This window comes from Dendrobates tinctorius, unplaced genomic scaffold (assembly GCF_039654945.1).
Source record: "Dendrobates tinctorius isolate UK_male_01 unplaced genomic scaffold, ASM3965494v1 ptg000200l, whole genome shotgun sequence".
NCBI lineage: Eukaryota > Metazoa > Chordata > Amphibia > Anura > Dendrobatidae > Dendrobates > Dendrobates tinctorius.
Window position 1 is genome coordinate 1,803,551 of NW_027361867.1, and position 60,948 is coordinate 1,864,498.

At 45.3% G+C, this 60,948-nt stretch overlaps 1 protein-coding gene across 1 annotated transcript; it reads right to left on the reverse strand.

Annotated features, from left to right (window-relative positions):
* Positions 1–41,079: 41,079 nt before the first annotated feature.
* On the reverse strand, positions 41,080–60,182 carry LOC141056820 (uncharacterized). The gene is made up of 4 exons (XM_073553295.1): positions 60,170–60,182; positions 59,854–59,951; positions 59,565–59,655; positions 41,080–42,229 (listed from the first exon to the last, which is right to left on the reverse strand). Exons 1-4 carry the CDS (start codon positions 60,180–60,182, stop codon positions 41,208–41,210), a joined length of 1,224 nt encoding a protein of 407 aa, XP_073409396.1. The 3' UTR covers positions 41,080–41,207.
* Between the last annotated feature and the right edge of the window lie 766 nt (positions 60,183–60,948).

Genomic DNA, 60,948 nt, shown 5'->3' on the forward strand with positions numbered 1-60,948 from the left:
CCTGTACACAATTTTCTGTACACAATTGTCCGTACACAATTATCTTGTACACAATTGTCATGGAACCGCACATGATAAAATAACACCCTTATGCTACTTTCACACTTGCGTTTTTTTGCGCTGCGTGCGCACGGCCATGCGCACGTCAGAGCACCCATAGACTATAATGTGTTTTTGGGTGAATTTTGTGCGCATTGCGAGTGCATGCATTTTTTTGAGACAGGTCGGACGCACAAAAAATGCCACAGGATGCATTTTGTGTGCCCGGGCGCACACTACAAAAAAACGCATGCGCATACAAATGCGTACGAACGCATGACTATGCGCACCCATGTTAAGTATAGGGGAAAAACCGCATGCGCAAAAACGCAGCGCAAAAAAACGCAAGTGTGAAACCAGCCTTACAAAGTGACTTACAAGAGGGAATTTATCATGAGATAAACTTTCCCCAGTCCCGCATGCTCAATGCCTTGGGGTGATCCTCAACTCTGCCCTCTCTTTCAAGCCACATATCCAAGCCCTTGCCTCCTCCTGCTGACACAAACGCAAAAATATTTCCCGGATCCGTACATTCCTTGACTACGAAGACACAAAAGCACTAGCGCATGCCCTTACCATCTCCCACCTTGACTACTGCTACCTCCTACTCTCTGACCTCCCCTCTAGCACTCTTGCACCACTCTAATCCATCCTACACTCTGCTGCCAAACTAATCCATCTATCTCCCTGTTATTCTTTAGCCTCTCCTCTATGCCAAGCCCTTCACTGGTTTCCTATTGTCGAGGCTCCAGTTCAAAACCCTAACTATGACATACAAAGCCATCCACAACCTGTCTCCTCCATACATCTGTGACATGGTCTCCCGGTACTTACCCACACGCAACCTTCGATCCTCTCAAGATCTCCTTCTCTACTCTCCTCTTATCTCTTCTACACACAACCGCATACAAGACTTCTCCTGTGCTTCCCCCATACTCTGGAACTCTCTACCTCAACACATCAGACTTTCCCCTACCACAGAAACCTTCAAAAAGAACCTGAAGACCAACCTCTTCCGACAAGCCTACAACCTGCGGTGATCCTTAGTCTAGTGAACCGCCACACGACTAGCTCTACCCTCTCCTAGTGTACCCTCACCCGTGTCCTGTAGACGGGGAGCCCTTGCCGGCAGGGTCCTCTTGCCTTCTGTACTTGTGTGTACCTTGTTTTGCTCATGTTGATTGTACTTGTCCATATTTGTAAAGTGACATGGAATAAATCGTGCTATAAAAATGTATAATAATAATAATATTAATGAGATGAATTGAAGCTTGAAGTCAGGTTTTTTTTGGGCTGCATTATTGTTCTTTGCACCAAATTTTAAGTGCTGCACGAAACGGTACAATCTTGGTGATTTTTTTATGTGCGAAAAATGGAACAAAAGCCTCAATAAATCTCCAATGTTTCCTGTAAATTCTAGCTATGTGTAACTATAAAACTGCTCTTCAATGTGAACCTGCATTGGAGTTCAGGCTGTGTTATCATCACGTTTGATGTATAAGCATTGGTATACTTTCTTTTAACCTGTACAGAAAAGCAATGGAGACGCATAACACCTAGACTTTTATTTTTCCCCAATAGAAGTCTAGTATGCTGTAAAGTTTCTATTGGTTGACAATGGTCATTTCTACCTTCACTACTTCTAACAACTGGATGACCCACTAGAGACAATGCAGAAGATCCACCTGACCTCGCAGCAATCTACCGTCCATCTATAAACAGTCTTTAGCTTCACATTTTCCACAGGATTGGTCATTGTGATTGGTGGGAGTCAGACAGATTGGATCCCCATAGATCCAGAGAACAGGACTCTGAAATATCACGATGAACAGTTGTGGCCTCCATCACTCAGTTCTTTGCCTGGATCACAAAGTTATCATTCATGAACAAAAGTGTCTAAATGATAGCAGTATGCCACCTGCTTCAAGCTAACAGCGGCAAACCATGCAGCCATGATGGGACCCGTGAGTGTGTGGGGGGGGGTGTCAAGCAACATTGCCCTCCCTGTGCTGGTGGCTAAATTTCACCAGTATCTGCATCCGAGGCCAATACAGTGGAATTCAATGGTAGAACTGTATTCAGTCTGTAGATCTGAGTGTCAGCACAGAAGGCACAATGATGAGACTAGATCGCGCCTGCACAGACGGGTGAAGGGCATTGGAGGAATTGGGCTGGGTGAGAACATTTTTAAACAATTTTGTCAGTCAATTCTTTTGGAATGGAGCCAGCATGCTGAGTAGGAGCAATGATACTGTGTGTGCTGTGGATGGAATTGTGGGGATCACCATACTGTGTACATAGTTATGGGGACATCATGCTATGTGTGGGGTCCTCAATTTTGTGTGAGGGGACTGTGTGGGTAATCAAACTGTGTAGGGAACTGTGGGGGAATCATACTTTATATTGGAGGCAGCTGGGACCATCATACGGTGTGTAAGACTTTGGGGGCCATCACATTGTGTATGGGGTACTGTGGGGGCCATCATACTGTTTTGTGGGGCTGTGGAGGCATCATACTGTGTGGGGGGATGTAGAAGATTCTTACAGTGTAGGGGCCTCATAATGTATGTGGGGGAAGACTGTTGGCATCATACGGTGTTGGGGGCACTGTGGGGACAACATACTGCGTTGGAGGGGCTGTTGCAGTATCATAATGAATGGGGTGTGCAATGGTCACATCATACTGCGTTAGTGGTTGTGGAGGCATGATATTATGTTGTGGACACGGTTGCAGCATCATACTGTGTTAGGGACACTGTAGAATCATCCTACTGTGCACGTGTTGGGTATTGTAGGGGCACATTGTGTGAGGAGTTCACTGTGGGGGAATTGTACTGTGTGTGGGAGGGGGAATTTTTGAGGGAATCATACTCAATGAAGGCCATGGAAGGCATATTGTACGAGTGAGAACAATAAAGGGCTGACTGGCGGTATTACTAGCAGATCCTGTCATCACACGCACTGAGCAGTGTCCCATGCACAACCTCCATTTGCCAGCTCACCCCGTATATGCCATGCACAACCTCCATATGCCAGACCACCCTGTATATGCCACACACAGCCTCCATATACCAGCTCACCCCGTATATGCCACACACAACCTCCATATGCCAGCTCACCCCTGTATATGCCACACACAACCTCCATATGCCAGCTCCCCCTGTATATGCCCCGCACAACCTCCATTTGCCAGCTCACCCCGTATATGCCATGCACAACCTCCATATGCCAGACCACCCTGTATATGCCACACACAGCCTCCATATGCCAGCTCACCCCTGTATATGCCATGCACAACCTCCATATGCCAGCTCACCCCTGTATATGCCACGCACAACCTCCATATGCCAGCTCACCCCTGTATATGCCATGCACAACCTCCATATGCCAGCTCACCCCTGTATATGCCACGCACAACCTCCATATGCCAGCTCACCCCGTATATGCCACACACAACCTCCATATGCCAGCTCACCCCGTATATGCCATGCACAACCTCCATATGCCAGCTCCCCCTGTATATGCCACGCACAACCTCCATATGCCAGCTCACCCCTGTATATGCCACACACAACCTCCATATGCCAGCTCCCCCTGTATATGCCACACACAGCCTCCATATGCCAGCTCCCCCTGTATATGCCACACACAACCTCCATATGCCAGCTCACCCCTGCATATGCCACACACAACCTCCATATGCCAGCTCACCCCGTATATGCCACACACAACCTCCATATGCCAGCTCACCCCTGCATATGCCACACACAACCTCCATATGCCAGCTCACCCCGTATATGCCATGCACAACCTCCATATGCCAGCTCCCCCTGTATATGCCACACACAACCTCCATATGCCAGCTCACCCCTGTATATGCCATGCACAACCTCCATATGCCTGCTCACCCCTGTATATGCCACGCACAACCTCCATATGCCTGCTCACCCCTGTATATGCCATGCACAACCTCCATATGCCAGCTCACCCCTGTAAATGCCACGCACAACCTCCATATGCCAGCTCACCCCTGCATATGCCACGCACAACCTCCATATGTCAGCTCACCCCTGTATATGCCATGCACAACCTCCATAAGCAAGCTCACCCCTGTATATGCCATACACAACCTCCATATGCCATCTCACCCCTGTATATGCCACACACAACCTCCATATGCCAGATCACCCCTGTATATGCCACGCACAACCTCCATATGCCATCTCACCCCTGTATATGCCACACACAACCTCCATATGCCAGATCACCCCTGTATATGCCACGCATAACCTCCATATGCCAGCTCACCCTGTATATGCCACACACAACCACCATATGCCAGCTCCCCCTGTATATGATACGCATAACCTCCATATGCCAGCTCCCCCTGTATATGCCACACACAACCTCCATATGCCAGCTCCCCCTGTATATGCCATACACAACCTCCATATGCCAGCTCACCCCTGTATATGCCACGCACAACCTCCATATGCCAGATCACCCCTGTATATGCCACGCACAACCTCCATATGCCAGCTCACCCCGTATATGCCACGCACAACCTCCATATGCCAGCTCACCCCTGTATATGATACGCATAACCTCCATATGCCAGCTCACCCTGTATATGCCACACACAACCACCATATGCCAGCTCCCCCTGTATATGATACGCATAACCTCCATATGCCAGCTCCCCCTGTATATGCCACACACAACCTCCATATGCCAGCTCCCCCTGTATATGCCATACACAACCTCCATAAGCAAGCTCACCCCTGTATATGCCATACACAACCTCCATATGCCATCTCACCCCTGTATATGCCACACACAACCTCCATATGCCAGATCACCCCTGTATATGCCACGCACAACCTCCATATGCCAGCTCACCCCGTATATGCCACGCACAACCTCCATATGCCAGCTCACCCCTGTATATGCCATACACAACCTCCATATGCCATCTCACCCCTGTATATGCCACACACAACCTCCATATGCCAGCTCACCCCTGTATATGATACGCATAACCTCCATATGCCAGCTCACCCTGTATATGCCACACACAACCACCATATGCCAGCTCCCCCTGTATATGATACGCATAACCTCCATATGCCAGCTCCCCCTGTATATGCCACACACAACCTCCATATGCCAGCTCCCCCCTGTATATGCCACACACAACCTCCATATGCCAGCTCCCCCTGTATATGCCACGCACAACCTCCATATGCCAGCTCCCCCTGTATATGCCACATACCACCTCCACATGCCAGCTCACCCCTGTATATGCCACACACAACCACCATATGCCAGCTCCCCCTGTATATGATACGCATAACCTCCATATGCCAGCTCCCCCTGTATATGCCACACACAACCTCCATATGCCAGCTCCCCCTGTATATGCCACGCACAACCTCCATATGCCAGCTCACCCTGTATATGCCATACACAGCCTCCATATGCCAGCTCACCCCTGTATATGCCACGCACAACCTCCATATGCCAGCTCCCCCTGTATATGCCACATACCACCTCCACATGCCAGCTCACCCCTGTATATGCCACACACAACCTCCATATGCCAGCTCACCCTGTATATGCCACACACAACCTCCATATGCCAGCTCCCCCTGTATATGCCACACACAACCTCCATATGCCAGCTCACCCCTGTATATGCCATACACAACCTCCATATGCCAGCTCACCCCTGTATATGCCACGCACAACCTCCATATGCCATCTCACCCCTGTATATGCCACACACAACCTCCATATGCCAGCTCACCCCGTATATGCCACACACAACCTCCATATGCCAGCTCACCCCTGTATATGCCATACACAACCTCCATAAGCAAGCTCACCCCTGTATATGCCATACACAACCTCCATATGCCATCTCACCCCTGTATATGCCACGCACAACCTCCATATGCCAGCTCACCCCGTATATGCCACACACAACCTCCATATGCCAGCTCACCCCTGTATATGCCATACACAACCTCCATAAGCAAGCTCACCCCTGTATATGCCATACACAACCTCCATATGCCATCTCACCCCTGTATATGCCACACACAACCTCCATATGCCAGCTCACCCCTGTATATGCCATACACAACCTCCATAAGCAAGCTCACCCCTGTATATGCCATACACAACCTCCATATGCCAGCTCACCCCTGTATATGCCACGCACAACCTCCATATGCCATCTCACCCCTGTATATGCCACACACAACCTCCATATGCCAGATCACCCCTGTATATGCCACGCACAACCTCCATATGCCAGCTCACCCCGTATATGCCACGCACAACCTCCATATGCCAGCTCACCCCTGTATATGCCATACACAACCTCCATAAGCAAGCTCACCCCTGTATATGCCATACACAACCTCCATATGCCATCTCACCCCGTATATGCCACGCACAACCTCCATATGCCAGCTCACCCCTGTATATGCCATACACAACCTCCATAAGCAAGCTCACCCCTGTATATGCCATACACAACCTCCATATGCCAGCTCACCCCTGTATATGCCATACACAACCTCCATAAGCAAGCTCACCCCTGTATATGCCATACACAACCTTCATATGCCAGCTCACCCCTGTATATGCCACACACAACCTCCATATGCCAGCTCACCCTGTATATACCACACACAACCACCATATGCCAGCTCCCCCTGTATATGCCATGCATAACCTCCATATGCCAGCTCCCCCTGTATATGCCACACACAACCTCCATATGCCAGCTCCCCCTGTATATGCCACGCACAACCTCCATATGCCAGATCACCCCTGTATATGCCACATACCACCTCCACATGCCAGCTCACCCCTGTATATGCCACACACAACCTCCATATGCCAGCTCACCCTGTATATGCCACACACAACCACCATATGCCAGCTCCCCCTGTATATGATACGCATAACCTCCATATGCCAGCTCCCCCTGTATATGCCACACACAACCTCCATATGCCACGCACAACCTCCATATGCCAGCTCACCCTGTATATGCCATACACAGCCTCCATATGCCAGCTCACCCCTGTATATGCCACGCACAACCTCCATATGCCAGCTCCCCCTGTATATGCCACATACCACCTCCACATGCCAGCTCACCCCTGTATATGCCACACACAACCTCCATATGCCAGCTCACCCCGTATATGCCACACACAACCACCATATGCCAGCTCCCCCTGTATATGATACGCATAACCTCCATATGCCAGCTCCCCCTGTATATGCCACACACAACCTCCATATGCCAGCTCCCCCTGTATATGCCATACACAGCCTCCATATGCCAGCTCACCCCTGTATATGCCACACACAACCTCCATATGCCAGATCACCCCTGTATATGCCACACACAACCACCATATGCCAGCTCACCCCTGCATATGCCACGCACAACCTCCATATGCCAGCTCACCCTGTATATGCCATACACAGCCTCCATATGCCAGCTCACCCCTGTATATGCCACACACAACCTCCATATGCCAGATCACCCCTGTATATGCCACACACAACCACCATATGCCAGCTCACCCCTGCATATGCCACGCACAACCTCCATATGTCAGCTCACCCCTGTATATGCCATGCACAACCTGCATATGCCAGCTCCCCCTGTATATGCCATGCACAACCTCCATATGCCATCTCACCCCTGTATATGCCACACACAACCTCCATATGCCAGATCACCCCTGTATATTCCACGCACAACCTCCATATGCCAGCTCCCCCTGTATATGCCACGCACAACCACCATATGCCAGCTCACCCCTGCATATGCCACGCACAACCTCCATATGCCAGCTCACCCTGTATATGCCATACACAGCCTCCATATGCCAGCTCACCCCTGTATATGCCACACACAACCTCCATATGCCAGATCACCCCTGTATATGCCACACACAACCACCATATGCCAGCTCACCCCTGCATATGCCACGCACAACCTCCATATGTCAGCTCACCCCTGTATATGCCATGCACAACCTGCATATGCCAGCTCCCCCTGTATATGCCATGCACAACCTCCATATGCCATCTCACCCCTGTATATGCCACACACAACCTCCATATGCCAGATCACCCCTGTATATGATACGCATAACCTCCATATGCCAGCTCCCCTGTATATGCCATGCACAACCTCCATATGCCAGCTCACCCTGTATATGCCACGCACAACCTCCATATGCCAGCTCCCCCCGTATATGCCACGCACAACCTCCATATGCCAGCTCCCCCTGTATATGATACGCATAACCTCCATATGCCAGATCACCCCTGTATATGCCACGCACAACCTACACATGCCAGCTCACCCCTGTATATGCCATGCACAACCTCCTTATGCCAGCTCCCCCTGTATATGATACGCATAACTTCCATTTGCCAGATCACCCCTGTATATGCCACGCACAACCTACACATGCCAGCTCCCCCTGTATATGATACGCATAACCTCCATATGCCAGCTCACCCCTGTATATGCCACGCACAACCTCCATATGCCAGATCACCCCTGTATATGCCACACACAACCTCCATATGCCAGCTCCCCCTGTATATGCCACACACAACCTCCATATGCCACGCACAACCTCCATATGCCAGCTCACCCTGTATATGCCATACACAGCCTCCATATGCCAGCTCACCCCTGTATATGCCACGCACAACCTCCATATGCCAGCTCCCCCTGTATATGCCACATACCACCTCCACATGCCAGCTCACCCCTGTATATGCCACACACAACCTCCATATGCCAGCTCACCCCGTATATGCCACACACAACCACCATATGCCAGCTCCCCCTGTATATGATACGCATAACCTCCATATGCCAGCTCCCCCTGTATATGCCACACACAACCTCCATATGCCAGCTCCCCCTGTATATGCCATACACAGCCTCCATATGCCAGCTCACCCCTGTATATGCCACACACAACCTCCATATGCCAGATCACCCCTGTATATGCCACACACAACCACCATATGCCAGCTCACCCCTGCATATGCCACGCACAACCTCCATATGCCAGCTCACCCTGTATATGCCATACACAGCCTCCATATGCCAGCTCACCCCTGTATATGCCACACACAACCTCCATATGCCAGATCACCCCTGTATATGCCACACACAACCACCATATGCCAGCTCACCCCTGCATATGCCACGCACAACCTCCATATGTCAGCTCACCCCTGTATATGCCACGCACAACCTCCATATGCCAGCTCCCCCTGTATATGCCACGCACAACCACCATATGCCAGCTCACCCCTGCATATGCCACGCACAACCTCCATATGTCAGCTCACCCCTGTATATGCCACGCACAACCTCCATATGCCAGCTCCCCCTGTATATGCCACGCACAACCACCATATGCCAGCTCACCCCTGCATATGCCACGCACAACCTCCATATGCCAGCTCACCCTGTATATGCCACGCACAACCTCCATATGCCAGCTCACCCTGTATATGCCACGCACCACCTCCATATGCCAGATCACCCCTGTATATGCCACACACAGCCTCCATATGCCAGCTCACCCCTGTATATGCCACACACAACCTCCATATGCCAGATCACCCCTGTATATGCCACACACAACCACCATATGCCAGCTCACCCCTGCATATGCCACGCACAACCTCCATATGTCAGCTCACCCCTGTATATGCCATGCACAACCTGCATATGCCAGCTCCCCCTGTATATGCCATGCACAACCTCCATATGCCATCTCACCCCTGTATATGCCACACACAACCTCCATATGCCAGATCACCCCTGTATATGCCACGCACAACCTCCATATGCCAGCTCCCCCTGTATATGCCACGCACAACCTCCATATGCCAACTCACCCCTGTATATGCCACGCACAACCTCCATATGCCATCTCACCCCTGTATATGCCACACACAACCTCCATATGCCATCTCACCCCTGTATATGCCACACACAACCTCCATATGCCAGATCACCCCTGTATATGCCACACACAACCTCCATATGCCAGATCACCTCTGTATATGCCACACACAACCTCCATATGCCAGCTCCCCCTGTATATGCCATGCATAACCTCCATATGCCAGCTCCCCCCTGTATATGCCATACACAACCTCCATATGCCATCTCACCCCTGTATATGCCACACACAACCTCCATATGCCAGATCACCCCTGTATATGATACGCATAACCTCCATATGCCAGCTCCCCTGTATATGCCATGCACAACCTCCATATGCCAGCTCACCCTGTATATGCCACGCACAACCTCCATATGCCAGCCCCCCCCGTATATGCCACGCACAACCTCCATATGCCAGCTCCCCCTGTATATGATACGCATAACCTCCATATGCCAGATCACCCCTGTATATGCCACGCACAACCTCCATATGCCAGCTCACCCCTGTATATGCCATGCACAACCTCCTTATGCCAGCTCCCCCTGTATATGATACGCATAACTTCCATTTGCCAGATCACCCCTGTATATGCCACGCACAACCTACACATGCCAGCTCCCCCTGTATATGATACGCATAACCTCCATATGCCAGCTCACCCCTGTATATGCCACGCACAACCTCCATATGCCAGATCACCCCTGTATATGCCACACACAACCTCCATATGCCAGCTCACCCCTGTATATGCCACACACAACCTCCATATGCCAGCTCACCCCTGTATATGCCATGCACAACCTCCATATGCCAGCTCCCCCTGTATATGATACGCATAACCTCCATATGCCAGCTCACCCCTGTATATGCCACGCACAACCTCCATATGCCAGATCACCCCTGTATATGCCACACACAACCTCCATATGCCAGCTCCCCCTGTATATGCCACGCACAACCTCCATATGCCAGCTCCCCCTGTATATGCCATGCACAACCTCCTTATGCCAGCTCCCCCTGTATATGATACGCACAACCTCCATATGCCAGCTCACCCCTGTATATGCCACGCACAACCTCCATATGCCAGCTCACCCCTGTATATGCCACACACAACCTTCATATGCCAGCTCACCCCTGTATATGCCACACACAACCTCCATATGCCAGCTCCCCCTGTATATGCCATGCATAACCTCCATATGCCAGCTCCCCCCTGTATATGCCATACACAACCTCCATATGCCATCTCACCCCTGTATATGCCACACACAACCTCCATATGCCAGCTCCCCCTGTATATGATACGCATAACCTCCATATGCCAGCTCCCCTGTATATGCCATGCACAACCTCCATATGCCAGCTCACCCTGTATATGCCACGCACAACCTCCATATGCCAGCTCCCCCCGTATATGCCACGCACAACCTCCATATGCCAGCTCCCCCTGTATATGATACGCACAACCTCCATATGCCAGATCACCCTGTATATGCCATGCACAACCTCCTTATGCCAGCTCCCCCTGTATATGATACGCATAACTTCCATTTGCCAGATCACCCCTGTATATGCCACGCACAACCTCCATATGCCAGCTCCCCCTGTATATGATACGCATAACCTCCATATGCCAGCTCCCCCTGTATATGATACGCATAACTTCCATTTGCCAGATCACCCCTGTATATGCCACGCACAACCTCCATATGCCAGCTCCCCCTGTATATGCCACGCACAACCTCCATATGCCAGATCACCCCTGTATATGCCATGCACAACCTCCATATGCCAGCTCACCCCTGTATATGCCAGGCACAACCTCCATATGCCAGATCACCCCTGTATATGCCACACACAACCTCCATATGCCAGCTCCCCCTGTATATGCCACGCACAACCTCCATATGCCAGCTCCCCCTGTATATGCCATGCACAACCTCCTTATGCCAGCTCCCCCTGTATATGCCACGCACAACCTCCATATGCCAGCTCACCCCTGTATATGCCACGCACAACCTCCATATGCCAGATCACCCCTGTATATGCCATGCACAACCTCCATATGCCAGCTCACCCCTGTATATGCCAGGCACAACCTCCATATGCCAGATCACCCCTGAATATGCCACACACAACCTCCATATGCCAGCTCCCCCTGTATATGCCACGCACAACCTCCATATGCCAGCTCCCCCTGTATATGCCATGCACAACCTCCTTATGCCAGCTCCCCCTGTATATGCCACGCACAACCTCCATATGCCAGCTCACCCCTGTATATGCCACACACAACCTCCATATGCCAGCTCCCCCTGTATATGCCATGCACAACCTCCATATGCCAGCTCACCCCTGTATATGCCACACACAACCTCCATATGCCAGATCACCCCTGTATATGCCACACACAACCTCCATATGCCAGCTCACCCGGCATATGCCACGCACAACCTCCATATGCCAGCTCCCCCTGTATATGCCATGCACAACCTCCATATGCCAGATCACCCTGTATATGCCACACACAACCTCCATATGCCAGATCACCCCTGTATATGCCACACACAACCTCCATATGCCAGCTCACCCGGCATATGCCACGCACAACCTCCATATGCCAGCTCCCCCTGTATATGCCATGCACAACCTCCATATGCCAGCTCCCCCTGTATATGATACGCATAACCTCCATATGCCAGCTCACCTCTGTATATGCCATCCACCACCACCATATGCCAGCTCACCTCTGTATATGCCATCCACCACCACCATATGCTTCTTCCCCCCTGACACATATCATCAACCACTTCTCATATTTTTGCTTCTGTACAAAAAACAGTATTCCTGGCCCTTCACCTCTGCAGCCCTGATAGTTACCAATGGATGATGTCACCACCCCACTCCTGTCGTTGCTGCAGCACACCTGGTATACAGCAGGTTGTCTTGTCTCCAGCAGCTCATCGGGTCTCCAGCAGGCATCAGCTCGTCGGGTCTCCAGCAGGCAGCAGCTCGTCGGGTCTCCAGCAGGCAGCAGCTCGTCGGGTCTCCAGCAGGCAGCAGCTCGTCGGGTCTCCAGCAGGCAGCAGCTCGTCGGGTCTACAGCAGGCAGCAGCTCGTCTGGTCTCCAGCAGGCAGCAGCTTGTCGGGTCTACAGCAGGCAGCAGCTCATCAAGCCTCCAGGAGCTCGTCCGGTATCCTGTCCTGATCTCCTGCAGCTCCTTCGGTAGGCGCAATGTGACCATCTAAGACCTGTTATGCTGGAAGTGAACAGTACAGCATCCGAAATAATAGGGCTGGCATTAGAGTGTAAATGGAGCTCAGCGGATAGCACTGGCCTCTAATAAAATGGCGTCTGGCCACAACTACAGCTGTGAATTGAGCAGCCCACAGAGGCGTACCCAGTTCACAGCAGATGCGGCTGCAATGTTAGAGATAGGGTCGGTGTCCGACTGATGTCTCCTATGCCCAGGGACTGCCGTATTTGAGGATGGAAAGTGTCGTTCAGCAGCCATTACAGACCTGCAAGGTAAAATGGCAGCGCCCAGTGGCTGCACTAAAACAGTATAAAAAAACATAAACAGAACAGAGTCAAGCTTAGGTGAAAACATCTTTTTAGATAATCTTCATTTTTACGATAAATCAAAAATCACGGCACCTTCCCTTTAATCTCATTTCAACCTTGATAGTGACACTCTCAGGATACATGTTACTCTATGATAGCACTTTTGCACATAGCCACTAGATGGCGCTACATTTGCCTGAATTTTTATATCTACACATGGTTTACACAAATTATATTTTCTTGTGGTAACTCTATACTATTTACCATTAGAAGCTGTGTATTTCTGTAATTATCTGTATGTATACATGATTGATTACAGCTTCTGTCTCTGTAAAAACAATCCCCTTTAACCCCTCCCTTTGATGTCGGCTCCAGCGCTGAGCCCACATCTTTTCTGGCACTTTCAGTAAGCGTGCCGGAAATCCCGCTCATCAGTTACCCCATCACATGATCATGGGTCAACGATGGGTTGGCATGACAACCAGAGGTCTCCAGCAGAAGTCTATGGTTGTCACTGCCGGGTTGCTATGAGCACCGCCCACTATCCGAAAATGCATGGACCAGGGATCGTCCCGCCGAACTGCCGCTCTCCTTTTAACATGGGCAAAATGCTACTCAGACAACACAGGGTGAGCGTAAAACAGTGTGGGCAATGCTTTATTGTACCACAAAACAGGCAGATAACACATAGAACAGTCCCAGCACAGCACCCAAGATGGGGCACATTACAGAGTCTCACCCTCCACTGACTCACCGGGATAATAGCAGCTGTGACTACAGATCTTCCAGGGTCACTACCCAGCTGTGGCACACACAGAGAAGAGGTAACAACAAGTGTAGGAAGATGACAGTCCATACAAGGCCAGTTGATCCAATGATCACAATCTGGCTTCTCCAAACGTATCCATGGTTCAGTGATGGTCAGCTGAGCAGATCTGTATTCTTCCAACCGAGGCTGAAAACCCCTAGGTTGTTTCCTATACAATTATATATCCGTGTCCCTCGTAATGGAGCCATGATGTAAAATGGCTACTGTCCTGTCTCGGGTCCTTTTGGGATGTATGGATGTCTTGGCAGAATCTCTCGGGCTGTTTCTCTCTCTCTTTAGACAGAGGCATGTAACCTATTTTTAGACTTAACAAATGTCCCTCATTCAGTATTTACATAAAGGGTAAGAATGGAGATGAGATTATTATAGCATTACTTGATTATTTAAACTATTTGCATAGTTTTTCCCTCTCTGCTTTAGAAGTCAACAAACTGGCTCCATAACACAATGTATAATTAGCATATCAGCAAACATCACTAGTGATCAAGAATAAGCGCACAATAAAAGTCAATATTACTAGCTGACACAAACAAAAGTCTGTTTTCTTGACCAACTAGAAATCAACACTTAACTTTGAAAGTCAACATACAGATTACATAGTAACATAGTTATTAAAGTTGAAGGAAGACTTTAAGTCCATCTAGTTCACCCCATATCCTATCCTAACTTGCCCTAACATGTTGATCCAGAGGAAGACAAAAAAAACCCATGTGGCAAACAGTAAGCTTCACATTGGGGAAAAAAATTCCTTCCCGACTCCACATACGGCAATCAGACTAGCTCCCTGGATCAACGCAATATTAAGGAAACTAGTGTATATACCCTGTAATATTATACTTTTCAAGAAAGGCATCCAGTCCCTTCTTAAATTTTAGTAGGGAATCACTCATTACAACATCATATGGCAGAGTTCCATAGTCTCACTGCTCTTACAGTAAAGAAAATCCGCGTCTGTGAGTGTGACGGGGTATTCGACAGAGAGACAAGGGACAACATGCCGAAGGACGATCCAACGAGATTTATTAAGACAGGAAGCATACAACATCCAAATATCCGTAATGTTCTTAGAGTCCATGAGAAGTCCACAATAAGTCCGCACAAGAAAAACAAATCCGGGCACCTCACGATAGTCCTTGTGCCGGATGCGATAACAATAATCCTTGCAATAGTCCACAGGATTCCACACAATCCCACGGATGTCACGCGCTGGCCTCAACTCCGTTCATGACTCCTTCCTTGTCCGCACTCAAATCACACTGATCTTAAAACAAGAATGTATTGTCAGGGCTACTGGGATCAGTCCATCTGAAGGGGGGTAGAGGTCACACCTACTATTCAATGGTTTGGTCCATCAGAAGATTCTAGAAATGTAAAGGCTCCACTTAGTCTACAGGATGTGTATTGTAGGTTATCTTCTGCTTAGGAAAACAATAGCCAAAATCTCACTACCTGTTGACATAAGCCTAAATTAGATTATGGTCCAGGTACAATCCAAGACATTGCAAAGTATTGGGGGAAGGAGACATGGTTTACTTTTTCACAGTTAGAGTGATCAATGAGTGGAACAGGCTGCCACGAGAAGTTGTGAGTTCTCCTTCAATGGAAGTCTTCAAACAGAGGCTGGACAGACATCTGACTGGGATGATTTAGGGAATCCTGCTTTGAGCAGGGGGTTGGACCAGATGGCCCAGGAGGTCCCTTCCAACTCTACGATTCTATGATTCTATGGTTAATTTACAGCAAATACAACCAGAGAAAATTTAAATGACATATTATACAAAATACAGGACAAGGCAAAACTACAAATCATGACAATCCCTTCCCCTCCCAATTTGTGCACGTACTAGGGACCTCTACAGGTCGCTTGTTAAGTACACACAGGCATGGCTGACCAGACTCAGGGCTCCTCCTGCCTGGACAGTCCATCGGCATTCTGGTGTTGGCTGCCTCTTCTATACTGTATGGTAAAGTTATAGGGCTGCAGAGCCAGGCTCCATCGTAGTATGCGTCCATTGTCCCCAGAGACTCGGTTCAGCCAGGTGAGGGGATTGTGATCAGTAATGACAGTGAATTCTCGTCCATACAGATACGGCCTTAGTTTCCTAAGGGCCCACACTACAGCCAGACATTCTTTTTCAACAGTTGCATAGGCCACTTCTCGGTCCAGCAGTTTCTGGCTAATGTAGGCGATGGGGTGTTAGTCCCCAGCTGCATTCACCTGGCTGAGGACAGCTCCCAGTCCATAAGCAGAGGCATCCGTCTGCACGATGAATCTCCTCTTGTAATCTGGAGCAGCCAGAACAGGGTCGCAGACCAGGGCGTCTTTTAGCCAGTTAAAAGGCTCATCACAGGCTGGAGCCCAGATCACCAGCCGGGGCATCATTTTCTTGGTCAGGTCCGTAAGAGGCTTGGCCACAGTGCTGAAATGAGCAACAAATTTTCGGTAATAACTGGCAGTGCCGAAAAAAGCCATAACTTGTTTCTTAGTTTGGGGTACAGGCCAGTCTCTAATAGCCTGGATTTTGGCAGGTTCAGAACAGAGCTTCCCTCCTCCTACTCTATGCTCTAGGTACTGGACTTCACCCATCCCCAACTGGCATTTATCGGGTCGAATGGTTAGGCCGGCTGCAAGAATCAGGTCAAGAATAATAGCTACTTGATTCAGATGTTCCTCCCATGTCTGGTTGAAGATGGCGATATCATCCAAGTAGGCACAAGCAAAGTCACCACATCCCCGGAGGATCTGGTCCACCATTCTCTGGAAGGTTGCTGGGGCATTCTTCATTCCAAAAGGCATGCTTAGAAATTCATACAGACCAAAGAGGGTTATAAAAGCGGACCGTTCTCTCCCTTCCTCCGTGAGAGGGATTTGCCAGTATCCCTTACTGAGATCAAAGGTAGTGACATATCGGGACCCAGCCTGTCGGTCTAGAAGTTTGTCAATACGAGGCATTGGGTAAGGATCGCTGACGGTATGGTCGTTTAGTCGTCGATAGTCCACACAAAATCGAGTACTCCCATCCTTCTTGGGTACTAACACCACAGCAGAGGCCCAAGGGCTATGGGAGGCCTGGATGACCCCAAGCTGTAACATCTCCTCCAGTTCGTGCTGTATGGTGTTTCGAACAGATTCAGGTACCCGGTAAGGAGCCTGTTGTATGGGACGATACCCTGAGTGTCCACATGATGTTGGGTGATGGTGGTTCGACCTGGTTGGGATGAGAAAGCAGCCCATCTCTGTTGAAGCACTCCCAGCATCTGGCTTTTCTGCAAGGAATCCAGGTGATCTCCCAGAGGAACCTGTTCCACAGTGGATGAGGCTCTCGCTGCTTCCACGAGATCAGTTAGGGAGTCCTCATCCTCTTGACCGTCCTCTGAAGCTAGCCGACAGCTTGCTATCATTGGAAGGTTCCGGTCATGGTACTCCTTAATCATATTCACATGGACAGTTCTTTGCCTTAGCCCCTGATCATCTAAAGCAAGAAGATAATTGGTATCATTTAGTTTTCTGAGAACCCGGAAGGGACCCTCCCATGTTGTCTGCAGATTATTCTGCCGGTGAGGAACAATCATTAAGACCTGTTGTCCTTCTACAAACTCCCGATAGCGTGCTTTACAGTCATACCAGGTCTTCTGTCTGGTTTGAGCCATACGCACATGACTCTGGGCTAAACTAGCGAGTTGAGCCAGGGTTTCTCGCAGCTTTAGGACATAAGGGACAACAGGGGCTCCTGTATCTTCAACTTGTCCCTCCAAATATTCTTTTAGCAGGGTTAAGGGTCCTCGGACCTTTCTTCCATAGAGTAGTTCAAAGGGGGAAAACCCGGTGGACTCCTGGGGAACTTCCCGATAGGCAAACAAGAGATGGGGTAGGTACCCCTCCCAGTCTGAATTTCTGTCAGTGAAGGCCCTCAGCATATTCTTCAGAGTGCCACTGAATCGTTCACAAAAGTCCATTTGTTTGGGGATGATACGGGGTCGTTCGGATCGCTCGTACTCCACAGGTGCGCCACAGACACTGGACCAGCTCTGACATAAACTGGGAGCCTTGGTCTGACAAGATCTCACTGGGGAATCCTACTCTGGTGAAAATGGTAACCAGGGCCTCGGCCACCTTGGCTGCAGAAATACTTGACAAGGCCACAGCTTCTGATTATCGAGTGGCATAGTCCACAACAGTGAGAATGTACTGCTTTCCTGATTTACTTGGTTTAACCAGAGGTCCAATGATATTGACAGCCACTCTTTGAAAGGGTTCTTCTATTATAGGGAGCGGTTGCAGGGGTGCCTTTGGGTGATCTCCGGGTCGCCCTCTATGCTGACATATGTCGCAAGTTCGGCAGAAATGCGCTACGGCTTGGGAAATCCCAGGCCAACAGAAAGATTCAGTCAATCGTCTCTCAGTGCGGGTTTTGCCTTGATGGCCAGCAGTAGGAATGTCATGAGCAAGGTGTAATAGGGGAATTATGTATTTCTGAAGAACAATCAGCTGTTGGTTATAAGTCCAGGGCTTATCTAGGGAGTCAGCATTGGTAACTCAATACAGAAGTCCATTTTCTCTGATAATTCTTTCCCCGTTCTCCCCCAACTGCCCTATCTCAGCTCGAGTTCTGAAACTAGCTAGGGTGGGGTCAGTATCTACCTCTTGTCTAAACTGAACTTTATCCCAAGTAACACCTCACACGAAGAATCACTCACCGGCTGTGACGGCAGTTCTGTTGGCCTCATTTCCATGGTTGGGTTGTACATGTCCACATTTGCTGCTCTCTCGGCTTGACTTCTGGTTAAAGCACCGACAAAGTGGCAATGAAGATTTCCCACATCATTTCCTAGAAGAACATCTGCAGGGACTGAATTCAGCCCTTCTCCTGGTGAGGGTGTCTGTAGATAATGAACAGGCAAAGGCGCCTGTAGCTGTCCTGCCTCCGAACACCGGGACATTGAAATTGCAGATGCCCAGGCTGCCCACATCTATAACATCTGCGCTCTGGGATTCTTCCTCCACGTCGTAGTCCCGAAGGTGGAGCGGGAGTAATGCGAGGCACAGTCACGCGAAGGTCACCATGAGTTGATGGTCTAGTGGGGTGGTGAATATTGGAGGCCGAAGGACCAGGGGCCGCCAACGTTGGGGGGCTGGTAGTTTTTTTCTCACTGAGTAGTTGCTTTTTCTACTGAGGCTTGATGGTGAGAGCCTCATCAGCTAGAGCTGCAGCTTCCTCAACAGTGGCTGGTCTCCTTTCACGCACCCATTCCCGGATCTCAGCGGGGCACTTGAAGTAAAACTGCTCTTTTAGGATGACTTGGAGGAAGGTCTCCCAAGTTAAGGCCTCCTCTCCCTCCAGCCAGCGATGACATACTTGTTTGAGTCTGTGGGCATACATCTTGAAGGACACTTCCTCATCACAGGCTAAAGTACGGAACTGGGTCCTGTAAGTGTCTGGGGTCACAGCATAATGTTCCAGAATGGTCTGTTTAATCTCCGCATACTCACAGTTCCACCGAGGGTCCATAGCTCTATAGGCTGCGGCAGCTCCACCCCCTAAGAGCCCCACCAGATGTCGGACTCGCTCCCTTTCCGGGACTTCCATTAATCGTCACTGATGCTCAAAGTCTTGGAAGAAGCCCTCAATGTCACCTGAAGCCTCATTAAACAACTTGAAGTCTTTGTGGGACACACTGGGGAGTTCCCTCATGGTGGGTGCTGGGGTTACAGTCTGACTGGAGCTTCTAGCTGCTTCCACAGCGAGCTGCCTCTCCAGCAATGCCCTCTCTTGAGCTCTATGAATGGCCTCCCTCTTATCTTCTATGGTAGCCTCTTCTCCCAGCAATGCCAACTCCTCCTCGTACCACACAACCCACTGACTTTTTTGGGTATTTACCTCCGGCTGCAGTCTTTCCTCCGTTTGCTGTGGGGATCCTTTCTCAGTGTCATCTTGCAGGCGAACTCCTTCCAAAGCCTCAATCAGCTGCTCCTTGGAGAGTCCCTTGTAGCTGACTCCCAGTTCACAGGCCTTTGTTTGTAGGTTCACCGCAGTCCAGTTCTTGCACTCTGCGGTGCTGTTTCCAGATTTTGATGGGCCGTTGTCCTCCATTCCTTCTGCTCTGATCACAGCGCTGCCAACCAGTTTGTGACGGGGTATACGACAGAGCGAGAAGGGACAACAGGCCGAGGGACGATCCAACGAGATTTATTAAGACAGGAAGCATACAACATCCAAATATCCGTAATGTTCTTAAGAGTCCATGAGAAGTCCACAATAAGTCCGCGCAAGAAAAACAAATCCGGGCACCTCACGATAGTCCATGTGCCAGATACGATAACAATAATCCTTGCAATAGTCCACAGGATTCCACACAATCCCACGGACGTCACGCGCTGGCCTCAACTCAGTTCATGACTCCTTCCTCGTCCGCACTCAAATCACACTGATCTAAAAACAAGAATGTATTGTCAGGGCTCCTGGGATCAGCCCATCTGAAGGGGGGGTAGGGGTCACACCTACTATTCAATGGTTTGGTCCATCAGAAGATTCTAGAAATGTAAAGGCTCCACTTAGTCTATAGGATGTGTATTGTAGGTTATCATAGAATCATAGAATCATCATAGAATCGTAGAGTTGGAAGGGACCTCCTGTGCCATCTGGTCCAACCCCCTGCTCAAAGCAGGATTCGCTAAATCATCCCAGTCAGATGTCTGTCCAGCCTCTGTTTGAAGACTTCCATTGAAGGAGAACTCACCACTTCTCGTGGCAGCCTGTTCCACTCATTGATCACTCTAACTGTCAAAAAGTTTTTTCTAATATCTAATCTGTGTCTCCTCCCATTCAGTTTCATCCCATTGCTTCTAGTCTTTCCTTGTGCAAATGAGAATAAAGTTGATCCTTCTACAATGTGACAGCCCTTTAGATATTTGTAGACAGCTATTAAGTCTCCTCTCAGTCTTCTCTTTTGAAAACTAAACATTCCCAAATCCTGCAACCTTTCCTCATAAGACAGGGTTTGCAGACCGGTCACCATTCTGGTCGCTCTTTTCTGAACTTGCTCCAGTTTGCTGATGTCTTTTTTAAAATGTGGTGCCCAAAACTGGACACAATATTCCAGATGAGGTCTGACCAAAGAGGAGTAGAGGGAAATAATGACTTCATGTGATCTAGACTGTATGCTTCTGTTAATACATCCTAGAATTGCATTTGCCTTTTTTGCTGCTGCATCACACTGTTGACTCATATTCAGTCTGTGATCTATTAGTATACCCAAGTCTTTTTCACATGTGCTGTCACTTAGCCCTATTCCTCCCATTCTATATATGCTTTTTTCATTTTTATTGCCCAGATGTAGTACTTTGCATTTCTCCCTGTTAAAAACCATTCTGTTAGTTGCTGCCCACTTCTCCAGTTTATTTAAATCTTTTTGAATCCTCTCTCTCTCTTCTCTAGTATTAGCTATCCCTCCTAGCTTTGTGTCATCAGCAAATTTAATCAGTTTACCCTCAATTCCTTCATCTAAATCGTTGATAAAGATGTTGAACAATACAGGGCCCAGGACAGAGCCCTGTGGTCCCCCACTTGAGACATTCTTCCAACTGGATGTGCAGCCATTTACGACCACTCTTTGGGTCCGATCACTAAGCCAGTTATGAATCCACCTAACAGTTGCCTTGTCCATTCCATACTTAGTCATTTTTTCAATAAGGATTGTATGAGAGACTTTGTCAAATGCTTTGCTGAAGTCAAGATATACTATATCTACAGCATTTCCTTAATCCACCCAATCAGTGATACCGTCATAGAAGGAAATTAAGTTAGTCTGACATGACTTATTAGTTACAAACCCATGCTGACTCTGTTTAATCACTTCATTCTTATCCAGGTATTGACATACATGTTGTTTAATAATTTGTTCAAAGATCTTTCCTGGTATATAAGTCAGACTCACCGGCCTATAGTTGCCTGGGTCCACCTTCTTCCCTTTTTGAAAATAGGAACAACATTTGCTCTTCTCCAGTCTTCTGGCACTTCTCCTGTTCTCCAAGAATTTTCAAAGATTATGGAGAGGAGTTCAAAAATTTCTTCTGCTATCTCCTTCAGTACTCTGGGGTGTAATTCATCTGGACCTGGAGACTTGAATTCATTTAGGTTAGCTAAGTGTTTCCTCACTATCTTTCTGTTTATAGATATCCTGGATTCTTCTATTCCCTTAATAGGACAGTGAAGAACAGTTGATGTTACATTTCCTTTCTGAGAGAAAACAGATGCAAAATAGAATTTCAGCCTTCTCAACATCCTGTCTTACCATTTCATCATTTTCATCCTGTAAAAATTCTATAGCATCTTTGACTTTTCTTTTACTTTTGACATATCCCCAAAATCCTTTATTATTGCTTTTGACATCTCTTGCAAGCCTCAATTCATTTTCAGCTTTAGCTAATCTGATTTGTGCCCTGCAGGTTCTGCAGACAGCATTATATTCTTCTTTAGATATGCCTCCCTCTTTCCATTTTATAAACATTTTTTTCTTCCTTTTTAGCATGTGCTTAAGTTCTGTGTTCATCCATCCTGGTTTCCTTAAATGCTTCCTATTCTTCCCTCTTTTCGGAATTGTTAACAACTGTGCTTTGAGAATTTCATTTTTCAAGATTTCCCATCCTTCCTGGACATTTTTGTCTTTAAGGATATCCAGCCATTGGATCCCTCCAATTCTCTTTCTGAATCCCTTAAAATCTGCCTTTCTGAAATCTAACCTTGACGTCTGAGTCTTCACAGGTCTTCCTCCTCTAGTTATCCAAAATTCTAAAATAGCATGGTCGCTACCTCCTAGGGTCCCAGCCACTTTTACCTCCTCAACCATTTCCTCCCTGTTTATAATGATTATATCCAATGTAGCAGTTCCCCTTGTTTTCTCCCTTACCTTTTGGAAGATAAAGTTGTCAGCAAGAGAGGATAAGAATTTCCTTGACCTGATAGTTTTGCCTGAGAGAGATTCCCAACAAATGTCTGGATAGTTGAAATCTCCCATGACAACTATGTCATATTTTTTGGAGAACTTGGCCATTTGATGCATAAAGAGTTCATCCATATCTTCAGCTTGCACAGGCGGCCTGTAGTAAATGCCTACAATGGTGTCCTTTCCATTGTTCTGTCCTTGTATTCTTACCCAAACAGTTTCTACAGAACTCCCAGTCTCTGAAGCTTCAATCTCTGTGCAGATATACGCGTTTCTAACATACAATGCGACACCCCCTCCTCGTTTATCAAGTCTGTTTCTTGCAAATAAGTTGTATCCTTCTAGTCTTGTATTCCAATCATGTGTATTATCCCACCAAGTTTCAGTGATTCCAATGACATCATATTTCTTTTCCGGTGTTAGTAGTTCCAATTCTCCTTGTTTGTTGCCCATGCTTTGTGCATTAGTATAGAAACATTTTAGTTTGTAATTGGTTTCTCTTTCTCCAATATTTTTATTAATTAGATTCTTTTGTCTTTGTTCTTCCTTTCCACTTCTAATAGCAGAGTTCTCAATAGCATTTGTCAGGTGTATGGCTTTTTCTGGTCTTTTGCTTCCCTTCCCATGTTGTTCTAGTTTAAAGCTCTCCTTACAAGTGTAGCAAGGCGACTTCCAAATACATGCTTACCAGTCTTCGTAAGGTGCACCCCATCTCTAGCAAGTAGTCCATCGTATAAGTAGTTCACTCCGTGATCCAGAAATCCAAATCATTGCTGACGGCACCATCGACGTAGCCAGTTGTTCACCTGCAGAATCTTATTCCACCTCCTTGTTCCATGGCCATCCACTGGGAGGATGGAAGAGAAGACCACCTGCGCTCCCAGTTCTTTCACTTTCTTGCCTAAGTCTTCAAAGTCTCTGCAGATGGTTTCCAGGTCGTTTCTTGCGGTGTCATTTGTCCCCACATGTAGTAGCAGGAATGGGTAGTCATCTGTAGGTCTGAAGAGTCCTGATATCCTGTCAGACACATCTTTAATTCTTGCACCTGGAAGACAGCACATTTCTCTTGAAGTTATATCCGGTCTGCAGATAGCGGCCTCTGTTCCTCTCAACAGGGAATCCCCCATGACCACCACTCTCCGTTTCTTCTTCACAACATTTTTCTTTCTCCATCCAGGAGGACTCTGAAGGCGTACAAGGTTGCTGTTTGTTGGCAAATTCTTATCCTGATGTATTTCTTCATCGTTTTCCTGCATCTTCTGCTTAGGAAAACAATAGCCAAAATCCCACTAGCTGTTGACATAAGCCTAAATTAAATTATGGTCCAGGTACATCACAAGACATTGCAAAGTATTGGGGGAAGGAGACATGGTTAATTTACAGCGAATACAACCAGAGAAAATTAAAATGACATATTATACAAAATACAGGACAGGACAAAACTACAAATCATGACAGTGAGTATGCTTAAACCTTCTTTCCTCCAGACGTAGAGCATGCCCCCTAGTCCCCGTCACAGGTCTAAGAGTAAAAAGATCAGTAGAAAGGTCTTTGTATTGTCCCTGCATATATTTATACATTGTAATAAGATCACCCCTAAGCCTATTTTCTATTATTCTTCGTCTGCTAAAAATAGTCATCTGGTTAATTAAGATACAATGTGGTAAAAAATAAAAAAATAAATATATAAGTTCAAATTACCCCCTTTTCGCCCCATTGAAACTAAAACAAAACGCCACATAGGTTTTTTTGGTCACTGCAACATTGCATTAAAATGCAAGAACGGATGATCAAAAGATCGTATCTGCACCAAAATGGTATTAAAAACGTCAGCTCGGCACACAAAAAATAAGCCTTCACCCAACCCAAGATCATCAAAAATGGAGATGCGACGGGTATCGGAAAATGGTGCAATTCTTTCATACTTTACCTAATTAAGATGAGTTATTTTTACTGATAAATATTTGTTTTGGGTCATTTATTTTCTGTTTGTATTTGGTTTATTCTATAAAACTCCCATATAATATTCTCACCTAGAATTTATCCTATAAAACTCCCATATAATATTCTCACCTTGAATTTATCCTATAAAACTCCCATATAATATTCTCACCTTGAATTTATCCTATAAAACTCCCATATAATATTCTCACCTTGAATTTATCCTATAAAACTCCCATATAATATTCTCACCTAGAATTTATCCTATAAAACTCCCATATAATAATCTCACCTAGAATTTATCCTATAAAACTCCCATATAATATTCTCACCTTGAATTTATTCTATAAATCTCCCATATAATATTCTCACCTTGAATTTATTCTACAAAACGCCCATTGTTATAATTTTATACTAAAGTTCTATGAAGCCCGATGATGTGGGTCAGAAATGAAGACAAACACGGTATATCACAGTTCAAGATGTAAATATCTATTGATAGAGATATGAACTTCCGGATAACAGATGCAAACTGCAATGTTACAGATAAGTAGGCAATAAGACAGTCTTTAGAGTAGGCAGATATAGTAGTACAGACCGAGGGTGCGAGTATGAGTCCAGCAATGCAGGCTCCAGGGCCCTGGGCCTGGAAGGCTCCTAATGGAGGGCAGACCGTAGCCGAGGTGGGTGCAGAGCCGGAGTAAAGCAACAGAGTCCTTTCGTGGTACATAGATCAAAGCGGGTGGGGTATCCTGAAGATTAGAAGAAGCAAGCAGGTTGCAGGTCCTTCCAGCTTGGCAGCAAGGTACAAGATACACAAGCAAGGCATAGTGTGCAGAGTTCCCTTATATATACAGCAGACAGGAAAACAAGGAGTATCAGACAGGAAACAAGATGGCCCCGGTGAAGCCAGCAACTCCATTTTGGTTAAGGGCAGAATCCAACCGAACTAAGGGCAAGAGCAGACACAACAAGTGCACAGTCCCAGTCCTTACATTACTCGCCTCTTTAAAGATGTCCTGTGGATGATCTTATATCTGGTTTATTGGGGTATCTGCTGTGGAACTGTCTGATCAGACGAGAAGCGTGAATATTCTCCAGAGGTTCCCAGGAATTCTCTTCAGACGAATACCCTTGCCATTTTACCAGATACTGGAGTCGTCCCCTATGAATCCATGAATCGATGATCCTCTCCACGATGAATTCCTCCTGCCCGTCAACGAGAATTCGATCAGGAGGAGCAGATGTGCGCCCGGAGAAAGGATTTGCCACTACCGGTTTAAGCAGGGAAACGTGAAAGACGGGCTGTATCTTTAAAGAACTAGGCAACTTGAGTCGACAGGCTACAGAACTCACTATGTTGCTGATTTTGTACGGACCAACATATTTCTGCCCCAGTTTAGATGTTGGGACCTTGAGTTTCAAGTTCTTTGTTGAAAGCCAAACCATGTATCCTACCTTGCATGTGGGTACTGGCTTGCGGAATCTGTCTGCTGCCTTTTTGTATCTCTCCTGTGCTGTGGCCAGCATCTGCTTCAGAACTTCCAGATTCTCCGGTAGAGATGAAATGCGGTCGGCTACTGCAGGCACAGACATGTCCATTGGAAGCCGAGGAAGAATACTGGGATGATATCCCTTATTAGCAAATAATGGAGACATTTTGGTGGATGCACTCTGATTTATTATAGGTGAATTCAGTCAACGGGATCAAACTCACCCAGTCATCTTTCAGGTGACACACATAGCAACGCAGATACTGCTCCAAGGTCTGGTTGGTCCGTTGCGTTTGGCCATTAGACTGCGGGTGGAAAGCAGATGACAAATTTACCTTGATGTCGAGAGCAGAACAAAAATTTTGCCAAAATTTAGAAGTAAATTGAACCCCTTGTCAGATATTACTTCATCCGGGACTATATGTAATCGAAAAATATTTTGTACAATGAGGTCCGCTGTCTGTTTGGCCATTGGTAACCTGGTACTCGGAATGAAATGAGTAGCTTTGGTTTGTCGGTCAACCACTACTAGAATCATGTTCTTTCCTTGGGATGTTGGCAACTCTACAATAAAATCCATTGAGATAGACCCCCAGGGATGAGAAGGAATAGGAAGAGGTTGCAATAGTGCAGTAGGTGAGGAGGGAGGGCCTTTTGATCTGGCACATACCGCACATGATGACATGTACAGTTGAACGTCTTTCCGGAAAGTCAGTCACCAAAAGAAACGAGACACAAACTCCTGAGTTTTCTGGATTCCTCTATGACCGTTGATCTTAGAGTAATGCATTAGTTTTAATACTCTTAATTTTATTGTTTCCGGGACATATAGAAGTTGTCTCTGAAACCAAAGGCCATTCTTCAAGGTTAAATTTACCTGAGTAGGTGGTTGAATCAGCAGTGAATCTGTGGCGTAGGCCTCCTTAATATCCTTTAATAGGTCTTGATTGTGCAGCACACTTGTGAAGTTTCGTTCTCACAGTATGGTCCTTGGAGGTGAAGCCAAGGTTACATCATCCGAATGAATCCTGGACAGAGCGTCAGCTTTCCCATTGTGAGAACCTGGGAACCTGGTCTATAGGAAATAATGAAATCAAACTGATTAAGAAATAGATTCCCCCGAGCTTGTGTGGGTTTTAGACACCTTGCCGACCTCATGAATTCAAGATTTCGGTGATCTGTGAGCACAACAGTCTGTTGAAATGCCCCCTGTAGCAGGTGCCTTCATTCTTTAAGTGCAGTTATAATAGCCAACAAATCTATATTCCCAACATCGTAATTTTTTTCAACAGGTGACAACTTTTGGGAGAGAAAAGCACAGGGGTGTAGAAGATCTTTCTCACCTGTTCTTTGCTAGAGTATGTCCCCTATAGCACAGTCTGAGGCATCCACTTCCACTATGAAGGCCCAATCTGAGTCCGGATACACGAGGATAGGGGCCGAAGTAAATTTAGCCTTCAATTTAGAGAATGCCAGTTGTGCCTGTGGTGACCAAACAAACGGCGTCTTCTTCTCTTGTATCCGGACCAGGGGAAGAGTCTTGAGGAGATCATTTGCATATTCCCAGTGCTTCCTGGGATAAGTGAAGAGTCTCCGCGAGCTCAACGATCACTGGGTTTTGGCCGTTGCAGCTGAAAAGAGGAAATCGGAAAACCAGGGGAAGAGTCTTGAGGAGATCATTTGCATATTTCCAGTGCTTTCTGGGATAAGTGAAGAGTCTCTGCGAGCTCAACGATCACTGGGTTTTGGCCGTTGCAGCTGAAAAGAGGAAATCGGAAAACCAGGGGAAGAGTCTTGAGGAGATCATTTGCATATTCCCAGTGCTTTCTGGGATAAGTGAAGAGTCTCCGCGAGCTCAACGATCACTGGGCTTTGGCCGTTGCAGCTGAAAAGAGGAAATCGGAAAACCACGCGCCTATCGGCGCGCAAATTTTGGCTCATCTTTCATCCTTTTTAAGAAATCTCAATATGGAAGAGGCCAGGAGCTGCATTTCTTGCTACATGTTCACAGACTTACCAGTGGAAAAGCCAAACTTCACATGCCACAAATGCAAGCTTGTGTCCCTGTTGGATGAAAAGTTGCAAAATCTCGAAGAGAGGTTAGCTACATTGAAGATCATTAAGGAAGGTGAAGAGTTCTTGGACAGAGCAGAATTATCTCTTCATGTTACAGAAAGAGAAGAAATTCGAAGTGCACCTGAAGAAACAGGGGAATGGAGACATGTGACCCAGAGAAGCAGGAGGATCAGGAGGCAGTCAGCACCCATACTGCTCAGGAACCAGTACCAGGCTCTCACGCAGGAAAACAATGAAGAAATACATCAGGATAAGACTTTGCCAACAAACAGCAACCTTGTACGCCTTCAGAGTCCTCCTGGATGGAGAAAGAAAAATGTTGTGAAGACGAAGCGGAGAGTGGTGGTCATGGGGGATTCCCTGTTGAGAGGAACAGAGGCCACTATCTGCAGACCGGATATAACTTCAAGAGAAACGTGCTGTCTTCCAGGTGCAAAAATTAAAGATGTGTCTGACAGGATATCAGGACTCTTCAGACCTACAGATGACTACCCATTCCTGCTACTATATGTGGGAACAAATGACACCGCAAGAAATGACCTGGAAACCATCTGCAGAGACTTTGAAGACTTAGGCAAGAAAGTGAAAGAACTGGGAGCACAGGTGGTCTTCTCTTCCATCCTCCCAGTGGATGGCCATGGAACAAGGAGGTGGAATAAGATTCTGCAGGTGAACAACTGGCTACGTCGATGGTGCCGTCAGCAACGATTTGGATTTCTGGATCACGGAGTGAACTACTTATACGATGGACTACTTGCTAGAGATGGGGTGCACCTTACGAAGACTGGAAAGCAGGTATTTGGAAGTCGCCTTGCTACACTTGTAAGGAGAGCTTTAAACTAGAACAACATGGGAAGGGAAGCAAAAGACCAGAAAAAGCCATACACCTGACAAATGCTATTGAGAACTCTGCTATTAGAAGTGGAAAGGAAGAACAAAGACAAAAGAATCTAATTAATAAAAATATTGGAGAAAGAGAAACCAATCACAAACTAAAATGTTTCTATACTAATGCACAAAGCATGGGCAACAAACAAGGAGAATTGGAACTACTAACACAGGAAAAGAAATATGATGTCATTGGAATCACTGAAACTTGGTGGGACAATACACATGATTGGAATACAAGACTAGAAGGATACAACTTATTTGCAAGAAACAGACTTGATAAACGAGGAGGAGGTGTCGCATTGTATGTTAGAAACGCGTATATCTGCACAGAGATTGAAGCTTCAGAGACTGGGAGTTCTGTAGAAACTGTTTGGGTAAGAATACAAGGACAGAACAATGGAAAGGACACCATTGTAGGCATTTACTACAGGCCGCCTGTGCAAGCTGAAGATATGGATGAACTCTTTATGCATCAAATAGCCAAGTTCTCCAAAAAATATGACATAGTTGTCATGGAAGATTTCAACTATCCAGACATTTGTTGGGAATCTCTCTCAGGCAAAACTAACAGGTCAAGGAAATTCTTATCCTCTCTTGCTGACAACTTTATCTTCCAAAAGGTAGGGGAGAAAACAAGGGGAACTGCTACCTTGGATCTAATCCTTATAAACAGGGAGGAAATGGTTGAGGAGGTAAAAGTGGCTGGGACCCTAGGAGGTAGCAACCATGCTATTTTAGAATTTTGGATAACTAGAGGAGGAAGACCTCTGAAGACTCAGACTTCAAGATTAGATTTCAGAAAGGCAGATTTTAAGGGATTCAGAAAGAGAATTGGAGGGATCCAATGGCTGGATATCCTTAAAGACAAAAATGTCCAGGAAGGATGGGAAATCTTGAAAAATGAAATTCTCAAAGCACAGTTGTTAACAATTCCGAAAAGAGGGAAGAATAGGAAGCATTTAAAGAAACCAGGATGGATGAACACAGAACTTAAGCACATGCTAAAAAGAAAAAAATGTTTATAAAATGGAAAGAGGGAGGCATATCTAAAGAAGAATATAATGCTGTCTGCAGAACCTGCAGGGCACAAATCAGATTATCTAAAGCTGAAAATGAATTGAGGCTTGCAAGAGATGTCAAAAGCAATAATAAAGGATTTTGGGGATATGTCAAAAGTAAAAGAAAAGTCAAAGATGCTATAGGATTTTTACAGGATGAAAATGATGAAATGGTAAGACAGGATGTTGAGAAGGCTGAACTTTTAACTTCCTATTTTGCATCTGTTTTCTCTCAGAAAGGAAATGTAACATCAACTGTTCTTCACTGTCCTATTAAGGGAATAGAAGAATCCAGGATATCTATAAACAGAAAGATAGTGAGGAAACACTTAGCTAACCTAAATGAATTCAAGTCTCCAGGTCCAGATGAATTACACCCCAGAGTACTGAAGGAGATAGCAGAAGAAATTTTTGAACCCCTCTCCATAATCTTTGAAAATTCTTGGAGAACAGGAGAAGTGCCAGAAGACCGGAGAAGAGCAAATGTTGTTCCTATCTTCAAAAAGGGGAAGAAGGTGGACCCAGGCAACTATAGGCCGGTGAGTCTGACTTCTATACCAGGAAAGATCTTTGAACAAATTATTAAACAACATGTATGTCAGTACCTGGATAAGAATGGAGTGATTAAGCAGAGTCAACATGGGTTTGTTACTAATAAGTCATGTCAGACTAACTTAATTTCCTTCTATGACGGAATCACTGATTGGGTGGATCAAGGAAATGCTGTAGATATAGTATATCTTGACTTCAGCAAAGCATTTGACAAAGTCTCTCATACAATCCTTATTGAAAAAATGACTAAGTATGGAATGGACAAGGCAACTGCTAGGTGGATTCATAACTGGCTTAGTGATCGGACCCAAAGAGTGGTCGTAAATGGCTGCACATCCAGTTGGAAGAATGTCTCAAGTGGGGTACCACAGGGCTCTGTCCTGGGCCCTGTATTGTTCAACATCTTTATCAACGATTTAGATGAAGGAATTGAGGGTAAACTGATTAAATTTGCTGATGACACAAAGCTAGGAGGGATAGCTAATACTAGAGAAGAGAGAGAGGATTCAAAAAGATATAAATAAACTGGAGAAGTGGGCAGCAACAAACAAAATGGTTTTTAACAGGGAGAAATGCAAAGTTCTACATCTGGGCAATAAAAATGAAAAAAGCATATACAGAATGGGAGGAATAGGGCTAAGTGACAGCACATGTGAAAAAGACTTGGGTATACTAATAGATCACAGACTGAATATGAGTCAACAGTGTGATGCAGCAGCAAAAAAGGCAAATTCAATTCTAGGATGTATTAACAGAAGCATACAGTCTAGATCACGTGAAGTCATTATTTCCCTCTACTCCTCTTTGGTCAGACCTCATCTGGAATATTGTGTCCAGTTTTGGGCACCTGTTGTGAGTTCATTTTCCCCTTCATTACTGAGGCCCGAGGAACTCCCTCTTCTGGTAAAGAAAGGTAGTGAGCCTGATTATCAAACACCTGAGGCTGATGATGATGACTGGCTGAGTGGAGTTACTGACTGGATATAAGGCTGCCGACGCCCTTCTGCCCTGCGGGTGATTTCTCTGTGGGATCCTTGGAGACCAGTCTGAATTCCTGCTCCTCTAAAGCTAAGCTTGCTGCTCGGCCTTTTGCTTTGGTGCTTTGACTTTGTTTTGCTTTGTTTTTCTGGATTTCTGCCATTCCCTGCTGGGGTGTGCTGAATTCATTTAGCTCTGTCTTCTGAAAATACCTGAGTGCTGATTTAGTTTTGAAGCCTAGCTGCTTCAGGGCCTTTTTCATATCAGCTTGTTGGCTTATGTCTTTGATAGGGTTTTGGCAGATTGCAGACAGCAGCCTTCCTGTCCTTTCCTATCTAGGTAGTTTTGGGCCCCGTCTTTGCTCAGTCTATCTTTCTGTCTGTGTTAGTATTTTCATCTTGCGTCACCGTCATTATATGTTGGGGGCTGCCTATTGCTTTGGGGTCTGCTCTGGGGCAGTTTAGATTTTCCCTTTCTTTCTTTAGGCCTATGTAATTCTCCGGCTGTGATCGAGGGGTCTAGGGCATCGTAGGAACCCCCCACGGCTACTGCTAGTTGTATTGATAGGTTCAGGGGTCTGCAATCTGATAGTTGCCAACTTCTCTGGTTTTCTGGACTTAGCTTGTATTTCTGCTTTTGCCTCCTACGGTGACTCATTCATAACAGGCACCACATTTTAAAAAAGACATCAACAAACTGGAGCAAGTTCAGAAAAGAGCGACCAGAATGGTGACCGGTCTGCAAACCCTGTCTTATGAGGAAAGGTTGCAGGATTTGGGAATGTTTAGTTTGCAAAAGAGAAGACTGAGAGGAGACTTAATAGCTGTCTACAAATATCTCAAGGGCTGTCACATTGTAGAAGGATCAACTTTATTCTCATTTGCACAAGGAAAGACTAGAAGCAATGGGATGAAACTGAATGGGAGGAGACACAGATTAGATATTAGAAAAAACTTTTTGACGGTTAGAGTGATCAATGAGTGGAACAGGCTGCCACGCGAAGTGGTGAGTTCTCCTTCAATGGAAGTCTTCAAACAGAGGCTGGACAGACACCTGACTGGGATGATTTAGTGAATCCTGCTTTGAGCAGGGGGTTGGACCAGATGGCCCAGGAGGTCCCTTCCAACTCTACGATTCTATGATTCTGGGTCAATTGAGTAATGGGTGCGATGATGTCTGAAAAGGTTTTAATGAACTGCCTGTAAAAATTGGCGAATCCAATGAATCATTGAACCTCCTTCACAGACCTGGGAATTGGCCATTCTTAAATGGCTTGCGTCTTGCTCGCATCCATGCTGAGACCCTGAGAAATAACATACCCCAAAAATTGCATTTCCGTTTTGTGAAACTCACATTTCTCCAGTTTGATGTATAACTGATTTTGCCGTAAACGATCCAGAACCATTCTCACGTGCTGCTGGTGCTCTTCTATATTGCTGGAAAAAATCAAAATGTCATCCAGATAAATCACAACAAAAATATTGAGTATATCCCTAAAAATATCCTTTGCCAGATGTTGGAATGTAGCTGGTGCATTGCGCAGGCCAAAAGACATAACAAGATACTCATAATGTCCATATCATGACCAAAAGGCTGTTTCCCACTCATTCCCGAGACGAATCCATACTAAATTGTAAGCACCACGGAGATCTAATTTTGTGAAGATCTTGGCGTGTCGCACCCTCTCGAGTATTTCAGGAATTAGCGGAAGCGGATAAGAGTTCCTGATCGTAACTTTGTTAAGTTCACGGTAATCGATACATGGTCGAAGAGAACCGTCCTTCTTTTTGACAAAGAAGACTGGAGCACCTGCTGGGGAGGAAGATGGTTGTATAAATCCCTTCGCTAAATTTTCGTCAATATACTCTTTGAGAGCTTTCAATTCTGGCCCAGACAAGGGATAAATATTCCCAAATGGAATCACAGCACCGGGAAGTAGTTCCACAGGGCAATCGCATGGCCGATGTGGTGGCAATTTGTCTGCTTTCTTTTTATCGCGTACATCCGCAAAATCTTGATATTCAATTAGTAATTCTAACTCACCTGTGATGGCTGACCTGAGAAGTTAATTCTCCAGATGGTGTCTGTTTACATGGAAACTGCAATTCTTTCATCCTCCAATCGATAGTTGGATTTTGCTGTTGTAACCATGGTAACCCTAGAATTATAGGAAAGTGAGGGGAGGAAATTAGCAAAAATGATATTTTTTCAGAATGACCCTCCCCCATACGAATCTTCAGAGGTGTTGTTTGAAAGTCTATTGGTCCGGACACCAACGGGGACCCGTCCATGGTTTCCATTAACACCGGTGAACGTCTCTTCTGCGAGTGTATACCATGTTTTTTAGCGAATGCAATGTCCATGCAATTGCCGCTAGCCCCAGAATCAATCATGGCCTTACTAGTAATCCAACAAGATTGCACCCAGATCTCAATGGGAATAGTATAAAGTGTGTCCTTTCTGACCTCGCCTGAGATCGCCGTAGCAGTACTTATTGGAAATACTTCCCCACCCACAGGTGATGATGCTTCTGAACAAGAATCAGAGAAATCTGGGGTCTCGTCCAGCATCATTTCTCTGCAAGTATTTGACTGAGAGCAAACAGAAGATCGGAAAAGTCACATTCGATTACCGCAGCTGCGGACTTGCGATTTTTTCCGGGACAGACCGAGATGTAGTGACCCGATCTTCTGCAGTAGAAACACAAATTTTCTCTGAAGCGATGTTCCTTGCGTGCATCGATGTTACTCCTCCGAACCGCATCACTCATAGGTTCAGACTAAGCCAGAGAAGACGGCTTGTTTTAGGTTTCCCTGGAGGAAGATGGGAGGAATATGGGGTTATTATGATTGGCCTCCACCCACCTCTCTTGCCGACGCTCCGTGAAACGAATATCTATCCGGATACAATGATTTATAAAGTCAGCTAAAGTAGTAGGTGATTCACCCCGAGCCAGTTCATCTTTAACAGTAGCAGACAAACCCCTCCTGAACACTGCATATTTTGCTGAGTCACACCATGTAGTGTCCAGCACCCACCTCCGAAATTCCATAGCATATTCCACCACAGGACGCTTTCCTTGACGAAGTGTTAATAATGCAGCTTCTGCCGTGACATTACGGTTGGGATCATCGAACATCTGACACATGGCAGCAATAAAGTCATTTAGAGAATTCAAACATGCATCATTGGTTTCAATCAGCGGATTTGCCCAGGCTAAAGCTTTGCTTGTCAGCAGCATTATCATGGTTAACACCTTGTCCCGTTCGGTTGCGAACTGAGCCGTATGTGCAGAAAAATACAATTGACACTGGTTCAGAAACCCACGGAATTTCTCTCTTTCTCTACCAAACCTGAATGGTGGGAGTTTGGGAAAAACCGGACCTGGAGCTGGAACAGGGGCTGGAACCGCAGCTGCGGCTGTAGTCTCCACATTTGAGAAGCTATAGCCTGGATAGAAGTATCAGCCACATTTACATTGTGATTAGTTTGGGACTAATGCCCCCAGCTTGGTCTTAATTGCCTGAAGCTCTCCATGCAGTCATGTGACAAATGAGCACAGCTTTTTCACCCGTCTCCATTGTATCTGACCCAGTGAGCTCCATCTTTGAGGCTTGTGTATTCTGTTATAATTTTATACTAAAGTTCTATGAAGCCCAACGACGTGGGTCAGAAATGAAGACAAACACGGTATATCACAGTTCAAGATGTAAATATCTATTGGTAGAGATATGAACTACCGGATAACAGATGCAAACTGCAATGTTACAGATAAGCAGGCAATAAGACAGTCTTTAGAGTGGGCAGATATACTGTAGCAGTACAGACCGAGGGTGCAAGTATGAGTACAGCAATGCAGGCTCCTAATGGAGGGCAGACCGTAGCCGGGGTGGGTGCAGAGCCGGAGGAAAGCAACAGAGCCCTTTCATGGTACGTAGATCAAAGCAGACTAGAAGAAGCAAGCAGGTTCCAGGTCCTTCCAGCTTGGCAGCAAGTAAGGTACAAGATACTCAAGCAAGGCATAGTGTGCAGAGTTCCCTTATATATACAGTAGACAGGAAAACAAGGAGTATCAGACAGGAAACAAGATGGCCCCTGTGAAGCCAGCAACTCCATTTTGGTTGAGGGCAGTATCCAACTGAACTAAGGTCAAGAGCAGACACAACAGGTACACAGTCCCAGTCCTTACACCCATATAATATTCTAACCTTGAATTTATTCTATAAATCTCCCATATAATATTCTCACCTTGAATTTATCCTATAAAACTCCCATATAATATTCTCACCTTGAATTTATTCTATAAATCTCCCATATAATATTCTCACCTTGAATTTATTCTATAAATCTCCCATATAATATTCTCACCTTGAATTTATTCTATAAAACTCCCATATAATATTCTCACCTTGAATTTATTCTATAAAACTCCCATATAATATTCTCACCTTGAATTTATCCTATAAAACTCCCATATAATATTCTCTCCTTGAATTTATCCTATAAAACTCCCATATAATATTCTCACCTTGAATTTATCCTATAAAACTCCCATATAATATTCTCTCCTTGAATTTATCCTATAAAACTCCCATATAATATTCTCACCTTGAATTTATCCTATAAAACTCCCATATAATATTCTCACCTTGATTTTATCCTATAAAACTCCCATATAATATTCTCACCTAGAATTTATCCTATAAAACTCCCATATAATATTCTCACCTTGAATTTATCCTATAAAACTCCCATATAATATTCTCACCTTGAATTTATTCTATAAAACTCCCATATAATATTCTCACCTTGAATTTATTCTATAAAACTCCCATATAATATTCTCACCTTGAATTTATTCTATAAATCTCCCATATAATATTCTCACCTTGAATTTATCCTATAAAACTCCCATAATATTCTCACCTTGAATTTATTCTATAAAACTCCCATATAATATTCTCACCTTGAATTTATCCTATAAAACTCCCATATAATATTCCATCCTTGAATTTATCCTATAAAACTCCCATATAATATTCTCACCTTGAATTTATCCTATAAAACTCCCATATAATATTCCATTCTTGAACGCACGCCGCGTGCATCATGCTTTTGTACAATTTGTGAATAATATATATAGGTTCTCCTCATCTGAGTTATTTTTCATTGTCAACAACATACGATTTTCCTGTCATTCATTTCTCACACTCTCAGTATAATAATGACTTTTCCCTGTGTGGGATTTTTGATAAAAAGGTTGACAACTAGTTGGACAACCCCTTCTCATTCCTCATGTTTGGTCTTGTTAAAATAAAAACACACAAACCTCCCATGCTGGCTCCGTTTCAGTGGTGTCGGCACTTGTGTTCTTCTGTCTCTTTTGAGGTTGTTACATCATGTGAGTTCTGTGCCCAATCAGCGCTGACGTCACTGTCCCCACCTTTGGACAAATCAAGCATCATGAGGCCGCCAGAGAGCAGCCGCAGCCCTGGCTTCATGTTGATGTCCAATACGTCCGAAGGCAGGAACAGTGAAGCTGCCGGTGATTGGGTGCAGGGCTCGTGTGATGTGAGAACCTCACATAAGCCCCAGGACAGTGAGTCTCAACACCACTGAAGTGGAGCTGGCACGCCAGCAGAGTATGAGTGTTTTTATTTTAATGAGGCCAAACATGAGGAATGAGTTCACTGAGAAAAACAAATATATATATATATATATATATATATATACCGTATTTTTTGGACTATAAGACACACCTAGGGTTTAGAGCAAGAAATTAGGAAAAAAATTGAAGCAAAAAATGTAGTCAATTCTGTACTTAATATCCCCTATCCTGGTATGCATGGCCCCCTCATCCCTACCCTGGTATGCATGGCCCCCTCATCACTACCCTGGTATGCATGGCCCCCTCATCCCTACCCTGGTATGCATGGCCCCCTCATCCCTACCCTTGTATGCATGGCCCCCTCATCCCTACCCTGGTATGCATGAATCCCTCATCCCTCCCTGTTGTGAATTCACTTTCTGGCCTACCTCTGATTACTAGTGAAGGTAGTGGAGCTGGTTCTCTTTCCGGGCTCCCTCTGGTGGCTACTGGAAGTAATGGAGCTGTACTAATTAACAGAGGCCTGCCACCTGATGATGAGGATGACTGGATATCTGTAATTTCTGACTGGATTTAAGACTGCTGACTCCCTCTATCCCTGCTGGTGACTTTTTCCTGCCTCCTGAGGTCTTAGTTTCCAGCTCAGTCCCTGCATGCTCAGCTAAGTGCTCTTTTGCTATTGTTCACATTTGATTTGGTTTTGTCTATTTTAGGTTTGTGTGGTCAGCCAGCCCCGGTGGGGGCTGTGCTGAATTTCCATCCTTATGTTACTGTTTGTGCCAGTTTGTTTTTGTCCCTTATTAGATTGTCCTCTTTTTGCTCTGCTTTCAGAATATACCAGAGTGCTGATATAGTGGGCGAAGTCTAGTGACTTCAGTATTTTTCTATCAGACGTGTTGGGCATTTTTTGCAGGGTTTTTTGCATGATTGCAGACAGAGTCCTTTCCTGTCCTGTCTAGTTAGTGTGGGCCCCATCGTTTGCTCAGTCTATTTTCCTACCTGCGTTTGTGTTTTCATCTTGTCTCACCGACAATATATGTTTGGGGGCTATCTATTCCTTTGGGGTCTGCTCTGGGACAGTTTAGATTTCCCCTTTCTTGCTTTAGGCTTATTTAGTTCTCCGGCTGTGTCAAGGCATCTAGTATCATCGTAGGTACGCTCCACGGCTACTGCTAGTTGTGTGGATAGGATCAGGGGGGTCTGCAATCCGCTTAGTTACCAACCTCTCTGGTTTTCTGTGGCTTGGTCTTGCTTTCCTCCTCGGTGACCCAATCACAACACCTACCCTGGTATGCATGGCTCTCTCATCCTTATCCTGGCATGCATGGATCCCTCATCCCTACCCTGGTATGCATGGATCCCTCATCCCTATCCTGGTATGCATGGCCCCCTCATCCCTATCCTGGTATTCATGGATCCCTTATCCCTACCCTGGAATGCATGCCCCCTCATCCCTACCCGTTATGCATGGCTCCCTCATCCCTACCCTGGTATGCGTGACCCCCTAATCTCTATCCTGGTATGCATGGCCCCCTCATCCCTATCCTGGTATGCATGGCTCCTCATCCCTACCCTGGTATGCATGGCCCATCAACCCTATCCTGGTATGCATGGCCCTTGATCCTTATCCTGGTATGCATGGCCCTTCATCCCTATCCTGGCAGGAATTATCACTCTCATCCCTATACTAGTATGCATGGCCCCATCCCTACCTGGTATACAGGGCCCCCATCTTATCCTGGTATGCAGGGCCCCATCCCTATTCTGGTATGATTGACCCCCATCTCAGTCCTGATATGCATGGCGCAATCCTTATAATTGGCCACCACCCCCATCCTGGTATGCATGGCCCCATCAGAAAACATTAAAAAAAAAAAACACAAAATATTACACTTACCTACAGGCGCTCCCTCGCAGCGTCTGCTCCGGTGCCAGCAACTGCTTTATGCTTGTAAGCAGCACATGGCAGGGACGACATGCATTGCTCACAAGCAGAGCACAGCTGCCGGAGTACTCGCTGGGACTGTGCGCACAGAGAGCAGTGAGCATTCATTCCTCTTCAGTAGCGCGCAGTGTCAGCCACTGGCTTCCTGCTGCTACCGGTGGTCACGTGTGCCACTGCTTAAGAGAAATGAATATTCATTGGATTCATTCATTCATCAGAAGACTATTTATTATTGATCAATATTTAAGTGGGACTAGACGAAGAAAACCCTAAAATCATGTATCATGTTAACCGAAACAATCAGAAAACTAGCCACATATTGGCCGATCCCAGACCTCAAACTATATACTGTGTAAGTTTATAAGCCCCTCCAGTGTCAGGAATAGATAGTATGTGACAATACCGTATATACCACTCAGGGAACACTTACCTTTCAGAGATAATTTCCATATTCATACTAAATAATGGCACAGATCTCCCAGACATTATGATTGCACATATCCCTAGTCTTTATAACGATATTGCACTCATTCCCTGACAGACAGCAGCACGGCCATTAGTTAGAAGCTGCTAATGATCTTTGGAGCAGGTAAGTTTTCCCTGAGTGGTACATATTGGGCCGTCTGAAGACTGAGTTTAGTCTAGGACAATTTGTCTGCACTACTAATTAACAGCAGTTACATTACCAAACTAGGGCAGTCCCTATAGGAGAAAAACACAAGAATTATACTGTATTGTCACATACTATCTATTCCTGACACTGGAGGGGCTTATATACTTATGAAGTATATAGTTTGAGGTCTGGGATCTGCCAATATGTGGCTAGTTTTCTGACTGCTTCGGATAACATGATTTTAGTTTTTTTTGGCCAGATTCTCGCTTGAATATAGGTCAATATTAAAGAGTCTCCTGATGAGTCGCCTTTGGTGAGGACGGTGAAACCCGTAGAAATGAGAGGCTTGGAGAGCGAGTGTTTATACGTCACCTCACCCTATATACTGAACTGTGGGGCACATGATTTATTTATTAGTCACCTACTGTCTTACCTTCAGGGGGTGAATTATGGGTATAGTTTTACATTTGGAATTAATAAAGTTTAGTTTTATCCTTTTGTCAGCAAACATGAGGAATGACAAGAGACAACCCATTTAAGAAGATTCAATTTTGGTTTAAACTATTCGAACATTATAAATATAAAAAAAGGCTTCTCCCCTATGTGACATCTCTGATATTTATTAACACTTGATATCCAAGTAAAATATTTCCCACATTAAGAAAATAAAAAAGGCTTCTCCTCTGTGTGACTGCTCTGATGTCTAACAAGAAGCGCTTTCTGGTTAAAACATTTCCCACATTCTGAACAGGAAAAAGGCTTCTCCCCTGTGTGAGTTCTCTGATGTCTAACAAGAGGCGCTTTCTGGTTAAAACATTTCCCACATTCTGAACAGGAAAAAGGCTTCTCCCCTGTGTGAGTTCTCTGGTGATTAACCAAATTTGATTTATGGTTAAAACATTTCCCACATTCTGAACATGAAAAAGGTTTCTTCCCTGTGTGGGTTATTTGGTGTTGCTTAAGAGTCCCTTTACGGTTAAAACATTTCCCACATTCTGAACATGAAAAAGGCTTCTCCCCTGTGTGAGTTCTCTGATGTCTAACAAGAAGCGCTTTCTGGTTAAAACATTTCCAACATTCTGAACATGAAAAAGGCTTCTCCCCTGTGTGAGTTCTCTGGTGATTAACCAAATATAATTTCTGGTTAAAACATTTCTCACATTCTGAACATGAAAAAGCCTTCTTCCCTATGTGGGTTATTTGATGTTGCTCAAGAGTCCCTTTATGGTTAAAACATTTCTCACATTCTGAACATGAAAAAGGCTTCTCCCCTGTGTGGGTTCTTTGGTGTTGCTCAAGATTCCCTTTACGGTTAAAACATTTCCCACATTCTGAACATGAAAAAGGCTTCTCCCCTCTGTGGGTTCTTTGGTGTAGCGTAAGATTCCCTTTATGGTAAAAACATTTCCCACATTCTGAACAGGAAAATTCCTCCATTGCTTTAGGAGCAGTTTGTATTTTAATGCCTCTTTTGTGAGTTTGATTTTCCTTAGTAGTCAGTAATGAATCAGAAGATGGGACCTGTTTCATAGGATCAGATGACAGATCTTTGCTGTGAATGGATGATGATATATCTGGAGTAATGGCATTCACTTCAGTTGTATCTTGTAGGATTTCAAGATCATCAGATTTAACAATTGAAGATGTCAGCTGTCCCTCTGATCTCCTGATACAGTCATCTGCTAAGATAAAAAACAATTATTATTTTTTATTAAAATATCCTTGAGTTTTATATTTTTGAACACTTCTACTTAAACTGTCCATAAAAATGGCAAGCTATGTAAAAACTTTAATCATTTACCAAGACAATGACAGTTCACAGTCTAATAGAAAACCTTGTTGGATGAGCCAGTAGTGTGCGGTGTTCAACTGTTTGTTCATTCTGCCTCCCAAATATCGAATAAAAAAGAAACCAATCAATGTTATGTAGGCGAAAAGAATACCAATTCTCATCTCACAAAAAACAAGTCCCCACTCAGGTCCATCATCTGTCAATGGAAAAACAGAGGTTCCCACACTATTAGTGGCTCAAAGGCTGCTGAAAAGCAACAAGGTTTCTATAAACCAATCCAGCAAAATCCGCTCTCACTTCGGAGTCTTGCAGTGTGCGCAAACAACATTTAGGATCCCTGTATTTAGCAATATTATAGAGAGAAGAACCCACTTAATTTGCGGTGTCTCCTGGAGCACAATCTGGGCACTATGTGCTGGGTAATAAAATGGCAGATGTGTAATTTTCACTCTCCAACATCCACTGCGTGTTAATTTCTGGAAAGTGAATGTGGAGTCAAAATATTCACTCCTCCTACACATGTGGTCTAAATTGTTGGTACCCCTCGTTTAATGACAGAAAAACCCACAATGGTCACAGAAATAACTTGAATCTGATGAATGTAATAATAAATAAAAAATCTATGAAAATGAAGAAATGAAAGTCAGACATTGCTTTCCAACCAGGCTTCCACAGAATTAAAAAAATATAAACCTCATGAAATAGGCCTGGACAGAAATTATGGTACCCTTAACTTAACCGCTTCATGACTGCCAACGGTAGATAAACGTCGGCGCTAGCAGGGCTTTGTGCAATGCCGACGTTTGTCTATGGTCAGTGGTTTTGTGCTCATCAGGACCCCAACGTACCTTGTAACGAGGGGATTCCGCCGCACAATGCTTCCTGTGACCCCCGACCTCATTGAGACCTGATTGCTTCAGGACCTGATGACGTCAGCGTCACACCAGCCAATGAGACAAGTCACTAGGAAAGTTTGTTGTAGCAGTGAACTTTCCCGGGTGATCTGCCTCATAAAACCGCTGTTTCTCCTCAGATCTCCTGTCAGAGAGAGATTAGAGGAGAAACAGTGTTACAAGTGCTGCTGACAGGTAAGGCTGGTTAGGGTTAGTGCTATAGTTAGGGTCAGTGTAGGGGCTAAAGTTAGAGTTACTGCTAGGCTAAAGTTAGAGTTACTGTTAGGCTAAAGTAAGGGTTACTATTAGGGTTAGGGTTGGGGTTAAAGTTAGGGTTACTGTTAGGGTTAATGTAGGGGCTAAAGTTAGGGTTACTGTTAGGCTAAAGTTAGGGTTGCTGTTAGGGTTACTGTTAGGCTAAAGTTAGGGTTACTGTTAGGGTTAGGGTTACTGTTAGGCTAAAGTTAGGGTTGCTGTTAGGGTTACTGTTAGGCTAAAGTTAGGGTTATGGTTACTGTTAGGCTGAAGTTAGGGTTACTGTTAAGCTAAAGTTAGGGTTTATTCTAAAGTTAGGGTTAGGCTAAAGAATTAGGCTTTTCTCAATTGTCTCCCCAATAATTTGGTCACGTCAGTCAGTCACTACACAGTTTTCTTTTTCCGGAAAAAAAAATAAAAAGGAATAAAATGGCCCGTCAGTATTATAGTGCAGAGGAGGCTTATGCACTTTTATGTTCTGACAGCGAAGAAAGTGCAGTGTCAGATGGTGATGTGGATTTCGAGGGCTTTAGTAGCAGCGACAGTGATGACTCAGAAATAAGCAATTCATCAGCCAGAATCCACGATCTTATTATGCTAGGTCAAATTTATGGAACCAACTAATATCCTAGAAATGAAAAATTTTTTAGAACTTACATTCCCTATGGGGAAAGCAAGCATTCGGTCCTATCGCCCTGTTCAAGCCACCCCTATGTTTTCTGCTGTTCTTCCTAGGACCCGTTATGAAATGCTCATGAGATTTTGGCATTTTAATGACAATAGTCAATGCCTGCCCAGAGATGCCCCAGAACATGACAGACTATTCAAAATCAGACCCATCATCACAGACATGACAGAAAAGTTCTTGTTCTTAAAGCTCTACACCCCAACAGAAAACATTTCCATTGATGAGTCCCTTGTAAAATTCAAAGGAAGACTGCACCTCAAGCAATTTATTCCTTCTAAGAGGGCAAGGTTCAGAATAAAGCTCTATAAAATGTGCGAGAGTTCAACTGGATACACATCAGCTTTTCACATTTATGAGGGGAAAGAGAGCCAACTAAACCCACCAGGAGGCCCTACTTATCTGGGAACATCTAGAAAAATCATTTGGGAGCTAATAACTCCATTTTTACAAAAAGGCTACAATCTGTATGTTGACAACTACTACACCAGCATACCTCTATTTAAAAGTCTGGTTGAACATAACATAGGGGCTTGTGGGACCATTTGCAAAAACCGTCAGGGGTTTCCACAATCATTGGCCAACAAAAAGTTCCGAAAGGGGCAGTCAGGGACTTTACGTAATGGAGAGCTGCTTGTCCTTAAGTATAAGGATAAAAAAGATATTTTTATCCTGTGCTCGATCCACACAGATGCCACAAGGGCCACTGCAGACCAACAGGGATCCACTACTCCAAAACCTGTGTCTGTCATTGACTACAACAAATATATGGGGGTGTGGACCTTGCAGATCAGGTTCTACAGCCATACCAGGTGTAACGGGGTCTACCAAGCTGGAGTACCTCTTTCAGTACCACCCCGTGTTTTCAGAGGTCCGCTCTGCGTTGGCTGGAGTCTGAATGAATGGCGCTGGCTGGAATTCCTCTGAGTGCATGGGCGCATATAAAAGATCACTGCTTCTCCATATATTTCCAGTCTGACAACACTTTACTCACAGGACACAGAATATATCACACAGATACAGAGGGCCGGCCAATAGACAAGCGTCAGGCCAGACATGCATTACAAAAGCCGCAGGTGGCCGGAGCCTGCGGATATTTACTGTGTAAATTACAAAGGTGGGGGGAGGGCGGACACTGCTGATACATTAGGGACATGCATCTCACATGGAACCTATTATATATACATATAACTGCACAACATATTCTGGGTGCTGAGTGGTTCTGTAACACCAGTTATCAAGAAAATCATATATCTGGTATAAAAAGTTAGTAATTTAGTTGTTTCAGGTGGCCAAGTATAATTCTTTTGTCTTATACAAAAAAGCAGGAAATGCAGATACTTTCCTTGATTATCAGGAAAAGGTCACTGAAAATCTTCTTTGAAAATTTTGTCCCCGCCAATCCTTTAGAATCTGAAGATGTCAGAAGACTCACTGAGCGACATTTTATTGCACTCATCCCAGTAACTGAAACAAGAAAGAACCCCCAGAGAAGATGTCGTGTATGTTCCTAGAGAGGAATGAGGCATGATACCCGCTATTATTACCCACAATGCCCATCACTGCCAGCCTTATGCCTCCATGACGGCTTTACAATCTTCCACACAGAACCACGTTTTTGAACTGTTTTGACAATCAAGCATTTGGATTGTTTAGTGACAGACACATTTGAGTAGAGCTGACTTAACAATTTCCGGGGGTAGGTGGGGGGAGGTCTCCAGAGACACAAGATGGGCACAATATATTGGGCACTAAAATGACATTTTTGCAATTTTTGCTTGAAACTTCCACTACGAGTTTCTGGAAATCATCCATGTAGTGAAAATGGTCACTATATCCATAGACGAATTCACAGAGTGGTGTCATTACGAAAATGGGGTCACTTGAGGGAGGATTCTGTTGTTCTGGCACTTAGCAGCTCTCCAAAGTGCCATAACGGCAGAATCCCTCCTGAAGTGACCCCAATTTTGGAAATGACACCCCTCTGCGAATTCATCTATGGGTGTAGTGACCATTTACCTATCTACCTATTTTCCAATGTAAAATCTGGAGATAAAACATTTTAGTGGTAAAAATATAATTGTTTTTTCTTCACTGCCCAATGGTATAATTTTCTATGGAACAGCAGTGGTGTCAGTATGCTCACTACACTAGAGTTCGTTCAGGGAAGTATTTGGTAAAATGCAGTCACTTTTGGGGGCTTATGCTGTTCTGGCACCTCAGGGGCTCTGACAATGTAACATGTCACCCACAAACAATTCCAGCATTCCAGCAAAATCTGCACTTCAATATAGCGCTCCTTCTCTTCCGAGCTCTGCCATGCGCATAAACAGTGGTTTACCCCCACATATGGGGTGTCAGAATACTCAGGACAAATTGCACAACAACTTTTGGAGTCCAATTTCTCCTGTTACCCTTTGGAAAAAAAAAATGGAGGGCGAAAAGATCTTTTTTTTTTTTTTGGGAAAAAATATGATTTTTTGTTTTCACGTTTCTACGTAATTAACTTCTGTGAAGCACTTGGGGGTTCAAAAAGCCCACTACACATCTAGATAAGTTGGGGGTCTAGTCTCCAAAATGTGGTCACTTATTGGGGGTTTCCACTGTTTAGGCACATCAGGGGCTCTCCAAACGCAACATTGCATCTGCTAATTATTACAGCATATTTTACATTCAAAAAATCAAATGGCGCGCCTTCCCTTCCGAGCCCTGCCATGCACCCTAACAGTAGTTATCCCCACATATGGGGTATCGGCATGCTCAGGAGAAATTGCAAAACAAAATGTATAGTCCATTTTCTCCTGTTACCCTAGCGAAAGTAAAAAAAATTAGGTCTAAATGAAAATTTTTGTGAAAGAAACACCAAGGTTACTTACCGGTAGCCGTTTTTTCCGGAGCCCATGACGGCACACATGAGAGAGGGGATCCGCCCAGTCAGGACAGGAACCCTACTGAAGATAAAAGGGCGGTATCTCTCCCTCGCTTCAGTTGGTTTACAGAGCATGAGAGGCCCCCCGGGTTAGTACACATGGTAAAACTATCACCACATTATATCTAACTAAAAAAACACCCAAACTATAGTGCACACCAAAGGAGTGAAAAGGGGGGAATATACAGGTGCCGTCATGGGCTCCGGAAAAACCGGCTACCGGTAAGTAACCTTGGTGTTTTCCCGTCTCCCATGACGGCACACATGAGACTTTTGTAGAATAAGACACCTTAGGGAGGGACCACCGCTTGCAGCACCCTTCTACCAAAGGTTAGGTCAGTAGAGGAAGTCAGATCAAGTCAGTAGTGCTTAAAAAAGGTGGAAGGTGAGGACCAAGTAGCGGCTTTACAAATTTGTTCAATTGATACCTCAGCCTTCTCTGCCCAGGAGGTAGCCACGGCTCTGGTGGAGTGAGCCTTGATGCCTTCTGGAACCGGAGCGCCACTTGCGGAGTAGGATAACATAATGGCCTCCCTGATCCATCTGGCAATGGTACTCTTAGCTACCCCGTGCCCTTTTCTACTACCCTGAAAGGCTACAGAAAGGGACTGATCTTTCCTCCACTGACTAGTTACTGACATATATTGTAATATGGCTCTTCTTACATCTAATGTATGGAACTTTTGCTCCCCAGGGTTTCTAGGATTGTTACAGAACGCTGGCAAGGAGATCTCCTGAGTCCTATGAAACTTTTGGACTACCTTGGGGAGATAGGCGGGGTCTGGTCTTAGAACCACTCGGTCCTCCAAGATCTGTGTATATGGAGGACATATAGACAGAGCTTGAAGGTCGCTGACTCTTCGGGCTGATGTTAAGGCTACCAGTAAGACAGTTTTAAGTGTAAGTAGCTTTGGTGACAGTTCTAGTAGTGGTTCAAAGGGGTCTTTGGTTAAGGCCTCTAAGACTAGGTTGAGGTCCCAGGGTGGTATCTTTGGGATAATGACCGGCCTTGACCTGCCACAGGACTTTATGAATCGAGACACCCACCTATTGGCTGCTAAGTTGCAGTTATATAGGGCCCCCAAAGCTGAGACTTGAACTTTGGGTGTGTTAGTGGCTAACCCCAGTTATAGCCCCGACTGTAAGAACTCTAGGATAGGTCCCACTGGCGCTACATCCCCCAAGGGTTCCCCAGGAAGTCTAGGAACTTTTTCCACGTTCTATCGTAGATTTGGGATGTTATAGGTTTCCTACTTTTCAACAGGGTGGAGACTAACCCTGGAGAGAATCCCTGGCGACTCAGTAGCACCCTCTCAAATTCCAGGCTGCTAGATGGAAGCCCTTCACCTGAGAGTGGACCACTGGTCCCTGGGAGAGCAGGTCTGGAATCTCCGGTAGTATCCATGGATCTGTCACTGACATGAGCTTCAGAAGGGAGAACCAAGGCCTTCTCGGCCAAAACGGAGCTATAAGAATTATTCTCGCTCGATCCTCCCTGATTTTCCTGACCACTACTGGGATCATTGTTATCGGGGGAAATGCATAGGCCAGGATGAACTTCCAGGGTATTTGTAGGGCATCTACTGCAAAGGGGTTTTCCCTTGGGTTTAGTGAGAACTTCCTGACCTTCCGGTTGTGTGCGGTAGCGAACAGGTCTATTTCTGGTTTGCCCCAGGCCTGAACTATTTGTTGGAAGACTTGGGGGTTTAGGGACCATTCCCCTTGTCTTAGGTGCCTGCGACTCAGGAAGTCTGCCTGTATATTTTCCGCCCCCTTTATGTGCAGTGCTGTGATGGATAACAGATGTTGTTCTGCTAGCTGGAAGAGTAGATCTGATATTTGCATGAGGCCCCGAGATCTCATTCCCCCTGGTGATTGATGTAGGCTACTACTGCTTGATTGTCCGTCATGACCCGGGTGTGGCGGCCCCGAAGTAAGGGAAGGGAATGTTTCACGGCTTTTTCCACTGCCCATAGTTCTTTTACATTTGAACCATGATCCCTTTCTAGCGAGGACCAGGTCCCCTGTATTGAGTGGGATCTCAGGTGTGCTCCCCATCCTGTGGCACTCGCGTCTGTTGTAATGATGTCCTCGACTGTTTTTTGCCACAGGACACCGGCTGTTAGATTCTTTTCTACAGTCCACCAGAGCAGGGAATCTCTTACAGCCACTGAGAGACATAGTTTGCCTTCTAAATGCCCTTTTAATTGTTTCTGTGCTGACAGAACTTCCCACTGTAGTTGCCTTAAGTGGTACTGCGCCCATGCTACTGCGGGTATGCATGATGTCAACGAGCCTAAAAGGGACATTGCGTTCCTCAGTGTCATATTTGGCCTTTGTATTGCTGTGCGAACTAGGCCCTTTATCTTGGTCACTTTGCTCTCTGGTAGGAAGCAGCGTTGTTGCTCGGAGTCCAATATCAACCCTAGGAAGGATTGCTCTTTTACTGGGGTTATCCTTGACTTGGGGATGTTTACTATCCATCCTAATCCTACTAGAATTGCTATCACTTCCTTCACTTGATGTGTGCAGTGGGACTCCGACCTCCCTATTACCAGAAAGTTGTCTAGGTATGGGACGATCACTATGTCCCTGGAAGGCAGAAAAGACATTACTTCGGCCATTACTTTAGTGAATACTCTGGGGGCTGTAGACAGGCCAAATGGAAGGGCTGCGTACTGGTAGTGCTTCACCTGCCCCTGGACATAGAGCACTACTCTCAAATATTTTTGATACTCCCGAAGAATTGGGATGTGATAGTAGGCATCTTTTAAGTCTATCACTGCCATGAGGCAATGCTGGAACGGGATCTTTGTGGCCGTGTTGATTGACTCCATTTTGAAGGAGCAATTGTCTACCCACTGATTGAGTCTCCTCAGGTTGACAATGGTTCTCCAAGAGCCGTCTGTTTTTTGTATTAAGAAGAGGGGGGAGTAGAACCCCCTTCCTTCTTCTTGCACTGGGACTTCCTGTAGGACTTGTTTTTTCACTAGTCCCAAGACTTCAGTCTCCAGGGCCAGCTGTTGCTCTTGGGCTTTCCTTCTGCGTGTCATTATGAAGGTATGCCTGGGCGGACGGATGAATTTTATTTTTAAGCCATCCTTGATTATATTTAGGACCCATGTACTGGGGGAGATATTTGCCCAGGCGGAAAGAAAGAGAGAAAGCCTTCTCCCTACCTCCGGCCCAACGTCATTGGGTAGATTTTTTTGGAGGAAGTGGAGGGCCCTTTAAACATATAGCCTGATCCTCTTCTTTCTTTAAAGTCCCAGCTTTTTCTATCTCCCGGGGGACGACCCCTGTTAAATCTCCTCCTCCGAAAGGGCTGCTTTTTATGTTCTCCTGGAAATCGGGGAAAGCTTTTCTTCCTATCCCCCGCATGTTCCAAAATCTCTTCTAGTTTTTTCCCAAAGAGGAATTGGCCATCGCATGGAATGGAACATAACCTATGCTTTGATGGCAAATCTCCCGGACACCCTTTAAGCCACATGGCTCGTCTTGCCGCGTTTGACAGGCTTGCTGCTCTAGCTGTTAATCTTGTGGAGTCTGCAGAGGAATCTGCTAGGAAAGCCGCTGCTCCGTGCACCAGTGTCAAATTAGACAGAATTTCGTCCCTAGGAACTCTATCCTTGATCTGGTCCTCTATTTGTTGCAGCCAGACCATGAGGGCACGAGCGGTACAGGTACCAGCTATCGCTGGTTTCAATCCACCTGCTGAAGCTTCCCAGATGTGCTTCAGGAAACCGTCTGCTTTTTTGTCATGCGGGTCTTTCAACACGCCAGAGTCCTCTAATGGTAGGGATACCTTTTTTGAGGATCTGGCTATGGCCCCATCAATTTTTGGGACTTTTTCCCAGGCTTCTGAATCCTTCTGCTCAAAAGGATACCTCCTCTTTGATGCGGAAGGTAAGCCCCCTGACCTCTCCGTTTTTTTCCATTCCCTGTCAATTAGTGCTTTTATTTTATCATTTACAGGGAAGGTACGTTTTCGTTTTTTCTTCAGTCCTCCAAACATTACATCCTCTAATGATTTGGGAGCTTTTTCCTTTTTAAGTAGTAGCCCTAATCGCTCTGACCAGTTTTTCCACATCCTCTGTTGGGAAACATGGACGGCCGCCTAGATCGCTGTCCGAGGAGGATTCTGAGGACTGAGTAGAGGAAGAGGAGGTGGAGGGGGACAAGGATCTTTCCCGCCCCTTCTGCCTTGGCGAGGCCTCTGAATCGGAGCTTCTTCTACGATTTCTTTTATCTTTCTTTTTAAGGGCTGCCTTTAAGGAACCTTTCACCTCCTGTTGAATTAACTGTTTAAGGCTAGTCACCAAATCAGGGGTCTCCTCCTGTATAGTTTTATTTATACAGTCAGCGCAGAGGTCTTTCTGCCACTGATCTGCCAGCGGGTGTTTACATAGGGCGCATTCTCTATTTTTGGTTTTGCTGCTGGCCTTCCTCGACCCCTAGTGATCAAACAGAGAAAATGGAACCCCGTTACCATAAGGGTGACAATCACGTAGATCACTCACCACCGCTGTCAATTAGGGGTACCGATCTCGGAGGCTCCTCACATGCACTCGTGACGTTTCTCCTGGACGTCTGAGTCATGCCGATTGCGTTTATGACTGCCGCTCCCACCACTTGAGCGACTGCTCCTGGTATGTTGGCGGCTCGGCCTGGCATCTGGCGAGAGGTCTTGCTGCTGCTGACGCTGCTGCTGACGCTGCTCGTCTTGCCCCACTTCCATCATGAAGCCTTGGGCATGAGTGCGTCTTCTGTGGTCATCCCCCTTTTGTAAGGGGGATCCACTGCACTCTCCGCCTCCTCCGGTTATCCCACAGCCCCTCCCCCCACCATGCCGCCGGGATCTCCTTTCGCCGGCCGGCGTTATTTTCTATGGGCGCCGCCATCTTGGATTGCCGGCGCCGCCTCCCGACGTCACGCAGGCACGCCCCCTCCCAGCGTGCCCTGCGTGTGACGTCAGGGGAGCGCGATCCGGAAGTGGCCGTTCCCTGACGCTCCTGGATGCGGCAGAGGGGGAGAGGGTCGGCGCGGCTCCACGGCAGAGCCCCAGGACCCCAGGCCGTGCTGCTTCTGCACCCGCTCGGATGCTGAGCCCCCTGGGGACCCGCGGACGGTGCTTCCCTCCCCCAACGCATGGCGCCCAGGACCCTGCCTGTTCTTCCACGCCGGCACAAGAGAGGGGCAGGTACGTGTTCCTTCAGTACACGGGTCCCTGTCAGGACAGGAAACCCAACTGAAGCGAGGGAGAGGTACCGCCCTTTTATCTTCAGTAGGGTTCCTGTCCTGACTGGGCGGATCCCCTCTCTCATGTGTGCCGTCATGGGAGACAGGAAAAAGTAAATGTTTATTTTTTTCCTTCCACATTCCATTCATTCCTGTGAAACACCTGAAGGGTTAATAAACTTTTTGAATGTGGTTTTGAGCACCTTGAGGGGTGCAACTTTTAGAATGGTGTCACTTTTGGGTATTTTCTGTCATATTGACCCCTCAAATTCACTTCAAATGTGAAGTGGTCCATAAAAAATGGCTTTGTGAATTTTGTAAAAATGAGAAATCGCTGGTCAACTTTTAACCCTTATATCTTCCTACCAAAAAAAATTCTGTTTCCAAAACAATCTCAGAATCACCAAGATACGTTGAAACCTTTTAGAGTTATGATCTCATAAAGTGACACTGGTCAGAATTGAAAAAATTGGACCGGTCACGAAGGCAAAAACAGGCTCTGGCGCGAAATGTTTAATATTTTGTTGCACAACCTTTTGAGGCAATCACTGCAATCAAACAATTCCTGTAACTGTCAATGAGACTTCTGCACCTCTCGACAGGTATTTTGGCCCACTCCTCAAGAGCAACTGCTCCAGTTGTCTCGTGTTTGAAGGTTGCCTTTTCCAGACGACACGTTTCAGCTCTTTCCAAAGTTGCTCAATAGGATTTAGGTCAGGGCTCATAGAAGGCCACTTCAGAATAGTCCAATGTTTTCCTCTTATCCATTCTTGGGTGTTTTTAGCTGTGTGCTTTTTGTCTTTATCCTGTTACAAGACCCATGACCTGCGACTGAGACCAAGCTTTCTGACACTGGGCAGCACATTTCTCTCTAGAATCCCTTGAGAGTCTTCAGATTTCATTGTACCCTGCACAGATTCTAGAAACCCTGCGCCAGACGCAGCAAAGCAGCCCCAGAGCATAACAGTGCCTCCTGCATGTTTCACAGTAGGGACAGTGTTCTTTACTTGACATGCTGAGCTGATGTGCCTTGCCAAAAAGTTCCATTTTTGTCTCATCTGTCCATAGGACATTCTCCCAGAAGCTTTGTGGTTTGTCAACATGTAGTTTGGCATAATCCATAAATTGGCTTATGACATTTCGCTGACCCCTCATTGACCTGCCCCTATTATTACATAATGCATATAATAGCACTGATATTATTGTTGATAATGCCTATAATATTGTGGCTATAGTGAGGCTTAGAAAAAAAATTACATCCAGCAAATTGTCACCGGCGATGGCGGCGCCTGCGCAGTAGCATATATAAAAAAACAAATCTGAACTGAGAAAAGTAAGTTAATGTGTATGCACAATGTAAGTGCATATTAACACATGACCATTAACCAGAGAAAACGAAAAGCAAAAAACACAAATATCCTGCACTAAAAGTAAAAAATATACTGCAAATAATACATAAAGGTAATAATAATGAGGGTATTTAGTAAACATAATTTTAATCAAAATAATGTACAAGCCATCCCGCCACGTCACGGCAACCCTTGTGGGACAGTCCCTACTCTAGTATTCAGTATTTGTGCATTCAGTGCATATATGGGTGTGACCGCCCTCTTTCTGAGCTGGGAAAGCCATCCAGTCTGGCCTAAGCTGTTACTAGTGGTTCAGCCGCTCGACCCTTATTCACATTCACGCCACTTGGCAAGTGAAAAGGTATTAAATACTAGAGTAGGGACTGTCCCACAAGGGTTGCCGTGACGTGGCGGGATGGCTTGTACATTATTTTGATCAAAATTATGTTTACTAAATACCCTCATTATTATTACCTTTATGTATTATTTGCAGTATATTTTTTACTTTTAGTTCAGGATATTTGTGTTTTTTGCTTTCAGTAGCGTCTATAAGTAAGAGATAGAGGCTACTGGACAGACGCCGCCGGTGACATTTTGCTGGATGTAATTTTTTTTCTAAGCCTCACAATAGCCACAATATTATAGGAATTATCAACAATAATATCAATGCTATTATATGCATTATGTAATAATGGGGGCAGGTCAGTGAGGGGTCAGCGACCTGTCATAAGCCAATACAGATGAATATGTAATCAGAGCACCACATAAAGCCCCGCCCACAGCCCCGCCCCAGAGCACAAGAATCTCTTTAACTGAAAACTACAAATAAAGATTAACCCCTTAAGGACCAAGCCATTTTGTAGGTTGATGACAGGCCTTAATTTTGAAATCGGACCACTGTCACTTTATGTGGCTATAACTCTGGAACGCTTCAACAGATCCCACTGATTCTGACAATGTTTTTTTCGGGACATTTTGTACTTCATGTTAGTGGTAAAATTTATTCGATATAATGCGTTTATTTATGAAAATGTCACAAAGGAGGAAGAAAAAGACCGGGTTTTTTTCAATGTATCCACGCTGACCACACAAGGACAGAAAAATTCTTCATAGCTGTATTGTGCTGACGCGTTTCGTGGCAGATCTGCCACTTCCTCAGGGCCAAAGAATTACAGTATCTGGTTACAGCAGCAGTTTTAAACAAAATCTTCATGACATCACAATTACATGCAAAAAGACATCACTTCCTGTGGAAACGCCCTGAGGAAGTGGCAGATCTGCCACGAAACGCGTCAGCACAATAAAGCTATGAAGAATTTTTCTGTCCTTGTGTGGTCAGCGCGGATACATTGAAAAACTCGGTCTTTTTCTTCCTCCTTTGTGACATTGGTATCTACAGGAGTCTGCAGCGACCACTGGTTCCTTTCACATTCTGCAAGGGGTTGTGACTGTTCACAACCTGTAACGGTGAGTGCACTAACCATGTATTGTCACCCAAAAAATTACTTTTATCGCCCTATGGGCGCTTTCTTTCCTTAATTTTTTATTTATGAAATTAAAAATAATGGAAATTTGTCAAAAATTTTGAAAATTTTGCAATTCCTAAAACATTTCATTTTTATGCCCTTAAATCAGAGAGTGATGTCACACAAAATAGTTAATAAATAACATTTCCCACATGTCTACTTTACATCAGCACAATTTTGGAAACATAATTTCTTTTTGTTAGGAAGTTATAAGGGTTAAAAGTTGACCAGCGATTTCTCATTTTTCTAACAAAATTTACAAACCCATTTTTTTAGGGGCCACCTCAAATTTGAAGTGAGTTTGAGGGGTCTATATGGCAGAAAATACCCAAAAGTGACACCATTCTAAAATCTGCACCCCTCAACGTGCTCAAAACCACATTCAAGAAATTTATTAACCCTTCAGGTGTTTCACAATAATTGAAGCAACGTGGAAGGAAAAAATGAACATTTAACTCTTTTTCCCAAAGATTTTAATTCAAACACAATTTTTTTTTATTTTGTCAAGGGCATCAAGAGAAAATGAACCACAATATGTGTTGTGTAATTTCTCCTGAGTATATCAATATCCCATGTGTGGAGGAAGACCAATCTTTAGGCGCACGGCAGAAGGGAAGGAGCATCATTTGGGGTTTTGAATGTCAAATTGGCTGGAATCGAGAGGGGATGCCATGTCACGCGTGGAGAGCCCCTGATGTACCTCAACAGTGGAAACTCCCCTTAATTGACCCCATTTTGGAAACTAGACCCCCCAAAGAACTTATCTAGATGTGTGGTGAGCACTTTGAACCCCCAAGGGCTTCACAGAAGTTTATAACAAAGAGCCTTAAAATTAAAAAATCATATTTTTTCCAAAAAAAAAATCTTTTCACCCCCAATTTTTATTTTCCTAACTGTAACAGGACCCCAAAAGTTATTGAGCGATTTGTCCTGAGTACGCTGATACCTGATATGTGGGGGTAAACCACTGTTTGGGCGCATGACAGAGCTCAGAAGGGAAGGAGCACCATTTGACTTTTTCAATGCAAAATTGGCTGGAATTCAGATCGGACGCCATGTTGCGTTTGGAAAGCCCCTGATGTGCCCAAACAGTGGAAACCCCCCACAAGTGACCCCATTTTGGAAACTAGACCCCCCAAAGAGCTTATCTAGATGTGTGGTGACACTGGTGAGCACTTTGAACCCCCAAGGGCTTCACAGAAGTTTATAACGTAAAATTAAAAATCATATTTTTTTTAACACAAAAATGATCTTTTTGCCCCTAAATTTTTATTTTCCCAAGGTTAACAGGGGAAATAGAATCCCAAAAGTTATTGTGCAATTAGTCCTGAGTACGCTGATACTCCATATGTGGGGTAAACCACTGTGATCGCCTTACTGCGATCTTTGGGAGGCAGAATGAACAAATCCACAAATGGTGAAGAATTGGCTGTATTTTCACGCCGTTCCTCATCCTTTTTCATGTTTAACTTCTGTCACTCACTAAGAGACGCTTTTTTTGTAAATAGTTTTTGAATCACTGTATTTTGAGGGTTATAATTTTCCCATATTTTGGACCACAGAGTTATGTGAGGGCTTGCTTTTTGCGGGGCGACGGTTTTATTGGTACCATTTTCGGGCACATGATGTTTTTTGATCGCTTTCTATTCTGATTTATGTATTAGGGGATTTTTTTTTAATTATTTTATTATTTTTTTTAAAAAAAAATTTTTTACCTTGTCCCTTTATGGGACTTTCACTTTTTTTTTAATTTGGCTGCAGGTATAATACATTGTACTGCTCCAGCATTGCAATGTATTATACCTATGGAGAAAGCTTCTGAGACCATGCTGTGAGTCATCACGGCAGAGATCGGGCCCTGCGATTACATCGTGGGGCTGCCGACCTGAAGGCAGAGGGAGCCCCCGACACGGATGCTGCTCCTGGCAGTTAGTGCAGGAAGCTCAGCCACCGGCAGTGCTGAGCTCCTGCACTGACTGGGTGGTAGATGTTAAAATTTCAGCATCTTCTGCCTGATCAAGCTGTGATTGGTCAGTCAGACTGACTGACCAATCACAGCGTTCTGGGTGCGGGGACTTACGGCATGGTTCCCTGCACCTCTGCCCATGCTTGTCAGCTGTCTGTTTTTACATGCAGTGACAGTTTAAATGCAGGATGGACACAGTCTGCCATGGTGTGGGAACTGACATCCTGCCATGATGGACTGTGTGCATCCTTGGACGTTAAGGGGTTAAACAACAGTAAACCCGAGTGGCCCTCATTTATGGTGGACCATTGGAGCTACTATGGATCCTGACCAGAAGATTAGAGAAAATAATATTGCTCCCCATTTCAGGAGAGATTGTGCAGTAATCTGAATTCCTTAGGATTGAAGACAATGTAATTTATGACGTGGAGTGACTCCATGACACCAGGGCTGGAGCCAACACATCTCCTGCAGGCGGGAATAAATGTATATTACAGCCCTCAGCCACGCACAGCTTAGAGATCTATCAGGGCACAGGTGGAATGTTTGTCCTGGAGATTATCACAATCCTCCTTGAAGTTAGTTGATTTTAATACAACTTTGAAAAGTCAGGATAAAGGGAAACTCTGCTGTTATTGGACAGAAATTCACACTTGGCCTCACAGCACATTTACTGTTGTCGATCATAAAAGGGAAGTTTGGCCAGAAAGACTGGACCTGGTCTTGTAGGGACCATGAGACATTCAGCAGCACAGAAGGGAGAGAAGATTCATCCGATAAGATCTCAGGGATCTAGGAAGCCACCAGCATCATTACCCTCCGCTTTCTCTTACAGGCCCAGCATAAGATTTTTCTACAAGTGATTTTCTATCTTGTCAGCACATTCTACGTACGCTGTCATTTGGCTTTATAGTTACAGATCTGGGCAGGTGACGGTCAGCGTCTCCTAATGTGAAGGAGAGAATGGCTAATGAAATCAATTATTAAACCTTATACAAGTCAGTTCAGATATGGTGTACCAAGATGGCGTCTGTGTCTTCAGACAACACCCTGGAAGGAATCCTTAGAATGCAGAAGCTGAGATACTGGATACCATATATGGAAGTGAAGCTGAAATGGACCTATCATAGACTGACACTGGCTACTCAGAAGATGGTGTGACACCCATTTCCTGTCTCTTTGTCTTGAGAATAAACTTTAGTTGTGTGCAAGCCTTTACTGAGAAAGGAGTAGACATCTAACTCTGTACTCAGTGTGACTCTTTAAGCGCGCACTCAGCCTATATTGGGTCAGGTACAAGCAATCATATAGATCTCGCTTTAAGGGATCAACCTCACACTAATCCCAGGAGGTAGGTGGATCCTCCAGGTCGTAAGTTCTATTGAAAAGGGCTTTCAATCTTTCAATACGCAAAGTCATTTGAACAGTTTTGGGTGGAGGAGAATGTTGTGGTCTAGAGGCAAAATGGTGATCATGGTAATATGGCCCGACAGTTATGAATGAGTCACCGTAGGAGGCAAAAACAGAAATACTAGCTAAGTCCAGAAACCGAGAGAAGTTGGCAGCTATCGGATTGCAGACCCCTGAACCTATCAACAACAACTAGCAGTAGCCGTGGGGGGTTCCTACGGTGCCCTAGACCCCTCGATCACAGCCGGAGAACTAAATAGCCTAAAGACAGAAAGGGAAATCTAGACTGCCCCAGAGCAGACCCCAAAGCAATAGGCAGCCCCCAACATATAATGAAGGTGAAGCAAGATGAAAAAACACTAACACAGATAGAAAGATAGGCTGAGTAAATGATGGGGCCCAAGCTAACTAAATAGGACAGGATAGAAAAGCTGCTGTCTGCAATCCGCAAAAACCCTATAAAAACAAGAGCCAACAGACTGATAGGGAAAAAAGCCCTGAAGACGCTAGGCTTCAAAAAGACTATATCAGTACTCAGGTATTTTCTGAAGACAGAGCAAAAAGACAAAAAGGAATTCAGCTCACCCCAGCAGGGAATGGCAGAAATCCAGAAAAACAAGGCAAAACAAAACCAAAACACAAAAGCAAAAAGCAGAGCAGAAAACTTAGCTTTTGAGGAGCAGGAATCAGACTGGTCTCCTAGAATCCCTCAGAGAAATCACAGCAAGGCAGAAGGGAGTCGGCTGCCTTATATCCAGTCAGCAATTCCTGTCACCCAGTCATCATCTACCTGCTCAGGTGCTTGGTAATCAGCCTCACTACCTTCCTTCACCAGAAGAGGGAGTTCATCAGACCTCAATGGTGAAGGGGAAAATGAACTCACAACACCCGACTACACCACCGATAAAGCAGCCACAGCCGGTGACTGAGAGGAATCTGTGACGTCTCTGCATTTAGTGGTTACTACTCACCTGGGTAGTCATATGTGGGAATCTCCTCTTTACACCACTCATCACCCCTCACATATGTCTCTGTAGTATTAATATGGGTCAGATCTTCAACCTGAAACAAATATTGTAAAAGTCACCGACAGATGGAGAAGTCCCATCTATGATCAGCTCTAATCCTGCCATCTCCACCGTTCTCATTACACAAGAATAAAACATATAATACTGGTGGATAAAACAAGACTGAGCACAAGACCTTCACAGCCGTCTACACATCATAGGGGAGATCTCCTGACACCTTCTCTCCATCTACCTGATGATCCTGAGGAACACTGGGATCTTCTTGGTTACAGTCCTGTGGAAGAAGAGGACGGGGACATCTCTCTGGTGTTGTCCTCTTACTGGATAGATCTGGAGGAAACACATACAGGGACTGAATTCATTCTCTACATACAGATAATTATAGACCGTGTGTATTTAGTCCTGTCTATTACCTGGAGATGTGAGGGGCTGGGGAACCTCCATTATGACGTTCTTGTACTGATCTCTGTGTCCTTCTAAATACTCCCACTCCTCCATGGAGAAATAGACAGCGACATCCTGACACCTTATAGGAACCTGACACATACAATGATACGTCATCCACCCGTTCTCTTCATAGTGTTACTGTATAATGTCCCAGCATTCCCAGCAGTGTCACCTCTCCAGCCAGCAGCTCAATCATCTTGTAGGTGAGTTCTAGGATCTTCTGGTCATTGATGTCCTCATGGATCAGGGGGTGAGGTGGAGCCCCCGTGATTGGGCTCAGGGGTCTTCCACATCCCTCAGACACAGGGTCCTGACAGCGATCACTAGAGGTCTTCTTCACCACTGTGTAATCCTGGTTATGGAGAGACACATTAATAAATCTCACTACAGACATTTCCAGAGTCCTCACCTCTCCAGTTCTGTCCATCTGTTATTCCCATAGATGAGAATGATGTAATTTGAGGTCATCAGAATCTCTCACCTCTCCAGTGAGACGGAAGAGGATCTCTAGGGTGAGGTGTAACATCCTCTCCGCCATCTTGTCTCTGTCCATATCCATCCTTGATGGGTAAATCAGGAAAATTCTCTTTTGTAGAAGATCTTCACTGAGAGGATCCGATATTGTAGAGACCTGAATGAGAAGAAGATGATCCAATGTAACATCATAAGAATCCTGTGTAATAATACAATTACTGGAGATAATAAGGGAAACATATGAGGAGATTTATTATCTTACAGGGTTTAGTTTTCTTCCCTGACATCTACTAATAAAACCTATATATTTAGGCCACAGACAACAAGCAGTTTCCTCCTCGGAGTCGGCAGCTGAACACGTTCCTCATAGACTCATCTTCCATAACGCTAATTCTCGTCTCATTAC

Bases quoted from the DNA above. Each gene is read 5' to 3' on its own strand.
- LOC141056820 (XM_073553295.1), bottom strand. The intron at 59,656-59,853 runs GTAGATGGAGAG...TATTTGTTTCAG, and splicing joins GTGTTCCTCAGGATCATCAG to GTTGAAGATCTGACCCATAT. The intron at 42,230-59,564 runs GTGAGTAGTAAC...TTATCTTAGCAG, and splicing joins TCCCACATATGACTACCCAG to ATGACTGTATCAGGAGATCA.